This window comes from Lactuca saligna, chromosome 8 (genome assembly GCF_052625555.1).
Source record: "Lactuca saligna cultivar CGN05327 chromosome 8, ASM5262555v1, whole genome shotgun sequence".
Taxonomy (NCBI): Eukaryota; Viridiplantae; Streptophyta; class Magnoliopsida; order Asterales; family Asteraceae; genus Lactuca; species Lactuca saligna.
The window spans coordinates 148,059,049-148,131,137 of NC_136424.1; the positions used below are offsets into that span (position 1 = coordinate 148,059,049).

The following is a 72,089-nucleotide window of genomic DNA, read 5'->3' on the forward strand; positions in this document are numbered from 1 at the left end:
GAATCCCTCAAACCAAGGTTCTGATACCAACATGTAACGACGTAAAAAAAATTCAAAACTATTTTTCATTTTCCATCACAATAAAACTCATATAATATTCTCAAATCTCATGTTATCAATGTCATCACAAATAAACATATCCCAGAATCTCAAAAACATAATCTTCTGCCAGTGTGTACAAATCATGCTGGCACCTTCCCGCGATCCTCGCTAGTACCTGAAACACATATCACATAACACGGTAAGCATAAATGCTTAGTGAGTTCCCCAAAATACCACATACAGCATATAACCCACTCGAGGCTATAACTCGGCATGACCCTTCGGTCAATGTGTCTCAACGGAACCCTCCAGTCTCATAGCTCGTTGGACCCTCCAGTCCGGTCTATATCGTTGGACCCTCAGGTCTGGTCTATATCGTTGGACCCTCCGGTTCAGTCTCTATCGTTGGACCCTCCGGTCCGGTCCATATAACACATAGCATATATAAAACGCAATGCACATAAATCTCAAACATACATATACACATAAGACCCTCCAGTATGCACATAGATACCACTCAAGGTAATGTATAGTGAGAAGATGCACCTCGTATGATGTCTAGTATACTCTCGTTCTCGATATCCCCGATCTAGCCTCCTCCTATCAAAATGATAATATCTCTAATCAATACTCTATTTATGTTCTCATCTCTTAAGAATGGGTAGAAGACCATTCTACCCCTCCATGGCCTCTCTTGAATCAGTTTGACCCAAAACCCTAAAGTCAACGGAAGTCAACTCCAGTCAACAGTCCAACTTTGACCAGATTCGGCGAGTCCATGCATGTCCTTTGAATCCTCCTAAGCCCTCACTCGACTCATCAAGTTAACCTTTCACACGATGGGTTACCACTGGTCACGAATTGCGGGGCAACCCGGTCCGACTCGTCGAGTCCTCTCATGGACTCAGCGAGTTTCCTCCATGGCAATACTCATTTGACCTTCTGAGGTCAGATCTGTTTCTCTAACTTATAGATCTGGCCTTCTAGCACCCAAAATTCACATAAATGTTCAATCTTTATGTCCATGCACCACACATCTAACTCTATTTGATGAAATAACCCTTATAATGGTGTCTTAGGCTCAATACTCTTATGTGACTGCATAAAGCTAGGATTATGGGACTCTTTGGACCTCTCAAGGTCCAGATCTGATGTCTATGCCTCAAGAGGACTTCACTTTCATCATAACTCAACTTAAAAGAGGGTAAAGAAACCCTAAATTCATGAGATCTACTAACTATACGAAAACAGGTAGAGATTTATACCTTAACCAGCAGCTTTGAATGGAATCGTAGTAGATCTGAGCCCCTTCAACAATTTAGCTTGAACAATCTCCTTCTTCTTTGCAAGAATGCACCCAAAATGATGAAATTTAGCTCCCTCTTTCTCTTTATGCTCTCTGGATCAATTAGCGTCTCTCAAGGGAAGTGTGGCCGCAATTGAAGGCCATAAGGGCCTTTAAATAGGTCATAAACCCGGACAATTAGGGTTTTCCTTAGCAACGCTGTCTCGGCGAGTCAGATACCTGACCATCGAGTCCATTTATTAAACAAGTCACCAAAACGCGACCCTACTCAATGAGTTAAGGCACCAACTTGTCGAGTCACTCCTCATATCTCGAAAGGAATACTCAAAATATTATCCCTGGAAATCCGAGTGTTACAAAAGAGCTTAATACTTAACTTAATACATGCATGGAACCAAAACCACCATAAAGTTTTCACCTTTATTCCCAAGGAACCCATGATATAACTAGATCTACAGTTACAAGCTTCACAAATGACTTAAACTCCCGATCATCAACCAAAAGGGCCAAAATGAACCAAGAAGAATATCTATGATATGAAAAGTCAAGGTTGGGACTTTATACCTCCCAAGCTAGCAAAAGGATATGCAAATGTTGGATCTCAAAGCTTTCCTTCAACAATAAGTCTTCAAGTTCCTCCTTCTTCTAGTTCCACAAAATAAGCACCAAATTCTCACCAAAGGCTCAAACACCCACCATTGGAGGCTAAGACTCATTTTTAGGGTTTTTGGGGTTTAAAAGGATAAAAGGGAGGCCGACCCTAAGGGATAAGAATGTTTAAATAGGGTACACATGATCAAAATTTAGGGTTAAGACACTCCTTGTACGTCCAGCATACAAGGTCAAAGCTTTGCAACCAAGTTTGCTGACTACGCTTAACGTATGCCAAGGTACACCCCACATAAGTTCCCTCACATGAGTACACCCTACGTACTCCCCATGTACGCCCCACGTACTAGGGTTTTTTCCAAACACCCTAAATTCTTCTGAAGGCCATAACTTCTTTATTCTAAGTTCGTTTCCGACGAACTTTATACTCACGGAAAGGTGACGTGAAGCCCTACACTTCTAGCAACCCATCATAGCCTTAAAACTCCCTGAACCAAACCTAAAATTCAAAAAGGATAGAGATAACAATTTACGATTATGTCATTGGGCTCCGACACACCATCAAACACTCGGATCACTTAGACTTTAACACCCTCATCCAAAAAGGGCCAAATCCTTCTTCCACAAGATCCCAAGCCTTAAGATAACTGATGATCGAGTCGCAGCCCCGAATAATGAAGCGATTTGAAACCGGGTGTTACATTATAGTCAAATTTTGTGCTTTTACTGAATGGTGAAGTGTTAGCTTGGAAGATTACTGAGCAATACACTATAATGAATTTAACTATGAGCTTAGAGTATACTACACCTAGTTAGACGTTAAAGGAAAACTATGTGACTAAAAGAGATTTGTTAGTGACATCAGTGTTGAAATTCAATCATCGATGGTTCTTTTGAAGGCTCTTGTAATTGTAAGGGTGAAGTTACCTCAAGTATGGATACCAAGTCACACAATCTCACATGACACATACTTAATAAGTACCATCAAGTTTTATAGCTATTCAAATGTGAAGACATCATAGTCAGTAGAACCATATTGAAAGATAATATTGTTGATCCATTCCCTAACCCATGTCACTAATCGAGTTTGACAGTAAGACAAAGTCAATAGGCATTAGATTGGCTTGAGCACATGTATTATAGTTTGTTTTAAATTTAAGAACTTAAGCAGTGTAAATCTTAATCTGATTTGGTAATTATTAAGTGGAGATCTTAATATATGACGTAGATCGGTCATTTTAATTAGCTTATCATTGTTTACGACCCACTTATCGAATATTTATTTATTTAAATTTCCACAATCGGTCATACTCTTAGAAGTAAGTGGTGATTTGAGACTGTCTTGAATGTTAGTGGATTTTTCATGAAGATTGGACATAGCATTTAGATTGTGATAACACCCATGAGTACTTAATAAAGATTTAAGTATTGTAACAACTTATACTTAGAGATTACATCATGGATCATGTCACAAGTAATTCTAAGATGATAATATATCTTATTCTTTAAACTGACATACATATCAGATTTTGCTTTATAAATCTGTTGTGCATTGGTCTGCTCCAAGGTTATCTGTAACTAGTAGTAATAAAGGGTATGTTCATGTAGGATATGATGAGTAGAAAAAAAATATATACTCAAAGTTTTTTTCCTTCTAACTTAATAGGAGATGTGATATATATATATATATATATATATATATATATATATATATATATATATATATATATATATATATATATATATATATATATATATATATATATGAGCCACCCGATGATTTGGTGTTTATGTCTGAAGTGCTTAGTTAAGCCCTGACTAAAATTGATGTGTTCAATTTAGTAGTCTAATTTAATCATCTCAAATATTTATCGAGAAACATAATCTTCAACACTAAGATTAACTTTTATCCATGTCTCAAGTTCAAACAGATTTCTAGATCAAACGAATAACTGATCACTCATCGAAGGGCTGAATCTTGATTAGATCAGAGTTCGACAGTTGAACTCGATTGCATACTCTATGTTGATTATTAGATAAGTATTGGATCTCATATAGTTGATGACTTATCCAAGTGAGAGATTGTTGGATTGAGTGTCGAAGGTCGTTAACTAATTGTTAATGTTTCTAATAATAACAATGTCCTTTTGGGTTGCCCTTATGACCCATTTAAGCAATAAGGAATTAGAAGAAAATAAATTCTTAATTTATTATGAATTAATAAATAACTGGAAATCATTTTAGAATTAATTAAATAGTTTTAATTAATTAATTGGGTTGAATATCAATTAATTAATTAGTAATTAATTTGAATATTCCATAACTCTATAGAATTAGGGCAGGGACGATTTATCCTTATGGAATAAAGGATAATGTTGGTTTGAAATAAGGATAAGGTATGCAACCAAATAAGATGCTAGAGATCAAAGTCTGACACTCTTTTCCTCTCCTAAAATTATAACCCCTCGCTATGGTTATAGAATTTTCACAAAAACCTCATATCTCTTAAAGTTCCTATTTGCTAGTGTGGTATCTTGGGTGTGATTTGACTAGAGGGATTCCTAGTTTGGGTCATCATCATCCAAAGCAAAGTGGTTGTTACTAGATCTCAAACAAGGAATCAAGAAGATCAAGATCAATATGTTAGTAATTTTACAAGCTTTTATAGAATGTTGTTATAAGAGTAAAACCTAGATCTTTAGGGGGGATACACTTATACATAGGGTTAGTTTGGTGATTCCGTTGCGCCAATTAGTGTGTATATAATGCGATAAAACTCATCATCTACTGTATTTAGAGTGTAGCATTTGTAATGTTGCCTCAACATTGTCTTGGTAACACAATGCCCCTAAAAATACATATATAATATATAATACGTTTTTTAAATAATTAATAGTATTTATGCTTAAACAAAATCTTGTTTTTTTCTCTTTTGTACCAAACTTTTTTTTTCAAAAATCTCTATATGTATATCCAAATTAGTCATTCTGGAATGTCAAATATCAATGATTTTCAATCAAATGTCACCCTTTTAAGCCACCGTAGTATACTAATATCATAAGAATTTATGTCTAATAATATGTATTTATACCTAAAGACATGGGGTTTTATATGTAAAAATATGTATGTATATGTAAAAAACATATTTGTTTGTAAAAATACTTTGCTTATATGTAAATATTAGGTTATTCTTTGTAGAAAAAATGTAAACATATGTATTTTTTTTAAATGATATTATGTGAACAAGTTATGTAAGTTTAATTGTAAATATGTACGGAAAAAAAGATTACTGTCAAATGTGTACAAAAATGATTAATGAATAATGTGCATAAAAAAAAATAGTGTCTTAATGCATATGTAAAGACATATAATAATCGTTCATAACGGTGTTTTTTACAATTTGAAAAAAATCAATAGTAAATATAAAAATAAATTTAATAAGTAAATATGTATAACGCTTAAACATAACTGCTCTTACAGATCATTATCCCTAAAAAAAAAAAAAAGATTACATTTTCTTTTTGATGTCTCATTTACGTATTTCCTGGTAAAATCAAATTCTTTCTTTCTTTACATTATTTGGTGCATATTTTTCTTTTTAACATAATACCATTTGTTGACTTGTTGTTGCACTATTTTCGTATTAATACCAGTTTACAAAGCGAACAAAAATGTAGGAGGCAGGAAAAAAAATAAACGTAAGTAAAAGGCGGTGGAAAGAATGACGAACGAGGAAAATGAGAATTTGTTTTAGGATATTTAGGTCAAATATTTTCTATTCCACTACATTTTTTTTTGGTGGGACTAAACTTTTAAGAATTAGTTACATTTGATTTTGTCAATAACTTCTTTTGTTCTTGTTCCACACTTAGGATACAGTGGGTTTCGCATTCCTTCTGCGGTGGCCCTTTCTCTCGGAGGCGTCTTCATTCCTACCTCCTGTCACTTTTGCTCTAATGGACTCGACTCTACAGATCAAATTTTGATTGGTTGCTCGTTTGCTACTGAGGTGCTTCAATGGACATTAAAATAGTGTAATATCTCATGGCAGACTTTTGATTCGGTGAAAGACCTGGTGGATTTTGCGGTTAATTGGGGTAGATATCTAAAGGAGAGAAGAACATTGATTGTGATTGTGTACGGTTACATTTGGTTTGTCTGGAAAGCCAGAAATGACATGGTGTTTAAAAAAAAACATATCACCCCTACAAATACGACGGACCACATCATTATTGAGGTGTATAATTAGGTGAATTTTATGGGCAATTTGGATAGATTTATTTGGTCGGATTGGCTTTGTTGTCCTTTTAAAACTATGTAATCTCGTTTTATTTTCTTTTTACTCCGTCTATCTCTTGTAGGGGTGTGCTTGTTCTGTTTTGTTTCCTGTTTTTTATAAATGGTGGTTTCCAAAGAAAACCATAGGATCCTATCACTAACAAACCATTCCATATCATTTTTTAATTAAAATAAAATCAAAAATACAATAAAACATAGATTAAAAAAACTAGTTTTCATTCAAAAATAATAGACGTTACACTAATTTAAATACAAACGACAATTTATAATAAAATGCAAGAAAACCTAAAAGTTTCAAACATAAAATAAACTACCCCTACAATCCTAATTTATTTTGGATAAACATAAAATAAACTATTCTTTTCATTTTGGACAATTTTCAACTTTAGTGAAGCTTTGAAATGTGGAAAATGTTTATGTGTTGTGTTTTCATATTGATGCATGGCAACACTAACAACATCGTTTTCGTGTTCGTCGTTTACCATGTTGTAAATTTCATTGAACTGACAACATTTTGTTCCCATATCGCGTCACTTCGAACATATATTGTCGAGATTTCGACTTGTAGAACCGATTAAACTATAGAAAAAACTTCGAACTTTTCCCCAAAATCTGACTATCTCCATCTTTGGAATCTGACATTCATGCTAGTACTAACTTCTTTTCTTTCTTTTCCGACCAATTCATTATTTTGGTAGTCGTAATTTTTGAAATTTAACAATACAAATGTGTGAATGTGAGTAAAATGAGAGAAGAATTGTATAAAAAAATAAAGTGCTTTGTAGAGGTATATATATAAGTAAAATTTTAATAAAAAATGTCCAAAGTAACCGTTAAATGGTCAAGGCAAGAGTCAAAGAGCAAATGGCTGTAATTGGACGTTGTAGGTTGGCATTAGCATCACGACACACAACCACGCCCCACCACGAAGGTGTGGACTAGTATACACGGACAACGATCGTAACCACCTAGATCCAGGGCCGACCCATGGCAGGTTCATCAAGTGTCTGTGAACAGAGCCCAGAAAATTATAGGCCTTAATTTTTTTTTTTTAGCATTTATAGTAGAGTATGTTCGTTCAATGGCCCAAGAAAATTAGGTTAGTTTTTTTATTGCTCCATCAACCGACGCAGCAAAGAGGGAGCGGGAAAAAATTTGGGAAAACAAAAAAATTCTTCGGTTTCTTGTTTCTTCTTCACTGATAACGCACACATGGGTGACAGGAAGCATAAGTCGATTACATTCCAATATCAAAGACACAAGCAATCAACAATCTTACTTCTTTTTCTTTCTTTTCAAAACTATGAAGCTTACCAACGATTTCAATTCTAACAAAGCTTACCAACGATTGTAGAAGCCTCAAATTTGTTATTTGCTTTAAGTTTCAAAATCAGAAGGTAACATTCAACTTTAGTTTTGTCCTTTATTTTCCTTATCAGTTTTTCTTTTTTCAGAAGCTACAAATTTCTGATCAGTTTTTCTTTTATCTTTTTCTACTACTTCCAAATTAGTAATCAGTAAATCAGATGAACAATGATATGAGTTTTCGTAAATCGTAGCTCAAAATGAACAAGGAATTAAGGTAAATTCTGATTTGTAGCGTCGAAAATCATAAGGTCATTTTCGGATTTCTGATATAATATCATTGTTCTGTTTTTTTCCTGATAATGAAACATATCATGCTGATTTGGATTCTGATTTTTTTTTTTACGGTTTTGATATACTCTTGGTGATTTGAAGGGTGGAAAATCTAGAACAAAGAAGCCAATAATATAGAAGCCATTTTCTTTTTTGTGTATTATTTTGATTGAAATTTTAATTTTATGTATTTGCAATAGGAAATTAAAATTTATAATATTTTTGCTTAAATCTCTGAGATTTTTCAAATTTTAGGACGCATTTTTATTAAATTGAACAGGGTCTCCAAAATCTTGGGATCGGCTCTGCCTAGATCATATAAGATTTCATCAGTTCATCGTACGATATTGCAAAAGATCTTACCAAACATCATTCAGAAAACCTTGTTCCATCTAGTTCAATTATATTTTCACCCACCAAACATTACCTTAACTTTTGTAGGGTAATAATTACTTTTACCTTTCAAACATCGTATTATTACACTGCATAACATGTTTTAACGATTATAATTATAGTGCCGTTTTGATATATGTTGTCCACAAGACGTCCACATGCTCTCCTAATTAATAATTGATGTATTTAAATTTCATTTATTTTTGTTTATTTGTTGCAAAATATTTATTAAGTTGTTGAAAAAATTGCAATCCCAAAAAAAAATGCAAACAAGATTATTCATAGTTCTTTTGTGGTCCATTAATCTCCCTCTAATAACGTTTGACTGTTTCTTTTTATAAGATTCTTTTCAGCTGGCAATGCTCCTATCAAATTTTTTTATTAAATATTTTATTTATAGTCACAATAAGTATCCAATGATGACATGTTATATAAATATCTTTTATTTAAATTACCTAATTTTCCAAACTAAAATTCTTAATTACAGAAAAAACAAATTAATAAAAATAAATTATTTTCTATTTGCATTTAATACACAAAAGTAAAAGTATGGAGCCAAAACACCCAACCGTTAACCGATCTTCCATTAAATTCCCAAACCCTTCGTCAACAATTCCTATCCCTAAATATTTAATTCTAACTTTGAAATTTTTACAACTCAACAAAAAACATGGATGTCGAGAAAAAAGATGAACAGCCACTCACAACCATCATCGCCGACGACAAACACCGCCGGAAACGCAAACGCCGGAGATGCATTTGTCTATCGGTAATCGCCGTTATAGTTCTCCTTGCTTTAATCATTCTGATCCTGGCTCTCACCGTCTTCAAAGCCAAGAAACCCGTCACCTCCGTCAACTCCATCGCCATCAGCGATTTCGATGTCTCTGTTAACCTCCTTCCGCCTAGGGTTTCATTAAACATCTCCCTCGACCTTGACATCTCGATTAAAAATCCTAACAAGGTCGGTGTCAAGTACCGAAACAGCTCAGCGATTCTCCTGTACAAAGGCCAAGACGTCGGTGAAGTTCCGATTCCCGCCGGCGAGATTGGTTCCGATGATACGAAGCGATTGAATCTCACGCTCACTGTTTTTGCCGATCGGTTGCTGACGAATTTAGATGTTTATAGTGATGTCATCAGTGGAAGCTTGCCGGTGTCTACCTACACTAAGATCTCCGGTAAAGCTCGTATACTTAATATGTTCAACATTCACATCTCTTCTGTGTCGTCGTGTGATTTGAACATCGATATTTCAAATCGAAGAATTTCAAATCAAACGTGTCATTACAAGAACAGATTATAGTGTGTTAACAACTTATTATGATTTCTAGTTTTGTTTTGATTTTGTGTTTATAGAAATTTTGATTTTCTTCCACTTGTTCTTCTTTAGTGAAGATGTACTTTTGTTATTCTTATCTCTTCTTTCTAGTTTTCACACTGAATAAAGTTATTGCTTTTGCTCTTTCGATTGTTTGTTATGGAATGAGATCATAAAGTATTTAAATAAGTTATTATATTTTATTCTTGAATGATATGAATCATTTAATGTTTTAGATATTTTAATAAATTATAAAAAATTTCATGATGTAAAACAAATTTGAGCAGATTAAGATATCTTACAAAATAAGTTTCATAGATATAAATTCATTAAAAATATATTATATATATATTTAATAAGTGATCAAAGAAATTTTTATTCAATGACTTTAGAAACAATGTTTGCTAATAAAATAAAATATCGCGAAATCTCCAAATAAAATACAGTTAGAATGGTTCAAATGATTTTTTTTAAAGTAAAAAACGATAATTTAAATTTTAATCAAAGATTTTTAATGTCCTAAAGAGTAAAGATCAATTTGGTAGTGCTATCGACCATAATAAATAATTAAATATTAAATAAGATGAAATATATTGTTAAACTAGTTTATGAGAATCACGGTTATAAAATTAATTAAACTTTATAAAAAGTCAAAATTATTAATCAATTATTTTAAATAAATTATTAATTAAGAGATATTTTTAGTTATATAAAATTATAATCGTTGATTTAAATAAATAAATAAAATTATATCATTTTATAATTTTATTTTAATTTTTATTAGAGTGGAAAATTTAAAATTTAAAATTTTAAATGGAGAATTAAAAGGTTAGCATGTGATATAATATGTGACATAGAATACTAATAGAGATTTCTAATATTGTGACACTTCTCAATAGAAAAATAAACTTATTTATTTATTAAAATTAGAATAGAAAGATAAAATAATAAAATTTTGTGATATTTAAATACCATGGATGAATTAGGTTAATTTTGATTTGATTCTTAATGTTTTCTCAAATTTTAGATGTAAATTTAATTTTATAATATTACATTTCTTGCACCAAAGGGCTTGTAGCCCAGCGGTATCCGGTGTTGCTCTCCCTCCTTGAGGTTGAGGGTTTAAATCCCGTCGTGAACATAGGTGGATTTAAGGTGTAGTTTAGGAGTAGGTTAGATTTGCCGTTTCAAAAAAAAAATATTACATTTCTTGCAATGAAGTTTTCATATTTAACACACGTTTTATATTTACACAAACACCAAAACGAGGTTTTATGTGTAAACAAATAATATACATATGTAAAAATATAAAACAATGTTACATGTTTAAAACGGTTTACAATCTTAATGGTTTATATCAAGGTTTTAAATAACGTAAGGCGTGACTTAACGGCAATGTTAAGTTTCAAGTTTTTTCGAAACTTGGCGAGTCACGTCGTTTGTAAGGCATGACTTTAGACGGCAATTTTGTATATAATTAATACTTCCTCTGTCCCAAATTGATAGTCCACTTTTGATTTTTTAAGTCTTTTTTCTTTAACTTTGACCTTAAATATTGTTATTTGTGTTATATATTACTTGATAAAACTTATAACAATGAAAAAACATTTAAAATACAATACATTCATATATTTTGCATCAGGTATTATCTATCAAAAACAAAAAGATTTATGGTCAAAGTTGAAGAAAAAAAAACTTTAAAATTCAAAAGTGGACTATCAATTTGGGACGGAGGTAGTATTTTATATATGTATTTTCAACTATTATTTTATTTTATACACATATATGAGTTAAGGTGGCGTTTTGGTAAAGTTTGAAAGCAGATACAAACCTTGGAGCCATGACGAAGTTTTTAGAATCTTGGTTTATATCTATACATTTTAATAAATATTTATTAGTTAAAAATAATAAAATATTTGTGAAAAAAGTATAAAATGTAATTGTTGATGTGATAGGGACCAATTTTAAAAAATATTGATATTGAATTAATATAAAAAGATAAACGGTTTACAATCTTAATGGCTGAGTACAGAAGTTTGCGCAAATTCAAACGCTCCTCGAAAATTTCTCTTTCTAATACTACTGATTTGTGGAGCTCTAAACTTGCGTCTTGTGGTAAGTTTTATATCAATGACCTTCGGATTCCAATATCACTTGTAGCACATTTAACCCAACGATATGGTTGAAGTAAGTTCCTCTTAAGATGATTATGTTTATTTGGAGAGCTTGTATGTATCGTATACCTTCTGCCATTGCTCTCATTAGTAGAGGCGTTGATTCTAATGGTATTGATTCTAGCGATCATTTATTGGCGAGTTGCCTTTTTATTCGGGATGTGTTGTTTTGGACCCTCAAATGGTGTGACATCCCCTCCCAAAATTTCAACTCAGAGGTCCTCAGTTTTGCGACAAATTGGAGGCGTTTTCAAAAAATGGATGATATTCATTGCTATTATTTATGGGATGTTATAGTAACGCATATGGAAAACAAGAAATGACAAGATTTCAATAACAAGTTCACTATCCACAAAAACGACGGATTGCACTATAACCATGGTCTTCAACTAGATAAATTATAAGGGTAATTTGGGCATTTATAATTGGACCGAATGGGTTTGTTGTCCTTTTAAAACTTTATAACTTTTTTTTTTCTTCTCTTAGGCCAACTTCAATTATCCACTATATTACACTATTTTTTTGTTTTGGAAGCCAGGTTAAGAATATTCCAACCAACCTTCAAATTTAATACCATTTTTTGTTGGTTCAATTTTAACACTAAATTTAAAGGCCAAATGAGCAGGGATCTAAAACCTACTATCTACTATTTTAAAAATTGATTGGAATCAAACACCATTTTTGTGCTAAATAATCACCATTTTGATGTTTGTGGTTGGAAAAGCTCTTAGTCAGGTCTGTTTGTTTTTATATATACATCGTTTCTAAAAAATATCATGCTTGAAATTTCATGCTTCTAAAATGGGAACACATTACATGACTACATATTATATGTTGTTTTTAAAAGATTTAGTTTTGCTATCCAAAAAATGGTTGCCAAGTAGTTTGTTGCTCATTTACCCACTATGTCTATTTAAAATTTTTATGATTAATGTGAAATTTTAGATAACTAATATAACTAAAGTTTTCGTGTTCTAAATAATGGAAAGAATAATATGAAATCTGTTTGATGGGTTGCACGTACTTTTTCTGTGTATATATAATAATATAAATGGTTTATGTCACATAATAGTTGTCCAAATATCTTGGGGCCTAATATATTGTCGTATCACCAAGTTGATGAGAAAGTATCTATCAACCAAATGTTTAGGGCTAGAGTCCCGTTTAATACGAAAAAATTTAGATATATAAGCAGAATAATGGCGTATATTAGATTATTATTTTTCATTAAAAAAAAATGGGCTTTTTATCTGTTTACCAACCAAATCATTCAATTTTCAATTTTGTTTAATTATAGCCGTATTGTCCAATAATAACCCTATTGAACCTCAGAAACCATGCGATCGAGTTGGTTTTATGAATTTTTCTCTCTTTTAAAGTATCAACTTATGTTAACGACTACATTTTCAATTAACAAGAAACTAGCAACAAAGAATTTACAAAGTAATGGCAACCATCGGATTTTTATTCCGGTTATTCTAACTTATAGACATATTAGGGTTTCTAAATACTAACTAGATGAAAGAAAAAAGAGCAACATTTTCAAAGATCATATCTTTACGAAACTTTTTGTTCCCAAAAACAATAGCATTTTGGTAATTTCAGAGAACCCAATTGTAGTCATGCAAATTGATTAGCTATTGGAATTTTGCATATTAGTCTACATATACGTGGGAGGTTGAGGAAGACAGAAACTTATTCATAGACTCTACATATACTTATAGAAGTACAAAACTTTTCATTCATACATAAAATCACCATGGATCATATCATTATACAACATAATGCTAAACATGAAACATGTAATAATAAATAAATAAAGTTCTAGTCCTCTTCTACATTACCAACTTGAGTCTATTAAGTATTAATTAATTTGGCCAAACAAACTCCAAAGTAGAGATTTAAGGACATTTTCTCTGAATGTAAGAAGACCCATGCTCTTCATACCTGTGTTGTCAAAACATATACAATAGTTTTACAACAATTTTAAACCCAAAACAAAAAGGTTCAATAATGAATTTGATTAAGTAAACTTACTCAGATTTAGAAAACCACATTTGTTGAAAAGACCCAAGAGATGCTAATATGCTCCCCCCTATCCAAACACTGTCAAAACCACAAAAGCAGAGTACAATCACACACGCACACACACACACACACACACTAATGGATAATAAGTGAATGAAAAAGTAAAGTAAATATGACAATATGACATGTTAATGTTGTTACCTGAACCTTCTTTCAGTTGAGTTGCCACTAGCCAATACTTTAACTCTAGCAGCTTGAGGAGATTCCTACAAGTCAAGTTTTACTAATTACAACATTTTCTACAATAAACTTCAACTAAATCTCATAAGTGGAAAAGACATAAACGCCCATGAGAGTATAAAATGAACCTCCAACAAGTCTTTTTCAAGGCGTTCTTTCAGTTGTTGCATTGAGGCTGTGCCACCAGCAAGCTGCCATGTACAAAACAAGTCAACATTACTCTCTCTATGTATAGAAAAAGATTAAAATAATCCCTCAAATAAAGTATTTAAAATCTTACAAGGATACTACTGAACAATTCTCTTCGAATGTCGACATCACACTTATTTATGCTCTCTATAACCTGTATTAAAACAACACATTCACATACCTTGAATAAACAATATCAACAAAAAAAAAATAAAGGGGATATTAAATACCAATCTACTTTCTTTATTTGTGTAAAAATGTTTTGAGATGATTTACCATTTGTGGCAAGCCACGAGCAGAAGAAGCAATATCTACAGAACCTTCCATTCCAGGTATAGTCTGTGAGATCAAAAAAAAAAAAGTTGCATAATCAAAATAATTATAATAATTATTATTATATAATATAATAGAAACAATAAAACAATACCTTGATCAGAGACGGATTAAACAGAACATCAGGAGTCTTAAATCTGTCAGAACCGATCTCTATGGTCCTGTTAATCAAGATAAATTAAAAAGCAATAAAACTAGACACCAAAAAATACATCACTTTATGACTTGTGATTGCAGGAAGGGTAGATTACACGAATGGTCCCTATGGTTTAGGGTAATTTGCGTGTTTGGTCCCTAACTTATTTTTCTAACTCGGAAGGTCCCTACTGTTTGTTTTTGTTACACGCATGGTCCCTGTCTTACATAAAAAGTCTATTTTTTCCTTGATTTTTTAATTTATTTAAATAAACACACCCCCAACCCCACCCCTCACCTTACCTTACCCACCCTACAATTTTTTCCCTATTTAAATAACTGTCTTTTTACGTAAGATAGGGACCAAACGCGTAACAAAAACAAAAAATAGGGACCAATCGTGTAACAATAAAAAGAATAGGGATCTTCCGAGTTAAAAAAAATAAGTTAGGGACCAAACGTGCAAATTACCCCAAACCATAGGGACCATTCATGTAATTTACTCTTGCAGGAAATAATAAAATTCCAAAGCAAAAAAAAAAATGGTAATGAGCTTACTGTCCATCAGGAAGTTCATATGCAGTCATGGGAATGTTGGAATATGAAGTGTCTGAAATCAGAAATAAAAAAAAAAAATTAAAAATCAAGACAACAAATTTGGTAATAAACTGATATATGATTATAAAAAAAATAATAATAAAAATAAAAAAAATAAAAAAAAAAAGGACACAAACCATCATATGGAGTATCAGGGGCACGACACACACATTCCTTTATGTCACTGGCAATAACCCTCTGTAACAGTAATATGTATCATCATTATAACAATAATGATAATAATATTTATGATTATAACAATTTTGAAAAGGAATTTCCAATCCAAATAATAACAAACCTGGCAATAAAGTCTATAGCTTTCGGTTGTGTTAGGGAAATCAAGATCCACAGTCTGTAAACATCAAAGCCATCAATGCGTAATTTATAGAAAATTGCCACATAATTATACGAAATTTATAGTGAGGAACATATTTTAATTAGTTCATACGCTATATTATTATACTAATCAAAAAAACTGATTAGAGTTAAGTGCCTAAATTGATAAAATGTTGAAAAGCATGTTCTGTTTTTATGTATTTTGCCCTTTTTCAAAACCAGGTAACCGATAAAAATGGTTTTCTTAAAAGATCAAAAATAAATATGATGGCTTAATTAGTAAAAAAAAATGAATGTGGTAAAAAAAGATTCAAAAAATAAGGCTAAAGCTAACCTGAAACTCTCCTGGACGAACCTCCTTCCTTTTAAAAGAGTATCGAGGCCTTATCTGAATTTTAAATAAGCAAAAATCCGAAAACATATAATTATACAGCTTGACACTTTGATTATTCACAGAGTGTAAATTCAATCAGTAGTAAATATAAAATCTCAACTTACTTTAACTCCTTTGCTTTCCAAGCTTTTCATTAGGCAATCAGTAAGAAGTTCTCCTCCAATTGGAGATGCTGAAACAGCCTATTCCAAAATTCAAACATACAAATTACTTAAGGGACCAAAAACAAAAATATAACAGGGTCTTTAAATACTATTCATCCGTTTAATGGAAAAAACAAGAAGGGCAAAATAGGTAAAGGGTTGGTGTCTTGATACATTAAACCAAGAAACAAGCATGTATGGATGTCTGGATTAAATGGTTAACACATTAAGCTCATTAAGACAAAAAGAAACATCACTTTAGAGCCATTTGTAAAATGGATCATTGCATACCTTCTGTAGAACATAGCCATCGTGTACAGGGGCAACAATAGTTGATCCTCCACCACTGAAGAATTAATTATTAACCAATTTAAGTATCACATCCCATACAAGTAATAGTAACAATAGAAAAATCAAGAAACTCTAGATGCAAAATAGAAACTAAGGTTTAAATGCAAAAAAATGGAAACATCTTTACATAATTCTAACTTCATCATGTAAGTTTTCCCACATCAAAAAGCTTGAATAAGGAAGAAATTTGAAGAGAAAAAGTATATATATGTTTTCATACCTATCAACAACCAATGAGGTAGCACGCCCTGAAGCAAAAGATGTGAGAACCTAGAAGTAAAATAGGTTAATCAAGATTAGATGATATGATAAATATGAAACAAGATGAACTCAATGATTTTCAGTTTTCCTTCAAGATTGATTTGTAAGAAAAGAGGGAGGAGAGAGGATACAGCGTTTTTTGCTAGAAACAATGCTGGAGCTTGGTATTTTTCAAACATAAGCTCTGCAGCCCTGTCATATTTAATGTAACAGATGTTTTATAGTAGCATTATAAGGAAGTAAAGAGAAAACATTTCAAACAAGACATATGAAAGCAACAATGGAAATACTGTAACTGCTTACTTTTCTCTCTGTTGTTGAGTGTTGGAAGAAGGTTCTGCAAGTAGCATTGGGTGCTCTTTAGGATCAACCAACAGGCATTCTCTACAAAACAATGACAATATATCAAAGAAATGGAAAGAAATGAGCAATTTCCATAATAGATTGATGATTACCTGAAAGCGTGATCCCAAATGCTTTCTACAATATCCCAATCAGTAACAATTCCATCTTTTATTGATGATAGCACCTGATGAAATTGCATGGAACTACAAACTTACAGAGTATAATTTATTGAAGTATGTCAAGTAGTATCTTTTTTTTATATAAAACACTGACCTCCATATGATCACGGCGATATCCCATTGCACTAGAGCCTACATATAACTTACGTTTTCCTTTGGATTTAGGCTCACTATTCTTCTCTGAGTTATCATTCTCATCAACTTCCATTTGATCAATTGAGCCAATGACCTTCATATGTAATCAGTCAAATTAACATATAAGCATTAAGAAATAACCATACTTCAACTGTTCAATACCCCTATATAAGTTCTAGAAGAACACTCAACAACGCTCCATATGACACTTTTAGAGCATCATTAAGATTTTCTATTAATATTTATAATGTATAAAACATGGAAAGTAAGAACTTTGTGTACAAACAAAATGTGTTGCAATTAGCCTTCAAGAGAATGGGGAGCATTTGGTTGTTTGGACCAAAGTATAGAATCTTTTATACCTAAATGACAAATATCGGCCATAAACATATTATGCGGTGTGGAATAATGAGGAATATCCAAACCCGACAAAATCCTGGAGGATTCTCGTTGGTTCTCCTCAAAGACACGATTGAATTGTGTCTTCTTTCACAGGTTATACAGGTCAACAGTCGTAAAATGTTATCTTTCTTTCTCTTCGTAAGAAAAGGTAACTCCTTAGCCACAAAACAAGCATGTTTACAGAGAAAATTCAAGCATACATTACACTAGAGAAGAACGAGAGTGGGTTTTAAGTGCTTACAGAAGGAAAAACAGCCTTAGGAGCATCTTCACCGGCGTAACCAGCTTTACATGTATGCGAACCCAAGTCTACAACTATCGCAGATACTTCGTCTAAAAGAAACCAGCATTTGCAGAATGTGCAGAATTAGGGTTTACTGGTGTACATATACATCTGCTTTAGTTGAGATGACAAAATTGGAGTGGAGAAGTACTTACCTCCCCCATACATGGCTTCACGTAGGGTTTTGCTTCTTCGATTTCGGAGAGTGTCACAGAGCGGGCGATTGCGTTGGGGTTCCTCTTTGAATGTTGCTACCAAACAAGCGAAAATCTAGTGAGCAGTGGAATACCAAGTACACGCGCCAAGATTTTGGGCCTTTTTCTCTTATGGGCCGTTTGTATCTAGTTGGTATCACTTTGGTTTTTTAAGAATTACGGATCGGGTTTTTCATATGGGCCATTTTATATGATAAAATTAAAATTCTAATCATTTTATAAAACATGTTGTACCTAATTAGTTAATAAATAATATGGATAATGTTATTGTTTTTTATTAACAGAAAATATATTAAACTACTTTTAAATTATTTCACATATGTCTTCAACGTGATTTGAACCATTGACTTCAATGAGGAATGATAATACTAGATATCGTTGGGCTAGAAGCCGATTGGTGGATAATGTTATTGTTGGGTAACAAAGTTATATTAATTGGTTTAAAAGGTCCTTAGATAGTTTTCTTGATTTTTTGAGGGAACCGTATGCATATTTGCATGCTTATTTGGTTTCTTTTAGTTGTGCTCGACAAGTCGTATGTAAGATCAGATTACCACTATGACAATAAGAACTCGTTCTATCACCCATTATTTGATTCAACCCTCTTCGTCGCCTCTCTTTTCTCCGCCAATCCATCACCTTCAAGCTTCCTTACTACCCTTGGATGTCGTTGGCTCGGTTAATACCGTATACTGTATACACAACAACGTCATCCGAACCATCTTTTCAAGCTAAATTCTACTATAGTTGCTTTTCAGATTCTTATTAACCAACAAATCGAGTTTATTCTCATGATGAATTTTATTAAACTAATCGAGTGTGATATCCCCCATTTTTCATATGCAATTTAAAAATTTTCTTTACGCTTTTAAGTATTGAAATACAAAAGTTCCCATCTAGATACATATTTTTGAAATAACAAAAGTTATCTTATTAAAACCTTCGGGATGTCATTCGATTATATTCGAACATACGTTACAGCATAAATAAGAAGGCCCTAAAATAACTAATGCAAGACTATCATTTATTTCACTCAGCATCCTAACTGTGTAATTTCAACTTTGGCTCCATTACCTATGATATAATATAATGAATGGGTCAGGTTTAGGAAACCTGTTGAGATATGTAGGGTTTTCAAACCCATAGCATTTTAATGATAAAATATCATCCATGTAAGACATATATCAGGTGTAAATATATAACATGCCGTAAGACCATCTACCCAATCCCAACCGATCCTCACATATCCTAATTTGACAATCATCTAGAAGAATCACCTTACTGGATAAACTGTCTAAGAAATTGTTTGACTACACCTGCCAGGGGAGTCCTTGGCTAGTGTAAGTCATATAAGGCAACCAATGTTCAGAAATTTTGATGAATATGGCTTTTCATTTCATCTACACCCATGGGTTATAAAGTCATGCTAGCAACGTAATTCACAAGATCGCCTAGAATAGCCAAGTGTTGGTTATTTACTCTGGTCGATGACCCAGGCATACCGTCCGGTTGTCTGATCGGGACCCACCATTTATGGTCATCCCAAGCGTAGATGATTACACTCCGATCTAGTCCCACACTCTAACCTAACTATGAGACCTAATTGATTTTAAGCCCATTCGACACTAAGTAATCCTTTATAAGTCATATTTTTCATTTAAGCAAGACCTATATCTAAAGACAATTGATTTCTACAATAATTCCTAATCCAAATGTTACTATCTTATCCTTACAAATAGCACATAACACAGATAATACAAGCAACATTTATTATATGAATATTTTTAAGTTGATATTATGTTATTGATAACAACTACACACTCACTTGACAAAGTGCCTGGTGATTGGTGAATCGGGCAAAGCTTCTCCTTACACCTTTCTCGAAAGACCTAAATGTACATAACGCTACATCTTAGTCTAGTTTCATACTACGTGGAACTATTGTCTTAAGAGTTTATATTCCTCAACAATTCCAAAGTCTACTTCAAGATCAAACAAGTAAGGATCAATCAGGCAGGACAGTCGAGAGGCGGGATCATTTTGATATATAGTCTTTCTGAAATCCAACAACCAAGTCGAAGTAACCATTCTAGACATCTCTCTCACAGTAAATTAACCAACATAACAACTTGGAATCGTTGATAAATCTTAATTATAAGATCCTAGACGAAGATTATGGCAGCATACTGACTTAGGTCCTTCCTACACATAAGTATAGCTCACTTACAGAGTACAATGGACGAGAATCAGGATCTAAACTGGCAGAATATTGACTTAGGCCCTTCCTACACGAAGATTATGGCAAGTTGAGTACTCGAGGGTGTCGCAGGGCTTCGACACAGGCTAGAATGAAGAAAATAGGGCTAACTATCAAAATTTTCATAGAGATATTGATTGGAGGGTGCAACAGGTGGCACGCCACACATAAGGTTGATGTCGATCCACTGGGTTGCCGACACGTGGCAAGATCTGGGTGGGGCTACATGGTTGATTTCACGCGCAAGCTACGCACGACGTTCGTGTGTGTTTGACGTTTTCCAGATTTTCAAAATTACAAAACTCCTTCATACGAGCTCCGGTTTTTACGTTCTTTATATCCACGGAAAGATCTCAATGAGATCTACAACATTCCTTTAGACTCCGTCAGCTAATTTTGACTTTATTTTATTTACACACTCTTAGCCTATTAAATCTCGTATAAAATGCATAACGCTCACATCCGACGTCCGTTTTCGATGGTTTTTATATCGTTGGAATCCTAACAACGAGATCTCCAACTCTCATTTAGATTGTTTTGGCTAACAATCTATCGATCTAAAATCTGATATCAGTTCGCACACTGTCGCGCTAAATTTTAGAAAAATCATAACTTCCTCTAGTGAAGTAATATTTAGACGATACCTATATGCACGGATTTGCTTTTACGACATCTATGAGTTCTGTTTAGACTTCCTAAGCTAAAAAGCAATATATCCCAAATTCACTTTTTTATGCTATCCGTAACCGTGTTGGTTTTATCGCGAGACTTTGACACTTTTTAACTTCTCCATTCTAAGTCGGATCGAGGCGTTCTGGATATGTACATGATCCTAATTATGAATACTATAACTAGGTTGAGATTATTTTCCCTAATTGATCTTTTATTTTTTATGTGTATTTTATAATCTTATTTATGTTATTATATAATATATCTTAATATCATATAAAACACATAAGCATAAAATATATGAATAATCTTGTCTTATTCATTCACATAATGACTACATGACTTGACCACAAATGTTACATGTTTGATTACTAAGCCTAGATGGAAACGTGGGCGTTACATCGAGCATATGTTTTGTCGGTGGTTGAGTCATCATGGTAGAGAGAAAGAGACAGAGGAATGGGTCTTTTATCAAGCGTAGGTGGCAACCCCCTTGAGAAGCATATGAAAAGGCAAAGGGGTAACCGAGCTACTCCTTCATTTTCTAAAAATGAATATTTAAACCCGAAAAAATCGACATTATGCTCCTAGAAAGTCACAAAGTAACATTAAGGACCTTTTAAACCAATTCAAATAATTTAGCTACCCAATAATGACAATATCCTTGTATATGACACCAAATTTCAAATTGGTTAATATCATTAGATAGTAATCAACCATCATTGGTATATTCACTTAGTCACTGGTCAACTAACCACCTGATAAATTATAACCATGAGATCGAATTACAAATTAAACATTAGCCATCCAAATTAAGTATTTTACAGTTATTTTATAGTAATTGGTCTTATGTTGTGACAACCCGATATTTTGATTCTATGTAATGACTTAAAAAGCCAAGTATTGTAACCACTTTTGAAAATAATGAAATTAACTTTGAAAATAAAATGTATAAAAGTCTGTATTTGGTTACCTACTATGTTAGATATCATTAAACTGTGAGCGTAATAAAAAGAACGTCCAAATCTGACTTCGTATGAGGAAGTTATGATTTTTCCGAGTTCGGTATAAAGATAGATAGCTAAAAACTCGAAACAAAGAGCGAGCGACTTTTGGCCAGAATGACCTAAATGAGAATCGAAGGTCTCAACAATGGTATTTCAACAGTACAAAGTCTGGCAAAAACAGACATCGGATAACGAAGTTATGGATTTCTAACAAACTTTTCCTACCCCGACCTTTTAAAAATAAATAATAAAAATAATTTCAAAATTTGCTGATGGAGTCTAAACGAAAGTTGTAGAGCGTAGTCTCACCTACGCATGGATATAAAGAACGTCGAAAACGGAGTTCGTATGAAGAAGATATGAATTTTTGAAGTTTACTAAATAATTAAAATATAAATGTAAATAAAAATCCGGTATTATCCGAAGTAGGAGTCACCAGGCCAATCCGAGTTACGCCCAATGTACTCGAGGACTAGGCCTCGGAACGTCCACGTCGCCCCTCTACTCCCCTATGTCTTGTCCCGTCCGAAGTTCCAGCAGTCGAGGATGCGGTCACGCATGACACACGGGTACGCCCCGCGTAACCCCATACACCCAGCGTACCGAGGCGGTTCCCAGCTCCTATAAAAGGGATGTGAGGGTTCCCAAGCCCCGAAGGAAGTTTACGTTCCCGAGATTCCCGAGAATCCCGAGAAAATCCGCTTTCTCAAGTCAAAGTTTTGCTCGGTTTTCATCTCACCTTCTTCGATCTATCAGGTGAGTTCATACCCCTATAAACTACGCTTTTAAATGTTTGATAAATGTTTTCTATACACTTTTAAGAAGGGGGGGGGATGCAATTAAACACACGGTTATTATCGTGTGTAACCTAAAGTTTCACTATATAAGCTTTTTATCTAGTAATCATATGTGATTCATAACTACTACATGAGAACTTTCGTATGCAATATATATTCTCGATAACATCTTGTCTTTTGGAAATAAAACATGTTTATATATATATATATATATATATATATATATATATATATATATATATATATATATATATATATAGGGTTAGGTTATATTGTTTCCAGTAACTATTGTGTGCCAGAATGCACAGATCTGGACCATCGGATGAATAGAATCAACAATCATGATCTGAGGGTCTATGATATTACAATAGGGTAGCATGTATCATATAATCACACAATTTTTATCAAAAGGGTATTTTGGACAATTAACTACATTTATAAAAGGAAATTTTCGGATTTTTAGGGATGATTAATTCTCCTAATTTAAAAAAAAATATGAATTTTTTAATTAATTCAATTTCAATTTTTACCGATTTTATTCTATCAGAATATTTTTTGTTAGAATGATACTCTTTCAGAATTGTATTCTAATAGAATATTACTGAAGAAAAACAAAATTCATGAATAAGATGTTCAAATAACAAACATTCTAATATATTCTTATACATCCGAACTTAAATACAAATTCATACATATTCTTACAGACTAAAAGTCCTATACATTTTAATATAGTTATAAAAATTCTAAAAGAATACAAACAAAAATGAATAACATTCTTAAAAAAAATAACAACATTCCGCTAGAATACTATCGTGTGCCATGTTTTCTTCTTGAATTCTTGAATTCTGAAACAATATTGTTGTTTTTGGATGTTGAATCTTGAAATTCTGAAAGAATATTGTTGTTTTTCTTCATTCTTTGAGAATGAAGTATCATATATCTTTTTTTCATAAGTTTCCTCATCATTCCTGCATCATCCTAACAACTACACCTTAAGCATACAAATAATTAATTGCAATTCTTTCAGAATACAACAAAAATATTCTTACAAAATAAACTATTCTTGCAGAATAAAATATAATCATTTTACTTGGAACAAGGGGAAAAAAGTTAATAGAAAACTCAAGTAAGGATTGAAAGAAAAAGAAAAATCAGTGAATAAATCAAATGGAAAATCCATGTGAATAATCGTAAATCATTAGCATTCAGATGAAGAATTGCAAGCAATCAATAAGTAGAAAAATCGAAAATCAAATATTACAGTGAATAATGGAAGAATTGAGTAGCCGCGATGAAGTTTTAACTTATATTCTTATAGAATTTATAACATATTTTTTTTTTCAAAATAAAAACACCTAAATAACGTAACTACACATATTAACGTCAATTCTAAAAGAATATTTCAATTTTGTTTCTTGCTTAAACTTAAATTCCATAAGAATTCTAACATAATTATAATAACTCGTTAATCACAATAATCAACAAATTTTATAAATCACAACGAAGAGTTTTTTAAAACAAAATCAAATGGGATATATTATAAGTTTTAATGAAAATAAAGCCAACCAAAATGCCACTACTTTTACGTATGAACATTGATCATCCATTTATCCGACCAACATAAAATTTCGACTAAAAATACAAAAGTTTTAAATACTTATACAGTAAATAGCAAAACATTACCTAAACCTGCTTTATTAGCTTTAGTATGCCGTAGAAATCAATAAACTACAAAATCATTTACTTCGATTAATGGAAAAGAGAGAATAATAGTGGTGTAATGTCCCACCATGTGAAATCAGAAAAACTAAACCACGTATTGTGATTCTTTATGGTTTATATAAACTTAGGTTTAGAAAATCATTGTGATTAGTCTTGATTCAACAAGATCAATTTTAATTTCATTTTAAGATATCAAGAGTCTTTAAAGCTTACTATGTGCGAAAATTATGGGGATAAAAGTTGAAGAATACAAATTGAAAAGGAGGCGATTACCTGTAGTAATATCTCTTTCGATGTTTCTTTTTCTTTCAATCTGTTGCCTGCAATGGTGGATTCTGGTAGGAAAAAACTTGGTAACATCAACATTCTTAAAAGAATTTTGATTGTAAAATAAGAAATTAGGTTTAAAAATTAGAAATTGAGTTCAAGAACATACCAGGACTAGGATGTTGGTGTACGACGAAAGCTATAAACCTATTTCAACGATGGAATACGAAGCCGACGATGGAGAGGGAGGAAGAAGGTGATGGTCGGCTGGCAGAGGAGCGACAGTGAAGTTGCCTGTTGAGGTGAGGGTACAGATTTTTGAAACCGATCGTTTGAAGATAAAGATGGGAGAAGAATAGGGTTTAGGTGTAACACCGAAAATTTTCAAAACAAAATTTTCAATTTTTATAAAACATAATTCCATTGATATTCATTAAACAACCATTTTAATTATCCAAACAAGACAATACAAAATCCCAAGATCATGATATCAAGCTCCGAATGTGTGTGTGTACGGATCAAGTCGGCGCCTTCCCGCGGTCGTCACTAGTACCTGAAACAATAACATCAACACTGTAAGCACAAGGCTTAGCGAGTTCCCCAAAATACTACATATAACACATATTAGCCACTCGAGGCTATAACTCTGTGGGTCCGTGCACCCAAACTCTGTGAACCCTCAGGTTCTAACTCTGTGAACCTTCCGGTTCTAACTCTGTAAACATGCACAGCATCAAACACATAGAAGTAATGCAGTACAACACATAACATACATAGCATACAAATACTCTATCACATAACTCTGGTTACCTACTCAAGGTAAAGTATAGTGAGAAGACTCACCTCGCGTGTCTTGGTAAATCGTAAACCTGAAATCGCTAATCACTCGACCTGTCGAGCTGTCGTCCCCCTATAGCACAATACACCTCTAATTAACACTTTCCCAACTAGGGTTGACCACACTATAACAAGTCAATCTAGGTCAACGGTCAACGGTCAACTTTGAACGGACTCGGCGAGTACCCAGGCGACTCGGCGAGTCTGGGCGTGTACACCAATTTCCCTGGAATCCTCCCTTGACACGTCGAGCATTCCCTCAACTCGACGAGTTCCACCTGGCACGAGTTGTGGGGCCACCACGACTCAACTCGCCGAGTCTCAAGAACAACTCGGCGAGTCCAGTTAGACTCAGTCCACCTGTCCATTCTGACTCCCCCTTGACTCACTGAGTCCACCTTTCCCAACTCGGCGAGGCCACACACAGTGTGGTCGGGCAACATTCATGCTACTCGCCGAGTCTGTTCTTCGGACTCGGCGAGTCCATGCCATGCACTGACTCAATCTTGCTCTAAAGGTCAGATCCAGTTCATTAATCCATAGATCCAGTCCCTCCAAGCTCATTTAGCACGTAAAGTTAAAATCTTGATGCACATACAACCTCTATATGACCATATATGATGTTTATGACTCAAATACTACAACACAAGGTCAAAGACTCTATTGTCACTCATAAAGCTTGATGAGTGAGGCTCTCTGGACCTCTATGGATCCAGATCCATGGCCTCAACTCAAAGAGGGAACCAACGGGCATCAAATCATCCCATAAATGACCACCACAAGCCCTAAATTGCATCATGCTTCACTAAACAGAAAATGGTCCGAGATAATACCTCTAGAGTGATGATCTAAGCTCCAAATCCACGAAATAGCAACCTCCTTTGCTTCCTCTTGCCTAGGGTCTCCTTCTTCTTGCTAAATAACACACACAAGATCAAGAATGGCTCCTTTCTCTTCACAAATAGCTCAAGAACACAAGGGTCACTCACTGAGGGTTGGGTGAGCACAAATGACGGCCATAAGGCCCTTTAAATAGGCCTCAAACCCGGAGATTTAGGGTTTCATTACATAGCTCAGACTCGCCGAGTCCATATCCTGGACTCGCCGAGTCCAGGCGCGCACCAATGTTCAATTCCGTGTCTCTACTCGGCGAGTCTGAGCTCCAACTCGCCGAGTCCCTCTCACAATATGACAAAATTAGATTTACAAGATACCTGGTAAAATCCGGATGTTACATTAGGAAATTAAAGAATTACCATAATTAAATATGCATAGATTACTATAATACCCTTAAATTATTTATTTAATGATTTATTATTTCCTCAATTCCTATTGGTGCATCCAGTCACACAATAGTTGTCAAAAACATTTGAACCTAACTCTCTCTCTCTCTTTCTCTCTCTCTCTCTCTCTATATATATATATATATACATACATATATATATATATATACATACATATATATATATATATATATACGAATCAAACACTTTATTTATACTTTAAGTATATGTGATCATTTATGTCACTTTAAATGTTATACTTTACATAACAAGTGAGCATTACACTAGGGTTTACTATATGAACGAAACACACACTTTGAAAAACTATAATAGGTATAGTTTATGAGAAACTCATGAACATTTACTTACTAGAAACACTATATCAAAGAGATATTTTCATACACAAAAATAAACGAACATTTTCATACGTAAATTTGTTTTATACTAAGTTTTGTGAGACATTTCACGTACATTCGAATATGCATTTTAAGTCTTGTATTATATACCATAATCCCTTGTAGGGGGGGGGGGGGGCGTGATACTTGTGTATAGATCTATACGGGATTGACAATTCCACACCTAAGCTGTTAGCTACGGTTAGGCCGATAGGCCTGGGGTGACAAACGTCATAACTTTTCAACGCCTGAAGAACGTTATTATAGGCATTCTGGTCAAATAGTATGATTATAAGACTCACATGGAGTATTAAAAACACATTGATTTACGGGGTTTTTCAAATGCCTTAAACAAATTATACATAAACCTACTACTTTAAGCATGAAAAGCACTATTGCAATACGGTTTTGGAACAATCAAACTACCATCTATATAGTAGAAAACATGGGATTTTATAGGAACTTTTAAACATGTACAAACCATTTTCATTCCATTTCATATAAACATTATCACTAAATATTTATGAACTCACCAGCTTAAATGCTGACCTACTCTTTCAAAACCAATTGTATTTCTCAGGGATTCAGTAATACAGGTAAACTACAGCTTTTGAAGAAGGGATGTTGCGACGTTAGTTTAATTTCATTTTGACATCATATTGTAATTTGTTTTTGAAACAAGTACCTTTCAACAATGTAAACTTTTAAATTATATATATATATATATATATATATATATATATATATATATATATATATATATATATATATATATATGGTTGTATTACTTTCTTTACTATGTATTCAATTGTTGCGATACTAGATGAAGTCATCCGCCCTCGAACAATTCCGCCGTTCTGATTTGGGGGTGTGACATATGTACATTAAATCAATGGGATTAGGTTTTGCCTTTTCCATCCCCATGTTTGGTTCCCCTAATTTACTATCATTTATATTGTTCTTTTTATCCATCATCACCTCCCATTTCCCCATCTTTGTTAATCTTTCTCTTTTCCTCTGATCGTTTTTTTGAAAGTGTTGTATCTCTCATTCTCAAATGTGTGTTTTTATTTTTCGGTTGAATATAGATGTAGAAATTTGTCATGAGGCTACACATTATTGGTATTGAAAGACTACTAAAGTTGTGATGATAAGTCAACAATGTTATATTCCAACAACAAAAGTTCTATTAAGTCAAATCCTATTGACATCAAGTTTTCTTCTGTTAACACAATAGTGTAAAATGGAAACATATATAGCACATATAAATAAACTCCATGAAAGCGAATCCGCTCATAAAGTGATTACTTCCCTAGGTCTTTCATGAGCATAATACACACGTTGGTGTGATATTTGGTTTTAGTGGGAGTTTTATGTTACCTTATGTGTTGTTTAAGAACAATTATGTTTTTTCTATATAGAATTAAGAATTTGGTTAGCTCCATTATAAGTTGCATTTATTTGAAGTTTGATCTGACTTCAATCTAAAGAGGAACTTATCGGAAAATCTATTTAGATTTTAAAACCACACATCATGTTTAATCCATGTCGTTAGTTATATATGTATATGTGACCAATGATAGGTTTAATTATGTAAATTGTAACAAATACCGCTTTGATCCTATACTTGCATGATTAGTGGATGAGATTGTTTAAGGGTACCAATACTAGGATAACACTTATTAAAGCGCTTATATAGTTATATATACATTTATACATTCGTGGTCAAGTGGGAAAGTGTTGAATATTTTGGGACCACTAATAAATGTATATAAATAATGTTAGCATTAATTTTATATTAATATGGAAATTATACAAAATTGTTGATGGACCAATTTTATTAATAAATAAATATATACACTTACTATGTTTATCTTATGGGTTGAGTTTCTGATTTGATGCAAGATCACCTAAATCTCTAATATCTCACACATTCGGTTATATCTCCATATATATAAATAGGTGATGAAAAGAAGATTTACAATTTATGAAAATACATACAAAAAATTCGTTTTATGGTTTGTTATAGGATTCAGAGAGAGTTATTGAGATCAACTGGAAAACTAATCCCAGTTTCCAGATCCGAAAATCTCAAGGGAACAAGGTATGTAATCGTTCTTTAATGTTTAAGTTTTCTTTTAATCAGATTCGAAATAAAGATCTAATGTTTATGCTTCCGCGTTTATGTTTTGGTTATCAAAATAAACAATTGAATCCCTTATTAGGTATTAAAATTTTCAAACCAAACTTCTTTTCGATGTCCTTTATTCATTAAATCTTTTTTTGAATCAACATATCCCCAACAATATAACCATTATACTTCAAGGTGAGTAACCTATTTATGGTTGAGCTTTTATCTAAACATATACATATACTATGAAAATAGACAAACTTAATACATCTCATTATTGGTGAAAACTCGTGAATGGTATGGTACTTTTTATATTGACACACTTACTTATAATGGTTAACGATATACACCTTCTAAGGTGATGATGTGAGGTTATTCATTCAATATATAATTATAAAGATTATTATAGATAGAATCTCTTGGATACTTGTGGTGTTGTTTGTAAGAAACTACTAGTGATTAAGAGTAGTGCTTATAAAAGTAATAGTGTAAAGCAGTAATGTAATCTTTACTATATTATTAAGGATATTGCCCATTTATTGAAATTTAAGAGGTACTACACCTACTGCATAATATACAATCAATTTATTCATACCTTTTAATACTCCTATCACATTTCCGTTTTACAAATTAATTGCATTAAATATTCACATTTTCGTTTGACAAATTAATGGCATTAACATTGACGTTTCATAAATTGAATAAAAAAAGTAAACATACTATTTTTCTCCTCTGTCCTCTACACTCGCATTTTCCCTCAAACAAATAGCAAAAACCCTATTTTGAAAAGCCGACATCGCACCTCATCCGCCTAACTCATCATCGTCATCACAATCGGTAGTGAATCACCACCCACTCTCCAACCTCGCACCACTCACTGTATCTGTATCTGATCACCATCGCCGCTACCTACTGTGCTCTCGCAACACTTTTTCGGTGACAAGAAGCCACCACGCTCTCACTTTATCTCCTATGTCCTCTACACTCGCACCACTTGCTTGAGATTACTTAGAGGATTAGTAGCTTTCAGATGAGATCCAAGCACCCTATCAACCTTTAGTTTTTTTTAAATGCAAATTTGAAGTTGAAATTGTCATGTTCAAGAGAAATGAATATGAAAAAAGGGCTCAATGAAGATTGAATTTGATGTCGGGATTAATGTGCAAATATAGATTCTTTGTTCCAGTTTTGATGTCAAACCTAGCTCTTTCAAATTATTACATGTTCCAGTGTCGTTTGTGTGTCTCTAGCCTCAAAACCCACGTTTGTATAAGGTCAAAATGCTTAAGGGTATCGGTAGTCACCCAAGGCAAAGTTCTGTTTTTGAGGTTTCAGCTTTACTGGGATATTGGTTCTCTCACAGTGTTAATTTGGTAATAGTTGTCACACCCCCAAACCAAAACGTCCGGGGGTGGAGGACTTCATGTATAGTATCATAACCACAATTGCAATAGTAATTTAAGCAAACACAACTAACATATATATAATTGAAAGAGTTACATCATTGTATGAGTTACATGTTTCCAAATCAATTACAATATGTTGACAAAACATGAAATGTTGACGCCTTAACGTCCCATCCTCAAAATGCACTTTGATACCTGTTTAGTGATTTCCTGAGAATACAAGTTGTTTGAAAAAGTGTCAACACAAAGGTTGGTGAATTCATAAGCTTTTGTTTTCAAACTTGATAAAAGTCTCTCTCTTGTAAATGTCATGTTTGTTTCAGAAAAGTCTGATATTTTCTTTAAAATGTGTAATGTAGTCTTATATCCAAAAACCAAAATGTATAAGTAACCTCTTTTACTTAGAAAATGATATGTGTTTAAATCGACATAAACGCGTTTGAATTAAATGAAATTCCCGTAAATTCTTATGTTTATTAATACTTTCTGTGAGTTCATTATAACCATGTTATGACCTAGTTGGCCTGAAACGACGTTCTTCAGGCGTCGGAAATGTTTATGATATTTGTCACCCCAGACCTGCCGGTATAACTGTTGCATGCAGTTAAGGTATGGGTTTGTCAAACCCAATATAGATCTATATACAACTATCACACTCTCCCTCCAGGAGACTCTGGTTACAATACAAGACTTAATGGTAAGTGTGAAGCGAATGTCTCACAAAGTCTTTAACAAATTTAAGTGTAATGTAATGAAAATCCCTTATTGTATGAATGTACACTTTTTGTATGAGTGTGTTATGTAATGTATCATAAACCATACCTATTATAGTTTATCAAAACAAGGGTAGTGATGGTAACGTACGTAAACTATATTCAACGTAGTTCATTCAACTGTTTGAGTAAAATGGATGTACTTTGATTATAACAATCGTGTTATCCTTTATATTTCACATATATATATATATATATATATATATATATATATATATATATATATATATATATATATATATATATATCAAAATCCATTTATTAACTGATGCATGTTCATATACCAAGATAAAATATCATTCATTTGTAATAACATACATTCACATAAAGATATACACCTTGCTCAACATGTTATAAGGTGATAATAATATGTTAGCATTTTTCTGTTAGTAACAACTTCGATCACTGTTATTAGAAAATTTATAAAAACTTCATAATAGATCCAAATCAGAATCCGTGAATTCTTGGAGTTTGGTTAATGAGTCTAGTTTTTCATAAATTTTTCCATGATTTTTAGTGACCTCCAACTTAGGTGAAAACGTCCATAAACACAGACTGGTCCGGATTGGTTCTTGAAATGATAGGTAGTTTTGAAAAAATCACTATAAATTGTAGAAAAATCGTATGGAGATGTGCAAGTATCCATTTTAAAGCTAAGAACTTGAACTACTTGCACCTTGTACAGTTTTAAAAACAAAAATGTTTTAGTTGACGAAAACAGTCTGTGAATGGAGTCCAACTTTTCTGATGTAAGCTATTAGAAACATTTAGTTGTGTTCTTGATGATTTAACTTGTATTCTCCCCCTTGAAACATAATAAAATATGAAAATGTAGGGGTATGAACTCACCTTGAATGATTTCAGTAGATGGATGATGGGGAAATGTAGTATTCCACTCAAGAACACTAAGAAGATACCTTGAAGGTTCGAAGATCTAACACTAATGTGATGGAATTTATGTAAGCATCTATGATTTGGAGTAAGAGGAAGTGAAATAATTATGTGGAGGATGAATATACTTACCAAAAGTGGGAGAAAACTTGGAAGTGAATCTCGAATGTTTGGTGAGAGGATTGAGAGAGAAAAGTGTTTAATCTTTGGTGAAATGAAAGCAAATGAGTGAGAATTAGGAGAGAGGATGAATGTCCAACTCTAAAAACGTGGGAATAACTTGTGAGAGAGGTAAAAAGTACAAGGAAGTGACAAGGTATAGTGGGGAGGAGTGTGGGTTAGTCATGGAGTGGGTATGGTGGTTGCTTGTGTCACAATACAATGAAAAGTCAACACTCAACCTTTGTACTTCACCCACTCTTCTTGGATAAGGTTTTATCCCCAAAAAACGTGATTAATCATTAATTAGGGGGCCTTACATGTTAAAATAAAGTTTTGGGTGAAAATCCCGCGTTAACACGATGAAAAACGAAGCTAAAATGAAGTCGTAGTCGAAAACCGGGAAAAACTTAGTTTTCTGCGAGGCCTCTCGGTCCTGGCCGAGGTTCGGTCCTCCTGATGCTAGGTCCGAAAGCGAAATGGACCGAAAGCAGCAAGAAGTGAAACGGAGGTTCGGTCCGAAGGTGTGATGGAGCAAAATGGACCTTCGGGTTCGGTCTCCTGTTTGCGAGGTTCGGTCCCGAGAGGACCTTCGGGTTCGGTCTTGTGCGAGGTTCGGGTCCGAGAGCATCCTTCGGGTTCGGTCCTCTTGGTTTCGGTTCAACAGCTTTGGTGTTCGTTCCTCTTTGTTTCGGTCCCTAAGAGGACTTTCGGCCCTATAAAGGGGGTTTCGGGTCTTTTAGGGTATTTTAGCCGTTCTAACTCCATTTTAAGCTATTTTTGACCCGGTTAATGGTCGGAATGACCCAAATGACTTCAAAAAGTTACGGAAACTATTGAGAGAGATTTGAGAGAGATTTCAAATAGAAAGAGATAGAGTGAAAACGATTGAGAGAGGTTTCGTTTGTGATGTTTTTGAGTGTCAGGCTTCGCAATGCAAGGTCCGTAAACCTCATTAAGCCATGTTTAAGTGTCTTACACATTCCCGATGAGTGTGCATTAGTGTTTTATCGCTTTGGTTCATTGTTTACCGCATTTAAGGCTTAGGAAAAATTTAATCACACGGATTTTCCAAATGATGTTTTCTCATTAAAAATAGAGGGTTGTTTAGTAAATATACAACGTAAACCCTAATACGCAAGGGCTAATTGAGTCGTTCGGTTTGACTTGTTGAATTTGTTTGACTTTGACTTGACCTGAAATTGACTATTGTCACAATAGTAATGCCGAAAACACGTGTTTTATGAATTGCTGATGAAACATGTGACTTTTTGAATTTGTTTGCTTCTTGCTCTTCTTGTTGAACCCTAACTTAAATTTTACAATAAGAAACAACCTTTTTGACATCAGAAGCGAAACTTTCTTTGGCATTCCTAGACCCTGGTATATTCTTTTAAATAACAAGAGTTGATTTTGTTCATGTACATTTCAGTAAACACTTATTTGTACATGTAAAAATGCAAATATATTGAAAGAATGAATCATATGCTGATAAAGTAAAAAGAAATTGGTATTTAAAGCAGCATATTTTCAATTCAAGATGGATAATCAGTACCAGAGAGATGTCATTTGCAACTTTCTTAATTTGACTGTAGAGATGTGGTGCTTAGGATTTGAACATTACTGATTATATTGTTATCTGAAATTCATCTATGATTTATCCAAACAAAAACAGTTTGACTGACTTTATCATATTCCTACAGGTGCTCAAAATGTGAGCTCTGAAAGGCCACTTAGGCAATTCGTTACAGGTAAAGACAAGTCAGCAGGTAGAAATTCAAAGGGCCATATCACAATTTTCCACAGAGGGGGAGGGGCAAAACGATCACAAAGAACAATTGACCTAAAACGCAACACTTCATCACTAGGTGTAGTTGAACGAATCGAATACGACCCAAATCGCACTTCACAGATCGCAATGGTCATATGTGTCGAAGGGGTAGCTGTTGACCGCCCGAAAAAAGTCAACTCCCTCCAAAAAAACTTCACCCCACCCCCTAAGATCCTACCCTCCATCTCCGTCAAAGGTCAGTTTTCATTCTCTTCATTTCCCAGAATGCTAGAAGACAAAAAGGTGGAATCTTTAAGGCCTAAAACAGATCATGTAGCGGTTGGACTTTCAAAAGGTAGTAGGACCTTGAGTAGTCAAAGTCAAAGTCAAACGGGGACCCACATCAGAAATGTTAAGGATGTTTTCTTGTCTGCCTTTTCATCTTCAAATGGGGGAAAAAATACATGATGCTCCTTCTTCGTTTGTGAATGTGTTGGGTGTTCAAAGAATGGCGGTGGCAGGGGCAAAACCGAAATTTTTTGTTCCAAGAATGAAAGATGATGTGAAATAGAATGAAAGTCTGTTGCTTAATGAGGTAAAAAGGTGGGATAAGGATAGTGTTGTGTAGGGGCATAAGATGAAACGAAAAGCAGTTGTTTCTTGGGGGAGTTTGAGACAAAGGGGGATTTTAGGGGTTGTTTATGAGTCAGAATCAAAGTCAAAGGTGAAAGAAAGTGAAACGGTGGAAAAAGATGGGAAATTTGGAGTGGATCGAGCTCCTGTGAGTTATATATTGACTACCTAAGTGTCGATTCATCTGTTACATAAGTGTCGATTTATCTGTTACCTGTCCGTTGTGACAAAAAAACAACATAAATCATAATTATACTGAAAAAACAAATCTTTAATCGGGTTTGTAATCAAGAGTGTATATTTATATATTATTATTTACCATTTGTACAGTTTGACATAATCGAGTTTGTAATCAAGATTGTACATTTATATATTATTATTTTAATTATACTGATAATTGTTTATATGTAGTAAACTATTTGTACAAAATAATTAATCATCTCTACAATTCAATTTTTTAATAAAATATCCGCACCCGACGCGGGTAAACGGCTAGCATGTAAGAAAAGCATGGATGAAATAAAATATTCATATATACGAGTAACCATGCATAATAGCTACTTGTTAGCATGTTATAATCCAATTATTAAATTTATTGTTATTGAAGGTAGCACATATGTTGGGATATGTCCATGAAGGATGAATAAAAGGGAGAGTTACGGAGTTATCCATTAGTTTGGACTTTTGGTATATGTCCATGAAGGATGAATAAAAGGGTTGCTTGTAATATGAAATTTTTTTGTTGTTGACGTTAGCATGTTAGAATATGATTATGATCCAGAATGCAAGTTTATCTTCTTTCTTTCTTTCTTTCTTCTTCTTCTTCCTTTTTTTTTTTTTTTTTTTTTTTTTTTTTTTTTTGTCATATTGAGATGATTACAATTGTTTATTTTATCCCATTTTGGATGGTTGTCTTATTTCCTCCTTGTTTTGGGGTGGTTGTTTAATAGACAAATGGTTTGTCGTTTATAAAGGTTACATGGTTGACATTTTATTATTATCTTTAATCAAATTGTCATTCACCTATTGTAAGAAATTGTGTTAGTTACTCACAAGCTTTACATAGCTTATGTTGTGGTAATCTTCCACTGATGTAGGTGTTAAGTGGTATGGTTAAAGAGTTGTCCTAGTTACAAAACGATTAACAATATCAAGAAGATAGTTCTTTTGTAGCTTATGAATCAACTGTAATGTAGCACCATGTTGAGTTATTACTTTACGTAACTATGGCTCTTATATGCATATATGCTTTGCTACTTCATATGTACACTATATGTTTTATATTAAAATGTTTCAAAACAATGAGCTTTTTGGATGTACCTTTTTATAGTTTTTGGGTATTACAAGGGCCTCAACGTAAACATGACCGACTGTATATGTGGTGTCATTCTTTTGGCTCTCCACTAAGTTGTATTTCTATCTTTTTTGTAAAGGCGCTAATGTGACATGTCTGGTTAGAAAGTTACATAAACAGATTTTACACATTAACAAAATATTATGACCTTTAATGGCAAGAGTAAAAATAAGAAAATACGCAAAGCACATGAAATGGTAAAATTAAAACCATATGAAAAGTTCTTTTAAGATGCAACCAAAAGTCAATGTAAAATTTTATGGCTTCTGTGCAATTAAACCAAGATTGAAGGGACTTTTAAGATATTTTACTTGCATGCAATCAAATCACTTTAATGATGCTTGGTTTAAACGCAATCAAACCAAGATTGTGGTTAGTAACTTAGTATGTTTCCTAATTTTATATTATTAAAAGGAGTTTCAAGGTATTTTATTACTAATCATAGATTTTTATATATTAAGAAATTTGGAGAATTATATGTTAGAATATCTTTTGGATCCTAAATATGACTTATTTTGTCATATTTTAAAGAATATGCCAATTTTTTTTTTTTTTCTTTCAGAAAATACCCCTATTTACTTTCTAAGTCACTCACTCACTCCCTTTGACCCGTTATTCATTGCTTGCATAAATAGTTGTACATCTAAGTACAACCCTTTCTTGTACCCAGTTGTCCAAACAGAAACATACCAAAGGGCATTTATGGCAACTTAGCTCCAAAAAAAATATATCAAATATCTTTTAACACTCTGTAAATCCCGCACCTATACATACAAATTTATGTATACATCTCTCTCTCCACTCTGTCATCTTCTCGTTTTCTCTCTCTCTCTCTCTCTCTCTCTCTCTCTCTCTTCCATTCATCATTTCCTCCTAAAGCTTATCTCTCTGTTCATACATTCACTCATTTCTCGAAGAAATCTGCAACAATCTGAGGAACAGAAGAAACGAATTTAGTAAAGATTTCACCATCTCTTGCAAACTCATACGCTGTTGATTTCAGCTACGGGGTTCGGAGTTTTTGAAGAATTTTGGTAGGGTTTTGGGGGTGCGATTCGATGACATGAGTATAAATACGTGTGCTTGGAAATAAATGTGATGATATGAAGGGGGTTGTAAATTCAAAGAAGCAAAATTTTGGTGCTGGTTAATTGATTGGCTCAACTGTTGCTGAAATTTAGGGTTTTTGGGAGTGTAAATCGGTTGAATCAAACTGGATTTAGCTCAGGGCTCAGGTACTTCGTTTCTCGAATTTCTGATACATTCATCTGGATTGCTTTTCCTTTTCATAAGATTCGTATATAATCCACATTGTTCTGTAAATTAAAGCAACTAATTACAGAAGATTATAACAAGTTTGCGGGATTCAGCACTGGATTACACCTCTGAGAAAGTGTTCTTCTACAAATGCTTTCCTTCCAAAAGTGCTTAAAGCTATCGGTATTTGCTTTTTAGTTTTCCGTTAGTTTACAAAGAGAATCAGATTCTACAAACATCAACGGGTCTTTTGGGTGTTCTAACTAGAAAATCCAGTTCTTCTATTCTGGATCACATCGCCATCCTTCCACCTTCTTCGAGATTCTTCCCAATTCGCGCTGATTTTCAGTAAATTGATGCATCGATGGGGCTTCCATTTCGAAGTCTCACGATGCTTGTTCTACTAATTTGGTTTCTCCGGTGGCCAATAATTGAAGCTCAAACACCTGCAAGATCTCTCGATGCTATCCTCCAGGACTACGCTTATCGTGCATTTGTTCGACCACGAACTGGCATTCCCTACGATGGATTCCCCCCTTCAAATCTCTCCGGCATTCAAATATCAGCAATCAGGCTTCGAAGTGGTAGCTTATACACTAGAGGCGTTAAATCATACAAAGAGTTCACAATCCCAATCGGAGTTATATCACAACCATACGTGGAAAGGTTAGTCTTCGTCTACCAAAACCTCGGAAACTGGTCCACCATATACTACCCTTTACCTGGCTACATCTATCTATCACCTATCTTGGGTCTTCTCGCCTACGACGCCGCAAATTTATCAGCCAAAAACCTACCGGAGTTACCCATTCATGCCTCCGAGGAACCCATTTCAATCAATTTTCCACAACCAAAACCTGTTCCCAATGGTTCAATCGCAGAATGTGTTCACTTCGATCTAAACGGTAATATAAATTTCACAAATTTGATATCAAGAACAATATGTGAGACATTCGAACAAGGGCATTTCTCCATTGTAGTCAAATCCACCATTGCCCCTTCACCAGCACCAGCACCAGCACCACCACCGCCACCACCTCATGGTGGTGGTGGCGGGAACGGGAAAAGGGTCGGGATCATTGTCGGAGCAATCGCGGGTGGGATCGCATTACTCGTGTTGTTGGCATTGCTGATATTGTGGATATGGAGGTTGAATAAAAAGAAGAAAATGAATAAAATGGAAAAGGCTGCGGACTCCGGCGAAGCGTTGCAGATGACGGTGGTCGGAAACACGAAAGCTCCAGCAGCCACCACGACAAGAACACAACCGACCCTGGAAACCGAATATGTCCCGTGAGATTGTGATTCATACTTATGGTGATGGTGGATTGAAATGAGAGAGGTAGTGTTTTGGGATTCATTCTTTGGTGTTAGTGTGTGTGGTTCTTGTGTGAATAATTACGTTTTTTTTATTTCACAAAACCTGTTGATAGTTTGATAATTTGTTGTGTGCATTTTTTAGGTGTTTAGGCAAGAGTGATGATTCTATTCATGGTAAATTTTGTGAACCATTGTTAAAGAAATAATAATTTCTTTTTTCTTTTTTGAATGGAACTTCAAATTTTTTTTTTCTTATTTTAAAAGCACAATGTTATATTTGAAAGAAATGGAAATATGATGCTATAATGAAGTCATAAATAAAAGTATGTTGCTATATTTTATGTAGTTACCATTTAGTTGTGGTTGATGAAGAGGTGTATAGATGTAGTCGGTGTAACACATGGCACATGGGAGGGATTGTTGATTCTTGAAGGCCAAGTTCCAATGATTAAAGGAGTTTAAGACTACTTTATTGAAATTGCTTTTGGTTGGAGCATTTGTCATCAATTATTGCGTTACAACAATAATACGTTGTGCACACAAGTACAAATATATATAGCCATGCCCGGCTATTTCAATCATAATCATCTTGATTTTTTCTTCTTTTTTGTCACGTAAGAATTTCAGTAATTAGGTAAGAATGTATAAACAGTTAACTAACTTATACGTACTATATTGGAGTTTTTGTAGTTTTTATATTGAGTAAAAAACGGTTTTATAAAAATGTATAAGTCATATAATATTTCATCAAATAAGAGTCTAAATTAATTATACTCACATTTCCATAGATGTTAATGCGTTTTGGGGAATTGGTGGATGAAGTATGAATGGGGTTTGAAAGTGCACAAGTCAAAGAAAGCAGCCAACACGTTGAGACTTTTGTTTATTGTTTCATGTTTTATTAATATAAATATTTTATTTTTTGGTAAATGGCAAAAGGAATCGACATCAGTTCCTCCACCTCACCCGCCGGTTGTTTGTTATACGTTGTCATTTAGTAGCTGCATGCACGGTTTGTCATTTAAATTTCATATACATTCTCATTTTTGGGGGTGTTTCTTCCCAATTTTTTTAACAATAAAAGGAAACCTCGAAATGAAATTAAATATGGGCAACTTATTGTTTAGCTAACGGCATAGAATTAAATCGTAATATTTCTTTTATGATTTCATTAAGGTTGTAAACATTTAATGGAGAACAGTTTGATGATATGTTAGTTTATGTTTATTCATTTAATAAACTAACAAATATAAACAATCATTTATGTAAGCAAACAAATACAAAAAATAGTCTTATTTGTGAACATTTGTTTATGTTCTTTCAAATATGAAAAAACTAGGTAAAGTCTTGTTTTATTTTTTAAAGACAAAATTGCAAAAATGGTCCCTGTGGTATGCAAAATTTTGGGGTTTTAGTCCAAACAGTGACTTTTTTGGATTGGTGGTCCTTTTGACCATGTTTGCTTGTGGTTTTGGTCCCTCGGAAAACTGAAAAGACTAAAATGCCCTTTTTGATATATTTTTTGTTTAATTTAAAAGAAAAAGAAAATAAATAACTAATTTGGTCTCTCTCTCTCTCTCTCTCTCACACACACACACACACACATAACACTAAACCCAAATATCCAGCTACTGCTATAGCAAATCTCGATCCCTCCAGTTCGTATCTCACCGGCCGAAGGAAAAGACCGACCAACTTGACACCGACCACCACCTCCCTCCGCCCTCTTCTGTCGAGTCACTCCAACAATCACCGATGCCACTTTTTCCCTCCTTTGTCTTCGCCGGTAGAAGACCAAACAAAAGCATCAGAGGCTACCGGAGCTCCTCCCTCCGCCACCCACTGCCTCTTTCCCATCGACAAACACCACCACCACCAACGATGGTGTTGCTGTTGCTGGGACCACCATGAAACCACCTCCCTCCTTGTTTTTTTCTGTTGATCGGAGCAACCCATTGGTAATCATATTGCTTTTTTGAGAGATGAAGACTGGTAGAGAGACTGGGACAAATCAATTGAAACTTATCCTCCTTCAATCACCCGAACTTGTCGGAAAATAAAATGATTATGGATAATCGATTGAAGCTTCTCTATTATTTCTCAATCATAATCATCAAACCATTTTAACCCACATCTGCAATGTATGTATTTACCCAAAATCAGAATCGTATCTCTATGTCGATCAAACGCCTCAAATCTCTAACATTTTTCTTCAATTTCACTTCGCCGGCGGCCGACCTCCTTCTTCCAACTTAAGCCGCTGCTAATATCTGCTCTCTTGTAATCTATTTTAGATTTTCTGCATTAATCTTTGTGAGCATATGTATGTATGAACTGATTTCATAATCCAAATTATGATTCTGCCAAATTTCTAAACGTGTTTTCGATTTCTGACTTGATTTCCACCGTATCTCTATCTAGTTCGATTTTAGAAAACCTAATTCAACTTAGTTTGACGAGTTTTGGTGTGTGTTCAATCTCGGGTGTAGTAAATCGTGTTTGTTGCTACAATACCTTCGAAAGGGATCGCAAGCAACATCTTCTTTCTTTCTTCTTTTCCTGATTCGTTATGAAGCATGAAGGAGTTGATTTTTCTGGCGGTTCAAGCCTTCAATCGGGGTTGTGGGGGTTGAGAAGGGTAGCAACAGCCGGAGAGGGTGATGGATCATAAGGAAGAGAGAGAGAGAGAGAGAGAGAGAGAGAGAGAGAGAGAAAGAGAGAGAGAGAGAGAGAGGTGGGCCTTTTTTTATTTTTTTAATTGTTAAAATAAATAAATAAATATTAAAATTTAAGAATAATGAAAGAAAAATGAAAAATAAATACCCCAAGGGTATTATAGTCATTTCAGTTTTTGGAGAGACCATTTTCACATACAAACCACTCCAAAAGGACTACGAAACCAAAAAAGTCACTGTTTGGACTAAAACCCCAAAATTTTGCATACCACAGGGACCATTTTTGCAATTTTGTCTTTTTTAAATTGTAATACCCGTTCTTTATAATACTTGGAGTAAATTACTAAAATTGTCCTATAGTTTGGTCAAAATTACACGTTTGGTTTTTAACTTTTTTTTTGTACTCTGATCGTCTATGTGGTTTGATTTTGTTGCGTTTTTTGCCCCTTACATTAATAAAGTTAGGGACCAAATGTGCAATTTTGACAAAACCATAGGGATGAAAAACGCAACAAAATCAAATCATAGGGATGATCCAAATGCAAAAAAAAAGTTAGAGACTAATCCTGTAATTTTAACCAAACCATAAGAACGATTTTTCAATAATTTACTCTAATACTTGTTACTTGTCTCTGTTTGTTATAAGAAAATATGATATTATACTGCTCATCTTTAACGAAGGTTTGATGAATTGTGATATATTAAGCTAGCAAAATGTTAAAAAAAAAAACAATAATTACAAAGGAGAATTAGTTAATTTCAGAGTTTTTTTTAAACAAATAACCCAATTGACTTAGTTTAGAATTTTTACATAACAAACATAAAGATTGTCAAACAATCCTATCAAAAATTGTATCTTTCTTTTGTTTTTAAGTTCCAAACACCAACAAATTTCGATACAATCTCAAGACCTTCATTTAACGGTCAAAAGTTTAAGTATTTGGCTATACTCTATTTTGGTATTTAAATTTTAAAATTAGTTGTTATTCTAAGAATGACAACTTACTGTAAGATTGAATTTAAAAACATAAGGAAGGCGACACGATCGTGCAAGGATGCGGTGCGAATGTTCAAAGGTTAAAGAGTCAATCGGAAAGACAACGTCGCATCACAAGCATAGGTGTATGTCACGACGCAAGTTTGAATTTGATGGACACGTGGCAGAAGGACATGACTCGCAACTTAATTTGTGACATGTGCTGACATGAAGCGAGGCCAAGATCCGACCATGGGCTTTCCGCTATGAAGATTCGACTTTTTAGCTTAGTATATAAAGAGTTGAAGGGTTTCTCCAATGGGTTATTTTTAGGAATTAAAACCATAATTTGTGAGTGATGGGAATGGCTTATAGACATAGATCTTGAGCCCGGTTTAAGAGGGTACGATCGTTGAACGAGATAAGGTATCCTCTTGACTGTAACGTCCGGATCGTTGGTAAACTCCTTTTAAAACTAGATTGTATTTATTTTTGCATAAATGACCATTACGTTGGGAGTAATAAAGGGTACCCGGGGTGTACCTCCTCGATTCGAGAGGATGACGGTGATTATCCCACCATGAAAGAGTAGAACCAGAAGAGTGAGTTCATAGTGGATCAGGTGTCGTCTTTTGATTATGATAGCCAGTGATTATTAACCCTTAATCGAAGAGTTTGGGTTCCATACTTTGGGGGTAAGCTACAAATTTTGGTGGAGGAGGCGCATAAGTCGAGGTTTTCTATTCATCTAGGAGCGACGATGATGTATAGAGACATCCGACTTGATTATTGGTGGCCCTACATGAAGCAGGATGTAGCTTGGTATATGGAGATGTGCTTAACTTATAGGAAAGTCAAGGCCGAACATCAACGACCTCACATCAAAATGGAGCCGTTGGGTGTTCCTGCATGAAAATGATAAGAGATTATGATGGATTTAATCACGAAGCTACCACGGACAACACGTGGGGTATATTCAATTTGGATCATCGTGGATCGATTGACCAAGAGTGTGCATTTCATCCCTATTCAGGAGAGCATTTCCACAGAGAAGTTAGAAAATGTCTATATCCGGGAGGTTGTAGCACATAATGAGGTTCTGGTCTCGGTGGTTTAAGATCAGGAGTTCGATTCACTTTCAGGTTCTAAAAGAGTTTCCATGAGGAGTTCGATACTCGTCTTCACTTCTGCACAACTTTTCATCCACATACTGATGGTCAGAGAAAGCGGACCATTGAGATCTTGGAGGATATGCTACGGGCATGTTTGTTGGAATTTGGTGGTAGTTGGGATACGTATCTACCCTTGGATGAGTTTTCTACCCAAATGGGCATGGTTGCTTATCGTTTGGAGCTACTCAAGGAGCTTAGTCAGATTCACAACACTTTTCACATCTCTAAGGTGCGAAGGTGCTTGGTTGATGATTCCGAAATGGTTCCTTTGGAAGATATCCAGGTGGATGAGCGCCTGGATTAGATAGAGAGACTGATTGCTATCCTAGACAAGAAGACGAAGACTTTGTGAAACAAGGTTATGGGTCTAGTGAAGGTGCAGTGGCAACACCAGAAGGGTTCAGAGTGGACGTGGGAGCTTGAGGAGGAGATGAGGTAGCATTACCTGGAGTTGGTTGCAACGACGGACTTCAACGACAAAGTCTGGTTCAAGTGGGGAAGAATTGTAATGTCCGGATCACAAGTAAACTCCTTTTTAAACTAGATTGTCTTTATTTTCGCATAAATAGCCATTACGCTGGGTGTAATTAAGGGTACGCGGGGCATACCTCATCGATACTTGGACACAACGTTTCTATTTAGTATGATAGGCGTACTCGTGGTAAATGGAAACCCTAAATTTTGGGTTTAGACCCTATATAAACAACTTATGCTCCCTTGTGGCCTCTTCATACTCAGCCTCCTTTCACTCCAAAGCTAATATTTGAAACCCTAGCCCCCATTAGTGAAGTTTGAGACCTTTGAGTATTTTGTGGGTTTTTGGTGCTCTTAGAAGAAGAAGTCCATCATTGAAGCTTGGTAAAGCTCAAGCTCATAGATTCGAGTCATGTTATATTTATGCTTTTGGTCCCATGATTTGGAATTTTGAGTCTTGGGTTGTTCCAAATCATCTTGAGTGTCCTTTCTAATCATTTTGAGCCTATAAAGTCATAAAGATGGGAACTTGGACACCCCCATTCATCCATGCATGAGATTTTGGGCTTTAGAGTATACTTTCGACTTAGGGTTTGGATTTGTGCCTTTTTGAGCCATGTAAAGGCATCAAGTTGTTGAATTTATCATTTAAGACATTCCCAAGAGCAAGGCCTGTGATTTAGACGTTTGGTCTGATGGGTTTTGTATACTACAACATCCTATGGTTCACATACAACCCTAAATACCCTGGATCTATGTTTTCACTAATTATACATGCAAATGGTTTCCAAGGCGTTAAACCTATAACTAGCATGCAATTTGTCATAAACAATACAAGATACTAGTTAGAGTAACATACCTTTGATGTGACTTGAAGTCTTGATGTATTTTGGTGTTACTTGAAAGACTTTGGCCTTTAAGAACTTAGTGCCCCCAGTGTTGCACCTCAAATGGAATCACAACTCACCTAGAACAAAGGTGACTATTGAGAGAGAATTTTATGCACCCAAAAACCTCCATATTTCTCTAAGAAAAAGAGCACTTCATGTAGGCAATTTTAGGTCATGAAGAATGTATTTATATGTTGAATTCCAAGGGTCATGGGTATAACCCAAATCCATATCCATGGGTTTTATGATCCATAGTTCATGTGGCCCAACTCTTTATGTATCCATACATAAACTTGGTCCAACATGGATCATAAGCCCAACATATATAAATATAACTAATTACCATAATTAATCCACATAGATTTAATTAGTCTCTTTTTGATCACTAAATCAATTCTTGATCAATACTACTTAAAATATATGATCTTATATTAATATATTAGAACGTATAATATATTAATAAATCATATATAACCTTCTCTCAAGAGTCCATCCTAACAAATTGGCCTGCTATTATGCAATCCAAATGGACCATGCTACTCTCAGTTCGAGTACATATCAATAATATTTATGGTCTTAGACATCTAATCCAAGAGTCTCTCACTTGGATAAGTCTAAATGTAACGCCCGCAGATCCGGGCTAGTCAATTTAGAGACAATGACCGTCAAAAATGAGTTTTTTATGAAATATTATTTAGAAGGATTAATCTTAACCAAATTTTAGTATATGTTACAAGGGTTCCGTACATATAATGAACGCCAAAATCCGAGTTATAGCGAAGAAGTTATGGCTTGTTGAAGTTTTACGGCAAAACCGACACGGCACCGGGAGACGTAAATAATGAATTTACGATAGATGAATTTTTAGCCTTAATAATGTAAAACAAAGTTGTAGTATACATTAAACCGAGAGCGTCCATAAAAAGAACACCGAAATCTGACTTCGTATGAGGAAGTTATGATTTTTCTAAGATTTGGCATAGCAGTGCAAGGCCCAAAACTCGAATTTTAGTTCGAGCAGTTTTTGGCCTACGCGATCTAAATGAGAGTTGAAGATCTCATTAATAAGAACTCAATGATAAAAAGACAGACGAAAACGAAGTCCGTATGAAGGAGTTACAAATTCTTCACGGTCATTTAATAGTCTAATCTCCTCATACTGTTAAATTTAAGATCGGACGAGAATTAGTCGACGGAGTCTAAATGAAAGTTGTAGATCTTGTTTTTATCTATGCGTGGATAAAAAGAACATCGAAAACAAAGCTCGTATGTGAAAGTTATGAATTTTTGAAAATCAGCTGATTTCCACTCTATGTGCGATGCCACGTGTCAGCACCAGGATATGCCTGGTTGTCTCCAGCTGGATCACGACGTGAGCATCAAGAAACTCACGATGATAGTAACCCTCCAGCCCCTTATAAATAAGAGGTGAATCCCTCTTCATTCCTCACACCTCCCATAACTCCCCCCTTTCTAAAACTTCTCTCTAGCCCCGAAACCCCCTGTAAAGCCTAGGAAAACTCCCTAGCACGAGGCGGAAGCCCCGGAGTGCCCGACGGCTCCGAGAAGAAGAGCCTTTTGGCTCGGGAACACTGCTCCAGCGACACTCAATTTTGAGAAAACCCCGTTGTAAGTGAGCTACGCCTACGCTATTTTTAATATAGTTTTTATTTAATTATAATAAAGTTATTAGGAACTTATAATAAATACTTGAGCTATTATTATGGGTTATATAAGTATTTTTAACGCTTATATAATAGTAATAATAGCTAGACTATTAATTAATCTCGATGAATATTAAACTAAACCGTAGTGGTAATGATACTAGGTTTTGTCGAAGGAAATTGTTTTAAGAGTAACGAAGCGTTGTCTGAATTCAGAAATACCACCTTAACAAGTGAGTGCATGGTCCCTTTCATATTACACATAGATATGAAGTATTTTATGTAAACTACGTGCTATGTGTGCATATTATCTGTATACTTTCTATCTATGTTGGATGAACGATTTTATACAAGTTTTATATGATTTAGAATGTATATGTATTTATATCTACATAATATGTTAGGTAAAATATAGGTAGATGAAATACGAGTTGGATGATGAGTTGAGAGGTGATATAGAACATGAGGTAAGGGTGAGAGGTGGACGATGTGAGAATCCTTGTTTCCAAATGTTGGCCCCATTATCTAGCAGAGTATGGATGACAACCACATACTATTCTAGACAGTCCAGTGGAACACTAGCATGCTCGCAACCTGTAGGTGTTGTGAATGATGTGTTCACCGGTGTACTCTAAAAACCCATTGACATGTATTGCGAGTGGACTCTCGAAAATGATACTGTCAATAAATGAGATAACCCTAGCAGATGTGCTCGAAGGAAAATAGTAGCAGCTGCGATTCATATAGAATGTCACAATTTTGGGAGCTGTGCCTAAGTGATAGAACTAACAGTTGTGCTTGACAACCGTGTCATTGACAACGATGGACTTCGTACCTATTACTTAGGATAATCCTTAGGAATGAATGAATGAGAAATAGCTGATTCTTAGGGTAGATCCTTAAGAGTAAAGAAGATAATGGGGATGGGTGATTGGGTTAACTGTTTGATGATTAAACATAATAATTATATTATTGTGGGTTGAAAACCCTATGTACTCACCGGGTTTTCTAACCTGACCCACTCAGTTTATTTATATCACAGGTGTTGATGTGAAGTCACATTACACTAAGAGATTAAGGAGATATAAATCACTAGTGATAATGAATGTAAGTTCTGTTTATGCTTATGTTTCTGTATTGACAATGACGTCCTAAATGTTTTAAAATGAATAAAAATGCATTTCTTCAGAAATGCTTTGATAACGTATTTATCATGTTTTACTGGGAACAACTTCCACAACACTTTTATTAAAAGAAGTACTCTGATTTTTATAAATCATAAACAAAATCGGTCTTTTCTGGCCGTGAAAATGGGGATGTCACAATTGGTATCAAAGAATTAGTTTAAGAGAACTAGGAATAAGGATTTATTTCTAGACTTAAACTTAGAATGCTAAGCGATGATCATGAGGAGTGTGGCCAATATGTTTAAGGTAGTACACCTGAATAGATTTATGAAAATGCCTAACATGCTTTTATGTGCTAAATGATTTATGATATGCATTATATGATCGGATCTATGGTCTGTTGCCGACCGGATCTGGAAAACTTTATATGTTTAGGTTTCTAAATGTTTAATTATGGTATTAGAACTGACATGTAACTTTTCTGAGCAATAAGGAGGATTCCACATCTAAATCTTCTCTATCTATATTCTCGTCTCGATGCGATGAATGCATGCTTCCGTGAAAATAACGTCATGGTGAAGACTCATATAGAATTAAGTAAATAGAGGAAATGAAATGGCAGTCTCAAATGCCCAAGACCGTCAACAGTAAGCACTATACCATGCTAAAAATGTTGTTGTATAGTCTTATAATATAAATAAAACTATAAGAAGATTGTAGTCATACGTAAAAGTAAAACGAAATATTACTTTTCCCGTAAAAACATAATACCATAATAATTGTATATCCGGTGAGTTCTCATAACCATACTATCATATTTTGCCTGCAACGACGCTCTTCAGACGTCGAAAGGTTATGACACTTGTCACCTTGCGGACTGTACCTAGCAGTCAGGGTGCGGGATCATTAGTCTCGTATAGATCTATACACATTTGCCACGTTCTCCGGACGGGAGATTCTGGTTATAAGATAGGACAAACAGTAGTACCTCGAAAGGTATAGTGAAGATGTTGTCTCACGAATTCTCAATTAAGTTACGTATTACTATGTGTATGTTTGTTTCCGTAAAGTCTATCATTTTTCCATAGTATTGACAAAACCATAGTAGTAATGTGTATATTCCCATGAATATAGAATGTTGTAGTTGAAACGTTTTCTTTTGGGTATGAAATCGTATATGTATTTATAAATAAAACATATTTCTATTTATAAATCATGTTGTATCCCCAAAAGGTAAAGTAGTGTAAGATGTTTACATGTTAACTAATCCATTTGATAGTTATAAAAACATTATGCACTGTACAACAAAAGATCGGTGTTTTCATGCAAGAAAAACTGCGTTTTTACTTGTATTCTCCCCCGTATGGTATTAAAAGCATTTCAAAAGCATTTAAAAGCATAGAAATGGGGGGTATGAACTCACCTAATTAGTTTGAATAGAGTGAGATGAGAATCGAGCAGAACTTCGACTAGGGAAGGCTGATTCTTCGGGTTTCTCGGGAATCTTGGGAGCGTAAGACCTCCGTCTAATCTTGGATATGGAACTGCGGTGTAGGGGTAGTATTGAGAGCTTAAAAGAGTGTAAAAGTGAGAGAGTTTGAGGTTATGTGCCAAAAACCCGGAGCTCATGCACTCTTTATATAGTGCTGGAGAACCCGGTACGTTGGGCGTACTCTAGGGGTATGCGGGGAGTACTCCAGAGTCGTCAGCGCTTATGAATCGGGTCTAGCTGATGGGATGGGGCTCTGCGCCTGAGTACGCTGGGCGTACATCAAGTTACGTTGGGCGTACTTTGATTTTTCAAACTTCTAAATTACGTAACTTTCGCGTACGAGCTCCGATTTTCGCGTTCTTTATATCCACGCGTAGGTGAGAGTGTACTCTACAACTTTCATTTAGAATCCGTTGGCTAGTTTTGACTTTATTTTTAATAGGCTTGGGCTGATAAAGTCCGTTAAAAATCCATAACTCCTCCATCTGATGTCCGTTTTCGTCTGTCTTATTACCGTTGCGATACTCTTGTTGAGATCTTCAACTTTTGTTTAGGTTGCGTCGGCTAAAAATTGTCCAATCTTTATTTCAAGTTTTTAGCTGTCTACTGCTATTCCAAAACTTCGAAAAATCATAACTTCCTCATATGAAGTCAGATTTGGGCGTTCTTTTTATGTATATTTACAGTTTAACGATATCTAAGACTTTTATATAGATACTTAAGGTTGAAAAGTATTTTATCGAAATTTTGCATTTTACGCTTAACAGCGTTTTACCGGTATTGCTACAGATCTTCAAATGGTCATAACTTCTTCATTATAACTCGGATTTTAGTTATCTTTATATTTTTGGAAACCTTGTCACGATATCTACCACTTATTATACTCAAACTGAGCTTTCTGAACACTTCAATTTTGACGCTGTTTTTATTACTTCATAAAAGATTACAAAAAGTTGACTTTTAGTCATTACATTGCTCTGAAATAACGGGTTGTTACATATACTACCGAAAGCACGAGACTCACATTTAGAAAGGATAAATATTATAGTACATGTAATCGATCCTATATCCAAAGCATATGGGACACGATTCATGATGCCTTACATAAAGACATGATCCTAGACCAGTCTTTTGCTACAATATTTTTTATTTGCCATGTTTTCAAAATTTGACTATGAAGAGGGATGTTGTAATCATAATTGAATTTGAGAACGCAATATATATAGAATTTCCTTGTGTTGAACTATTCCAACATATAAATCATATATATATATATATATATATATATATATATATATATATATATATATATATATCATTGACTAAAGATGATTAAAATCCCAATCTAAGCTTTTATAATTGAAATGAAGTATAATTTCATCTCCCTTAATTATTGCAAAACAACTTTTCCCAATTGAAACTTTTGTTTTCTATAATTAACACTTAACATAATAATCATGCTCCCACCAACATGATAATTATTAGTATAACACTTATGCTCCACTAGCTTTGACATATATCCAGAAATCGGTTGGACTTCTAGAAATCAATACTTTGTTGACTTTCTTTCCAAAGTTCATATTTCCGATATGAGATGCTTTGACAAGAATTTATAAAAATCATACATATTTCCTTAGATAGCTCATATGTGTGTCTAAACAATTTTTAGAACTATAAAAATGGATGTCGTAATCATAGTCTCAATTGTTTAGTCCTTTTCCTTTTCTCACAAGTCCATGTTTGTGTACCGATTAACCACACACGCTCCACTAACGACTTTGAGAATGCAAAAATCACAATTGCTATCTACTTAAAATCTATTTAGTGAAAGCGTTTCCTCACCATCATTTTCATGAATATGAGAGAAACCTTATGACACTTAGATTTTATGGTGTATGTGTTCCTATCCATGTGAGTTTTTCATAACCATAATCACAAACAATGTTTTAAAAACAGGTTTTTTAGTTGAACCGGTATGGTGACCGGTTCCCGGTTCATCCGGTTTAATCGGGTTTAACCGTCGGGTGAACCAGTTTCTATACTTTTGATGTTTTTTCTTTTTATTTTCCTACACATACATCCATATGTAAATTATGAATTTGATGTTTACAAGTTCAAACATTAAAAAATACACATAAAAATAAGTTGTAGATGAATCCAAATACATTAAAATACCACATAACCATAAGTTTTAGTGTTTTACATCAATCTATATACGTTAAAATAAAAATAAAGTATAATACCGAAACAAAATATAGTTTTAGATAAATACAAACATATCAAAAAAATTTATAAAATTTATCATATGTTTTTATTTAGAGAAAACTAAATAGATTTGAAAAAAAAATCACCAAAGTTTATTATGTAAATGGTTCTTTTTCATGTGGTTTTATTAGTTTTGACCGGTTCAATCGGTTTATTTTGACTGGTTCAACCGGTTTTTCTAAAAATCGGCCGGTTCAATCCGGTTCAGAAATCAATATAAAACCGGTGATAGTCGAACCGCTCCCTGTCCCGGTTCCCGGTCCAACCGGTTCGACTGGCCGGTTCAAACCGTTTTTTAAAACATTGACCACAAGACAAGGTTAGTGACAAATCAAAGCTCATATGAACTGAACCTGTTCAATCACAATTTCTCGCCACCTGGCAGCACAAGGGCCTACCATTGCTACCAGGTAGTTATGGAAACAACTGAGAACTCATAGAACTCACATGCATAGTCAACTCTAACTGGAATGGGTACAGAAACAAGAATATGTCAACACGATAAGTTACAAACCTCAAGTCGTGTACTAGTGATAAACAATAGGTTTTATTCTTGATTAGTTTCTTGACACTTTTCAAGATCTTTAAGATTCCCACTGACCTCTTGACATATAAGATTCTCTTGTCAAGAACCATTCCTTGACAAAGCAAATATTTTTTGGCCATGACCTTGCCACGTGCAAATTTTTTATTCTTGAGTACTCTTGGAATCCGATGAGATGCGACCACTGCAAATTTTTTGGCCATGACCTTGCCACGTGCCCAATTCACACAACTAGTACTCCAACCCCAAAGCCGACAATGCCCACACTAAAAGAGGTTGATAATGAAGGATTCCAAACGGTCAAGAGGACAACTAGATCAGTTCCAATCCCAAAAAAGAAGATTCCCATTGACAACCGTAAAGGAAAAGGCCCTGCTTTACAGATTTCTCAAGTTTATAAACATGTCAACCGAGCAAAGCCAAAGGAAAAAGTCTCCACTAATATGTTCGATGCTCTATCTCATCAAAGAGTAGTTGATATTGAAGACGATTCGCATGTCCCTCCTGTTATGCAGTCGAAAGAAACCGTCCCAGATTCAGGCACACTTCCGAGCTCTTCTCATGGTGGTCGTATCTCCTCCCTAATTGACCAGGGATGATGATTTTTGTTTTTTTTATCTTGTTAATTAGTCTCTAGTTGCATGTTTGTTTTGCCTTGCTTTGGGGCATGTCCCATAGCTTGGCTTGTCTTTTTTTCTTTTTATTGGGCTATTGCCCTTTCTTTTGTATTTCTTCCTATATTTAATATATTTTGCCAAGGGGATTCCTTTTTTCCAAAAAAAAAAAAAAAAAAAAAAATTCAAGAGTTAGTGCGAATTCTTATCAAGATAAACACTTCAGACAATTGGTCTTAGTTGGTCTTTGTTTTATAAAAAACATCACAACTTATCAATTTCAAATGTACAAGAGTAAGAGAACATTTTACTCTACATTTGATAAGAGTTATAAACCTTCTAAAGATTATGTCACTCAAGTTACAATCTTGGAGCATGACTCTAAGACTTGTTTTTGGAACAAAGTATGATTTCTCTTTTGATTCAACCATTTTAACAATTCACGATTCCTCTTCTTAGTCAAACAAATGCACTAAGATGTCCTTTGAGGATCAATTGTGATGTGGTTTCATAATCATTAAGATAATCATAAAACAAGATACTCAAGTACTCTCCCATCTTTTCAAATTGGAGAAACTTTTATCTTTCTGCCTAATTTGATTCTTCTTATTTGTCCTGCCTTACATTGAAACTTTTCCAATGTTTCATAATTATACTTAAACTTGTAAGTATAATTATATTCACTAACTTTTAGTAAATCATGACGAATAACCTTATCGATCTTTGTGGTGGACCTGACCAGCGCACAACCAAGTGTACCTGATCCCTTTGTCCTTCACTTGACTCACATATACCTGTGAACAACGAATTAGTCTTATTTTCCCAAAGATGAAAATTCTCATTCATCATATAGTACCGGTTGCATGATTCCAAGTTTCTATCCAACTGAAACTTGGGCGACGAGAATCTTTCCTTATTTGACAAATTATGACACTACCACAAACGAAAGAATCAAATTTATTTTCCAATATTGTTGTCAATGGAATCATATAAACAACAATTTTAACAAATGCCATTGTAAGGAACCATAAAATAATGTAAAATCTAAATTTTCCTTTATTTTATAAAACTTTGCGGAAAAACTTTTCCTTACATTACATCTACAAATGAAACTATGTTGTTATCTATTTCTAAGAAATCTATCATAACTCTTAAGATAAGAATCAACTTACTCTTCTTTTAAGCTTCCTCTCTTTTCTTTGATTTTATGAAATATCAAAATGCGACCTACTCACATCATGTATTAAGAATCTCCAAATAGAAACTTAATAGAGTTAGATAGTGGACTTTACCCGAAGTAGAGTCAAACTTTTTGACTTTACCATCCTTATGATATTTTAGGTAAATAGGGCAGCTTCGCAACCAATTCCCCTTCTTTTGGCATATGGACTCTTTGGGAATGGTACACGAGACTATCTTAGACTTAGCCTTTCTCTTTACCATTGGTCAAATGACTTGACCATGGCCGATCCTTTTCCATTGGGAAGTGAAAGCTTTTTTGGACTTCCAATGTTACCATTGTCAATGTCCAAGTATGTTTGGGAAGTTGATCTTCCAATCAAATTTGCTTTACTAGTGCTTCAAATCATTGATGATTTAGCAGCAACAAGCAAATAGGTAAGATCATTAAGGGTCGTGTCATAGTCTATTAGATAATAGTCCTTAAATAACTCACTATGTGACTTAGGAAGCGATTGAAGAACCCAGTCAACAGCCAACTTCCTTGAGACTTTGACACCCAAATCTCCCAGGCTGTCAATATGTGACTTCATCTCCAAGATGTGAGTGTACATAGACTTGCCAATAGGACTTGAGTGACCTTGAACTATTCAAGTCTTTAAACTTGTGGGTTAAGGAGAATTATTGGAGGGGGTGGAGGAGGAGAAGTATGATTTCCATGATCCAATAATGGGACATCATCTTCATTAGGAAAGCTTGTTCCAAGGGATTTGGGAAGATCATAGTTGTCTGAACCAAACATCTACAATGGGAGAAATTCAAGTTAGTTGATTTAAGTCCTTAATATAACACCCAATATGAAATATCAAGGCTAGGACCCAACACAATATTTTATAACTTGGAAGAGGGATGCCATAGTCCAAGCTATAAAATATTTGAAGGTAGGTGAATGACGATTCACCAATTTCCACCATGAAAAACGAAATAGGTATTAGGTTTTAATTGTTTGAAACTCCTAGATCTTTTGAGATTCATTGAAATTTTCAATGGAATGTTTAAATCTCGATTTTACCTTCTCAAGTTTGTGACTGGGATGCCGAGGATCACAAACAAAGTGTGAATAACCATGCAAATTAACTTGGTACCCTTAATATTTATCACCTAATCAATGTGCTGGTTATCCAGACGCGCTCCACCAATCTATGATAAACATTAAGTTACCCTTTGCCACTCTTACTAGTCCATGTTAGTGTGCCAGTTACCCACACACGCTCCACCAACGACTTGGTAAGGTACAAAGTGTAATTTCATGGGTTAGCACCAAATTCACATATTCCTAAGTAACTAAGATTGGGAATTTATAAGTGTTTAGTAACTTAATATTTATCATTATACTTTTAATGAAGGGAGAATTAATGTCCTGTCAAACCCATTCGGCTAACGACCCTCCACCAGTCAAGGAAGCGGTGGGTGAGAGTGGACACCCATTAAACTGCCATTTTATAGGCAGTAGCCTTATACTCCCCTTATAGACCGGCTTCGTGGATGAGGCCTACTAACGGTAAGCCTGACTTTGTTCTTATACATATATATATATATATATATATATATATATATATATATATATATATATATATATATATATATATAATTGTTAACTATTAATATTATAATAGTATAAGGGTTGAATTTTAACCTTTAAAATTCTAAGGATTTAACTTGGAATTAAAGTATTCATGGGGGGGGAACTTTACAAATTCCAAAACTTGAGGGCAAGTTTTGAACAATTCAAAAACTTTTGCTTTCCATAACTTATGAGTTTAAAGTAGTTTTAATGAAAAAACTCTTCAAGTTCCATAACTTGAGGACAAATTATGGAAGACTTTAAAACATTTAAAAATGAGACTCTTCACTTTCATAACTTATGGAAATCTTATGAGTTTAAAAAATCATAAATGTGACTTTTCATATAACTTGAGGACAAGTTACAAAAACACCTTTTATGAACAACTTTTAGATCAATTTGGATCGAAAATAAATTATCACATAATTTTTCTATCAATCTAAACTAACTCATAAGAACAAGATAATTTAAATCATCAATCTTTAAGAAATTAGCATGAACATATAAACTAATACGGATCTTGAAATTATGACAATTATCTTTGAAATTGGATTAGCATGATCATTACCACATCAAAAACACGTTTATAAGTTCAAAAACAGCTTAGGGTAATGATTCTAGTCCAATTCCAGCCAAAAACATCGAAATTATGCTGTCAGGGGCTCCAACTCGCCGAGTGCAAGAAAAAACTCGACAAGTTGGATGAGTTTGTACATGGACTTGTCGAGTCCCTCAATGGACTCTTTGATTCCACTATCCAGATAGCAAAAAACTTCAATTTTCATCCATTTCAGCAAGTATAACTTGAAAACAACCCATGGCTCTGATACTACTGATGGATTTTGTATAATACAACATCCTATGGTGCACATGTGACCCTAAATACCTTGGATCTATGTTTTCACTAATTATACATGCAAATGGTTTCCAAGGCATTAAACCTATAACTGGCTTGCAATTTGTCATAAACAATACAAGATACTAGTTAGAGTAACATACCTTTTATGTGACTTGAAGTCTTGATGTATTTTGGTGTTACTTGAAAGACTTTGGCCTTTAAGAACTTAGTGCCCCAAGTGTTGCACCTCAAATGGAATCAAATCACCTAGAACAAAGGTGACTCTTGAGAGAGAATTCCATGCACCCACAAACCTCCATATTTCTCTAAGAAAAAAAGCACTTCATGTAGGCGTTTTTAGGTCATGAGGAATGTATTTATATGTTGGATGCTAATGGTCATGGGTATAACCCAAATCCATATCCATGGGTTTTATGATCCATGGTTCATGTGGCCCAACTCTTTATGTATCCATACATAAACTTGGTCCAACATGGATCATAAGCCCAACACATATAAATATAACTAATTACCATAATTAGTCCCCATAGATTTAATTAGTCTCTTTTTGATCACTAAATCAATTCCAAATTAATTCTTGATCAATACTAATTAAAACATATGATCTTATATTAATATATTAGAACTATAATATATTAATAAATCATATATAACCTTCTCTTAAGAGTCCATCCTAACAAATTGTCCTGGTCTTATGTAACCCAAATGGATAATGCTACTCTCGGGTCGAGTACATACCAATAATAGTTAGGGGCTTGGACATCTAATCCAATAGTTGGTATTAATACATTAAGTGCTTAAAGTCATGTTTTGGGCATTTGTGGTGTACATCGAGCGTACCTTCTAGGTACGCGGGGCGTGATAGGCTTGGCCTGAATTCCCTCTTGGTCGTAGTCCAGTATGTTGGGCGTAAAGGTAGTATGCATGGCGTACTCACTAGGAGGACTTTTGGGCCATTTTGGGCTTTGGGCCATGGCTTGTTGGGCCTAGAGTAGGAAGGGTAAAAGGGTCTTTTACACTTTTGTAAGAGGGTTTATGATTTGGGATTTTATTGTAGGTTAATATTAGGGTTGGTTTGAATGTGTTTACTGTGAGAAGCCATCGTAGCAGTATTTTGTGTGTGATTGTTTATCATTGGAATGAGATAAGTCTTTTTGTACCATTTGGCGTGTCGAAGTAAGCAATTCCAACCCATTGATTTATGTTTATAGAATGCTAGTTGTCTGTGTGACTCTTTCATGTATTATATGTGTTTGTATGTATACCGGGCAGTGCCTGATGGATGTGTCGGGCTGGTCTCATCGCATGTTACTAATAGATCTGTATCGGGTGAGGCCCCATGTCAGGCGGCGCCTAATGGATGCCGTGTGAGGCCCATTACATGTATGGTATGTGGTATTTTGGAGAAACCCCGTAATATTTGTGCTTATGGTTTAAGTTTATTTTTCAGGTACTTCTGTTCAAAAGGGAAGGGCCCGACCTAATGGCAATGCATCCACCCGTGTTCAATATTTTTATGGTTTTGGGAATTATACTCTGATTTCTATTTTCACATTGACATACTTATGGATGGTTTTGTATGAATACTTGATGGTTTTTGGTTGACCTAAAAGAGAAGTTTTTACTTATGATTTTTGTGATGTTACAAGTGTTAGATTAGGTGTCTAAGCCCATAGCTATTTGGGTATGTACTTGACCCGATTATGAGCATGGTCCTTTTGGGTTGCCTTCACCATAGTAATTGGTAGGATGAATTATGGAGAAAGAGGATTAGTTGTGATTTATTAATATATTGTGTGAATAATATATTAAATGAGAAATCATATTGTTTAATTAATATTGATGAAGAATTAATTTTGTGGTCAAAAGAGATTAATTAAATCAAGGAGACTGATACTGTAATTATAAGATAGTTACAAAGTTGGGCTTAGGATCCATAAGGAAGCAATGTATGAATTCTATATGAGATTCCATATAGAAATCGTCCAAGGGGACTTCTGGAAGGATACTTTGGGCTACTTAAAGAGTAAGCAACTGGATTAGGATTTTGACTGAAACCCTAATTTCTCATCTATATAAGGAACCTTTAGGCATGCTAAAATTAGCCACTAGAAACCCTAGAAGGATTCCATAGCTGATTTCGAGACTCTCCCCCCTTTCTCTCTTGTTTCTTCCTTGTTGCTAGTGGTGTTTGTGACTCCATTAGAGGTGCAACATTTGAGGCACTAAGTTTTCAAAGGTCAAGGAGTTCTTGTTATTACTACATAAAAAATTAAGGTAATAATTAAAACTTGTTTATTATGTCTATCTTAAAATAAGCATGCTAGATTAGGGTTTATTGCTTTGGTATTCAATGTTGTATGTTCAAATTAGAAAAACCTAGTTCAAAGCAATTAGGGTTGCATGTACACCATAGGAATGATGTTATGCTCATAACCCATCAACAAGTTGGTATTAGAGCCTTGGTTTGAGGGATTTAGACACACTCTCGTGTGTTTCTGAACTCAAACTGAGGGTTTGGTAAGTTTTCATAAAAGAAATGATTTTTTTTAAAAAAGATTACTAGTAGAAAGAATGGGTGTGATGCATGCAATAAGACGAGCTCAAGTAAGTCTTCCCAAAGTACCCATACATGATTTTTGATTCAATATGGAAATGTATGAATAAAATGTTAGATTAGGGATAAGGATCTGCTCAGAATTGTGTGATAGGATCATAGGAGAGATGCCTTTGTATGCTTACTGTATGAGCCTCTAGAACTGCATGCTAGTATGGATTACTGATGATATGTTAGGATGGCATGCTAGGCAGTGCTCTGTTTAGAAGTCGATGCTCGAATGCTACCTGCTTTGTGCTTTTAGGAACCACTGCTAGTGCTAGTTAACTATCTAGCGAATATGCTAGGTTACATGTTGCAGAAATTAGATAATTTTAGAAGGTTAGGTTTAACTCTATTACAGAGCTCTTGTTTGAGTCCAACCATTGTAGTGTGAGAAATTAAAGTCAAAAAATTATATAGTGTCTATTGCATGTAATTATATTCGTAAGGTAGTTATCGGGTGTTAGTCGGGGTTTATTCTGCTACTGATGGCAGAGAGTGGTGGGAAGGGAATCTTAGGAGTCATGTTAGCATTAGCAAATGTATGGTTTAGTGGGATTGTGGAATGTTGAAATTTGGGGTGTCACTAAGAGGAATCGGGACGACTCTTAAAGAAAGTACGGATATGTGTGGAAGGTATTATTGGGCTCGTATTACTGGAAGCATAGGATTTGTACTCTATTCAAGGTAATCATGAGGATACTAAGGGATCCATCTATTATGAGATTCTTCGAGTGTTTTCTAATGGTTTGTATGGTTTATTTTCAATATGGTGGTTACTCGAGGTGGTTCAGACCCTAGTGAGGGATCGGGTTCGGGCTCTGGAGTTGGGCCCTTGGATGATTAGATGTGAGGGCTCATTTCATCTAATATTACCCACAACAATTTGGAGCAGATTCCTATGATATTTGGTACGATCAAGGGGGGTATCATGGAGGTTTGGATGAGCGTCTGCGCACATTTCGCACTGAGATGGTAGCTATGGTTGGTGCAAGCTCTCTGACTTTCCAAGAGTTTTGTGCATGTGGGGCTCGTGAGTTCTTTGGAATAAAGGACCCCATTGCTAGCAGATAATGGTTGGCGAACATCGGGAACGCCTTCCAGACTAGCTTCTGCCTCGAGGTGTCGAAGGTCAGATTTGTATCTTGTCTTATGAAAGACAGATCTTGCGATTGGTGGGAGGAGGTGGACTATGATTTGGGAGGTAAGGTAGTTGAGATAATGTCTTGGGATGACTTTGTTATGAGATTCAGGGCTGTGTTTCACCCATGATTGAGGTTTAACAGCTGGCGAGGGAGTTTCAGGACCTTTGCTAGACTACCGAGACTTTGGCGGAGATCACTGCCATGTTCCATGAGAGGGCCTTGTTAGTTTCATAGTATGTGGCAGATGAGGATATGAAAAAGCCTGGTACCATGATATGTTGAAGGATGAGATATGGGAGTTTGTGAGTAAGTATAGCTGCAAAACATTGGATAATATGATAGATCGAGCTTGCGAGTGGGAGATTAATTTAGAGACAATGAGGAAAAGGATGTCGGTTTAGGCATAGGTATCGGGGAAAAAGCCCAAGTTTGTAGATTCAAGATCAAGGGGATAGTAGGGTCGAGGTCGTTGCGGCCATACACACGAGTGAGATTTTAGGGTGGGTGGTTGAAACTTTACTGTTAAAGGAATGCTTTGAGCTCTAAGGGTGGTCCTGGTTGCTTCAAGTGCAGCAAGACTGGTCACTTCAGCAGAGACTGTACTGCTACTACCACCTAGGGATTGGGTATGATTTGCTTTCATTGCAATCAGAGGGGACAAAAGAAGGTTGATTGTCCAATTTTGGTAGTGGGGAGCGGTTGTAGCACCCGCTCCGACGACTTTGATGATCACTGACGGCTGTCAGGGCAAGGCAGATGCGCTAGTTGTGAGGAGTCGAGCTTTCTAGTTATCAACTGGGGAGGATTGGAGGTTGAGGGTGTGCAAACCCTACCCCTCACTTCCCTTAAATAGGGGGATGATCCCCAAAATTAAGGTTTTAGCAGGCAAGGGTTGCCATGTCGTGCCCAACATGTGGTCACGTCGTGATAATTGATGGGATGTGTGTTCTTTCGAGGTTTCGTCATGTCGTGACACACAAGTGCTCACGTCATGACAAAGGTTTTATCCATAAAATCTAATTGATAACTTAGAAATGATACTTACTTGGAACTGGGTGTTACATATTTTTCCTTACCTTTTGCTTTCTCTTTAGATCCAGTTTGTGGTGGTGTTCATGGATGTAATGATGATGAATTTGTGTTGACATCTTCTCGTACCTACTTACATAGTGTTTCAATATGATGTGACATACAATGAATAATATGAGATCATCAATGTCAACTCTAACATCTTTATAGGCTTATTATCCTCATAATATAATGTAAAATAAATTCTTAACAACATATATATAGTATACATAACAATTTTAAATAAATTACCATATCGATCAACATTGAGAACCATTCGCAGTTGATCTTCTATAATCGTTTACGCTTCAACCATGCAATGGACTGAGGGATCACATTTGGTTTTCGGGTACCGCATAAAATGCTAGTTGGAAAAGTTTCCAAAATTAAAATATATCAAATTCACGTATCATGATATTAACAAATAGAAAACATTAAAAGCATAATTTATAAATTATAAATTATTTTTGACCTTGAAAGCGTATAAAAACCAGCTTAAACTTTACGTCAATTTCTGAGGTTTGATTTTCTTTACTTTGTCGGAATGAATAAAGTTATGAAGTTTGGTAAATACCATATTAAGTTGATTGTACAATTATTGCTAAATTATCCTACCCCAATGATATCCGCATAAAAAAACATTAGTCACAATAAAACAATTACAAATGATATTTAAGTTTAACTATAAATTTTAAACGATATGATATATGTTGAAGTCCTTAAATTTGAATATTATGATTAAGAACTCCTCCTTCATGGGATGATGATGCATTCGTCAATTAAACCCCTTATCCAACTCATAGAACAGACAAACCTGGATCGTATCCTTATCTGATATCCCATTAAGAGATTTATCAAATACGATATTTACATGTCCTAACCATACCAGGATACTCTAAATAATCATAGGAAACATATGCAATTGTATAACACCCGCACTCCAGCTAGGCTTAGGTGCTGTTTGATTTTCTGAAGCAAAAATTCATGAAGTCTGCGGACCACCTCTGCAACCCTCTGCAGTAGAAGAGGTGGACCAAACGGCTGCAGACTATAATAAGAAGTGTGTTTTTTTTTTTAACATCTGCATACTGCTGCAGATATTAAAAAATTAAAATAAACTAATTTTATAAACTGAAAATAGCTTTTTAATACGTAAAATTTAATAATGTATAATATTTCGGTAAAAATTAATGATATTTCAGTAAAAAAGAATGATATTTCAACAAAATAATAAAGATATTTTCAGTAAAAAATAATGATATTTCATCAAGAAATTATCATTATTGACTATAAAAAAATGAAAAATAAATTCAATAAGAATAAACGAAAAAAAGGGAAAAAATGTGAAATAAAATTTTAATAACATATAATCAAAATTTTAGTAATAAAAAAAGAAGAAGAGGTTGGAAGAGCCAGTACAAGTGCTGCGCAAACAGAGCACGCGCAGAGGTTTTTGACTCAAAAGACTTCTAAAAAACAAACAGCTGCGAGATGAAAAGTGTTGCGCGTGTGCTGCGCCGCGCAGCAGTAAGAGGTTTGAAGAGGTTTTTTCCAAAAAACAAACAGCACCTTAGTAATCAAACACTAAACCTTTGTGGTCAAGTCATGTGGTAATTTTATGAATGAATAGGATAGGATTATTCATATATTTTGTGCTTACGTGTTTTGTATGATATTAAGACATATTATATAATAAAATAAATAAGTTTTAAAATACACGTAAAAAATAAAAGATCACTTAGGGAAAATAATCTCAACCTGGTTATAGTATTTGTAATTAGAATCCCATACATATCTAGAATGCTTCAATCCGACTTAGAACTAAGAAGTTAGGAAGCGCCAAAGTCTCATGATAAAACCGACACGGCTACGGATAGTGTAAAAAGTGAATGTGGGTTAGATTGCTTTTTTAGCTTAGGAAGTCTAAACGGAATTCATAGATGTCGTAAAAGCGAATTCGTGCGTATAGGTATCGTCTAATCCTGACTTCACTAGAGGAAGTTGTGATTTTTCTAAAATTCGACGTAACAGTGTGCACACCGATATCAAATTTTGGATCAATAGATTGTTAGCCAAAACTGTAACAGCCAAAATTTCCAATAAAAAATTTCATTTTTAAATAACAACATAAAATTCCAATCACATTTGTTTTCAAAATCCATAACATCAAACAATTAATTCATAATATCAAAGTGTCCCCAATAAAACGCCAAAGAGTGCATGTCGCGCCATCACACTAGACTCTTGTCCTTTGATCCCAATGTACCTGAAACAACCAACAAACTGTAAGCTAACACTTAGTGAGTTCGCCATAACATACCCCGAACAAGCCACTTAATCACATAAACCATATCTGTAACATCCATAAAATTCAGACAAATTTAAAACTTTTTAAATCTTTCAAAAACTGATAATTATTACAAACAAGTTTTCAAAATGGTTTAATGTCAGAGTATCCCAGAATCAACTCATAAAAACATAAGCAGGTGCATGATCACGCCTTCGCCTTCCCGCGATGATCAGAAGTACCTGAAACAAAATCAACAACTGTAAGCCCAAAGCTTAGTGACTTTCCCCAAAATACCTACGCCATACAATCATAATCGTATCATATAAACAAACAACATGCGTAATGAGCTATCAGTCTGACTGGACCGCCTCGCAGGCCTTCAGTCTATCTAGACTGCCCTTCGAGCCTTCTGCACATTTGGACCGCCTCTCATGGCCTTCAGCCTATCCGAATCGCTCGTCGGGCCTTTGGCCTGACTGATATGCCCTCCCGGATCTGCAGTCTATCCGGTCCGCCCAAGGTACGTTGGCCTTCAGCACAAAGTAGGACCGCCTCAACCCAACCCCAATCAAACAATCATGTGCACATAAATATCATATTTTAGCATGTATATAACAGTCAAACCGATCTAACAGATCACTATCATAGCAACATCCTATAACCAGGATACCGACCTAATTGGTCACTAACATAACATTACCCTATATACCAAGATACCGGCCTAACTAGGTCACTAAGCATATCACCATCCTAACTACCAGGATGTAAATCAATAAGCATATCATGCAAATAACCCTAATACAAATCCGACAAGGGCCGACATTGGTGCCTTCGACCCTATTAGTATAGTGAGGACAACTCACTTCAAAAGTAGCTCGGAATGATAATGTCAAACACCTCCAAATACAAATTTAAATCCAACACCTACATACACCAATGATCCACTTCCATAAATTTCTAAATTACTAAAATACCCCCAGAAGTCAAACTAGTCAACCCTTGGCAAAATCAAAGTCAACGGTCAAGGTCAATAGTCCATGTTGACCCAACTCGTCGAGTGTAGTTCACTGACTCGTCGAGTCCTTCCAGAACTCGAGAAATCGTGAAAACCCTAGTTGACTTGCTGAGTTTCCAAACAATTTGTCGAGTCCACGTGTGTCAAAATGTCAGGAAAACCCTAACTGACTCATCGACTTGTCTCACTGACTCACCGAGTCAATGCAGAAACCCACAATGCCCAATCTTCATCCGACTCGTTGAGTTGACCATGCAACTCGTCAAGTCCCTTTAGTCCATTTCTCATTCAGATGTTTTAAAACTACTCCAGAGCTCTAAAATGCAGATCTAACCTCCTATGTCATGGTTTCCACGTAAAGTGGCAAACTTTACGTGCATGCATGGTTCTTGATGTCAAAACCAAGTTAACAGAAATATTTAACCCAAAGAGAAGGGCCCAAGTTTGCTAAATCTGATAACATTATGGCTATAGGGACTTAGAGGAGTCCAGATCTAAAGTTGTAACTTTAGATCATGACCAATACCTGAAATGGTTCACATATATGCTAAAAATGCCCCTAAACATATGCATGAAGAGATCTAGATAGAGAGAAATCAAGGTAACGACTTGTTACCTTTAAAATGACGCCAAGATAAAGTAGAGTTAGATCAACAAGCTTCTCTTTGCACCAAGCTCCTTAGACTTCAAGCCTTCTTCACAAAAACCACTTTCCAAGCTTATTTACATACAAAAATGGAGAGTATTCGAGATTAGGGTTTTTTGAGCTCAAGAAGGACGGTAAAGGAGGCTGAGGGAGGTTAATGACCCTTTAAATAGGGTGCAAAACCCTAGAAATTAGGGTTTCATTTTCCAGTCCTACTCGTCGATATGGGGTCCTCCAACTCGTTGAGTAGACCCCTTAAATGCACGTGGTCTAAATCATTTCTACATGACGAGTTGGGGAATCCAACTCGTCGAGTAAGTCTAAGAACATAACTATAAACTTTAAACTTTATACGTGGGAGTCGGGATGTTACAATATCAACCACATAAGCTACATAAGCCATATATATAAACATATAAGGATGCCATGGAAAACCTCCAAGGTCTTACAGTGGGTGCCACTGGAACCCCCACACGGTCTTAACTCACTACCACTGAAACCCCCACTCATTGCACCCCACATGGTCTTAACTACCTGCCATGGAACCCCCACATGGTATTAACTACCTGAGATGGGAACCCCCACATGGTCTTCCCTAACTGCTAAGGGAACCCCCATAACTAACCACATAAATGCCATATAAGCTAAACATGCAAACATACTAAGATTCCATGGAAAGCCTCCAAGGTCTTACACCGAATGCCATGGGAACCCCCGCATCGTCGTAGTTTACTGCACGGGAACCCCCTAGAGTCTTCCATGTGAATATCACAAGGACAACTAGCAGAACACATATCACGAAATCAACTAGCATTCCACATAACACATAATGGCCCGGATTTGGTGCCTTCGACCCGTTGGTTTGGTGTGGAGACTCACCTCAAATGTGTACTGTAGCTGAGTAGGTCCAAACTGCGAGTATCAACCCTTCCACCTCCTTAATCATAAACAATTCCTTAGCTACAACTTAACCGTTCAAACCCCTTAAAAGTCAACCTTGGTCAAAGTCAAAGTCAACGCTCCGAGTTGACCTGACTCGTCGAGTTATCACTGTAACTCGTCGAGTCCATCCCAAAGCAAGAATTGCGATGTTGCAATCCAAATCATTGAATTTATCTGTTTTCCACATAATCATGGTAACTCCAACCCAACTCGTTGAGTTCCCTTGTGAACCCGTCGAGTTCTTTAGTTCGTCAACTCACTTAATGCATTAAGCCATTTTTCTCGAATCTAAAGGTTCCAAACTTCAGATCCCTATCCATAAAGACGTCTAAAAGGGTAAAGTTTCCAACTTTACCCCCACAGGTCATCTAATAAGCTCTAAACCCAAACCATAGTTCCTTTAAGGAAGGTCTTGACTCATTAAGCTCTTAAACTCTCATCTTATCATCCCAAAACACAAATCTGATGTCCAAAGGTGGAAAAATCACGTAAAGTTTCTAACTTTATGTCCATGCATGCTTGAAACACTCTTCAAGGTCTATTTAGGCTTCATAGTGGACATATTGCATGAATGGGACATGGAGGCTATTAAAGTTTGCAACTTTAATCCTATAGATCTGGAAACCTCTTTTCTTTGGACATCCAAGCCAAAGTCCCAAAACCAATCCCTAAACTCGAAAAGATGAGATCTATTAAGCTACATGTCAAGGTTATGACTTTATACCTCCAAGATGTAGCCTTTGATGTAGAGTTTCTGGATCCAAGATCTCTCTTCCAAGCTTGATACTTCTCTCTTCAAAACCTCCTTCAAAGATTTCAAATGATCACTCAAACACTTACAAAACTCAATGAACAAGAGGGGGGGGGGGGGGGAATTCTAGGGTTTTCTCTGGGCAAGAAGGCTGGTAAGGAGGCCAGCCTTAGAGGTTAAGTTCTTTAAATAGGGTACAATGCTCGAAAACTAGGGTTTTCATCCCCAATGTCAACTCGTCGAGTTGAGGCTCCCCAACTCGTCAAGTTGGGTGCTTAGTATGCATGTCCAAATAGATTCCTACACGACGAGTTAGGGCTCCTCAACTCGTCGAGTTCCAATCCAAACCCTAAAATGCTGAAAATTGAATAATACCTGAACCAAGTGTTACAAAAACAATCTAAATGAGAGTTGAAGATCTCGTTGTTAGGATTCCAACGATATCAAAACCATTGAGAATGGACAACGGATGTAAGAGTTATACATTTTATATGGGCTTTAATAGGCTAAGCCTGTGCAAATAAAATAAATTCAAATTTAGCCCACAGAGTCTAAAGGAAAGTTGTAGATCTCATCGAGAGCTTTCGGTGGAAGATGTTGGATAAGGCATGTATATCCAAGATAACCCTAATCCCTTAACTTCTTCTTAAAGGAATCCAAGACACCCTTAGATCCCATGGAAACCCTAGGAGCACTCTAGATTTTGTTGCCCCCTCTTTAGGGAGGTTCTATAATTGCCCAATGCTCAACTATAAACATTATCACTTTTAATCCTTGCACTTTTAATTAATTCCTTTAACCCCAAAATTAATTCCAAATTAATTTCCGAGTAAATATTAATTAAACAATATGATTTCTAATTAATATATTATTTTCATAATACATTAATAAATCATTTATTTTAATTTCTAATTAATTTATTAACCAAGTAATAAATTAATAAATCATTCTTCTCTATCTAAAGGTCATCATATTCAATTACCAGGTTTGAAGGCAACCCCAAAGGACTCTGCTACGATCAATTCAAGTTTATACCAATTATAGTTATTGGCTTAGATACATAATCCAATAGTCTCCCACTTGGATAAGTCTAATAACTATAATTTCCAGTATAACTACCAAAATGACTAGCAAATTATAGCTACCAAAAGCCGTTGTCGAACTCTAACCCAGTCAGTGATGTGTCCTTAGATAAGTGATAAAATATTCCTCCATTCTACCAGATATCATATGGACATGAGACATGGATTATAATCATTCTCTCTGTCTAAGATTTGTTTCCCGATTTTTGATTTATGACGACTGAAATCAGACTACTAATTGAACACATCAATTCAGTCCAGGCTTGGCCAAGCTCTTTAGATGTTATCATCAAATCATCGAGGGGCCACAATTATTGCTTTTCCTGTTAGGGAAAAAGAAACAAATAAACTTCGACTTATATGCTTGCATTATTTACTCATCAAATCACGCACAACAATACGTTTTATAACATCAACTTACGAATGCATTTACGTACTATCAATGCATAACCAACTTGTAAACAACAACTCATATATCTTCGTTTCAATAATATAAGATATTATCGTCTCAAAATTACTCGTGATAAAATCCATGAAGTAATTCTCTGAGCGTGAGTTAATCCAATACTTAAATCCTAATTTCAAACGTACTCATGAATATTACAGAAAAACTATTGCTATGTCTAAGCCCTTAGACAATCTACAATCCAATTCATGACAGTCTTAATTTTCTACTTCCAAAAGTACTATCGACTGTGGATGTTTGAATAAATCAATTATTCTGGAAGTAAAACATGCAAAGTGAAACACAATAATAACCTAATTAACTACGCTCTCAAAACTATTGAATATAAATAAAACTCTTATTATTTAATCACCATATTAATTAAAGTTTATTCATTGTATAATGTTTTGATTAATCAACTAAATAATTGAATTAAACATCAGCCATGCCATGTTCTAAACATGCGTATTATGTTCTCTAAGGTCCTTCTTTTGTGAGCAGATCGATTGGACATTATTCCAATGATGCTCATTTCACAACTCTAATTTTTTATCACTTCTAAATGTGTTAGAACTTCAACTTTACATGCAATATCCTTTTGTGATAATGTGGCCTAAAAGTCACAATGATTTGTCAATGATATTACAAAAATTTCCATTGAAACTTTGTTACTTAAAACAATTTCATGGTTACAAAGTCTCAAATTCAAGATACAATTCTTGAACACATTCCTTGCATTAAAGTTCCTAGCTTACATGTAGATTTAAATCGTCAACTCCCATTATGGAAACATTTCCATATTCCCATATGACTATCAATTCCGAATAAGAATCACCTTAATCCAAAACATGTCAATATGGTCCGTCCAAATACTACTATACTTCCAACTGTCCACAAACAACCAATCTCTTGGTAAATCTCAGATTGTTCCTGACAGTTGTTTAACAACTTTAGTCAAATCATGTTCTGATCTTTTTCCCTCTCAATGCCCTAGGCATTTGGAAAGTGAATATTATAACATATGTAATCGATCCTTTATCCGAAGCATATAGGATTCGATCCATTATGTCTTATGAAAAGACCTGATATCTACTCAGTCTCTTACTATACTATTTCCATATATTGAATTTCCCATGTTGAATCATTTCAACACGATATTCATATATGTCCAAGACTATGTTCCATTAAATCTAGACTTTTAAATTTGAAATGAGGTATTAGTGTCCTCTCCCCTAAATCTTTCTATAGTGAAACAATTCCTAAACTTTGTAACCTACAAACTTGTAAACTTTGTTTACTACAAATAGTATTGCCAACTTGCAACACTTAGCATAACAACTATGCTCTCACTAGCATAACAATTATGACCTTACTAGCATAACAATTATGCTCTAACTAGCACAAAAAGTATGCCCCCACTAGCTTTGACATGTATCCAGAAATCAACTGGACTTCTAGAAATCAATACTTTTTGACTTTCTTACTAAAGTGCAGATTTCTAATATGTGATGCTTTTATAAGTCTTCATCTAAACTTCTCAAGCTCATACACCTTCATTAGATGGAATATTTGTTTGTTTAAACCCTTTCAGAACTTATAGCCATATGTCCTGAAAGCTCAAACAATTCTTTGCCATTTCTCACAATTCGAACTATGAAAAGGGATATCATAATCATATGCGAATTTGAGAACACAATTATCACAACTGCTAACCATAATGATATTAATCAGATTTAAAATCTACTAGCGAAAGGTGTTCCCTCATAATCATTTTCATGAATTAGAGCGAAACCTTTTGTCATCTATATTTTATGGTGTATGTGTTCCCATCCATGTGAATCTATCATGGATTGGACTCTGCTTATTCTTAATTTCTTGCCATCTAGCAGCACAAGGGCCTACCAGTGCTTCCAAGTCATTTAATCAGCTCACTTCCATTGACCAATGTAGCATTACTAACCAATGTGCTCTGCCTTTTGCAATCAAATGAGAACAATAGAACTCATAAGCTTTTGCAAATTACCTGGAAGATGCACAGAAACAAGAATGCGCCTACTTAACATGATAGGTCACGAACCTCATGTCGTGTGCTAGTGATAACTAAAAGGTTTGTTCTTGATTGAATTTTGAAACTTTTCCAAGATCAATAAGACTTCTACTGACTTCTTGACATATAATTTTATTTCTTCAAAGAACATTCCTTGAAAAACAAAAAACAAGTATTCAAAAGTTAGTGTGGATTCTTATCAAGAAAACACTTCATTGAATTGGTCTTAGTTCATATTTTGTTTTAACCAAAAACATCATAACTATAAATTCCAAATGTGTCAGAGTAAGAAAACATCATTATTACTCCACATTTCATGAGGTATTATAAACCTACTTAGTTTAGAATAAGTTTCAAGATACGATTTGAAGTAACTAGATTATGACTCTAAAACTTGATTGGAAACGAAGTATGACTCATCTCTCGATTAAATTTTTTTAGCAATATTTGATTCCTCTTCTTAGTCAAAAAATTGCACTAAGATGTTCTTTGAGGATCAATTATGATATAGTTCCATAATCGTTAAGACGAGCACAAAACACGATACTAAAGTAATCTCCTCTCCTTTCAGATTGGAGAAACTTTTATATTTCCGCCTAACAGATTCTTCATATTCATTCGATTACTCTTTGAAAACCTTTCAAAGTGTTAGAATTAGGCTTAATCTTATAAACACAACCATATTTACTGAACCATCAGTAAACCATGATGAATAGATTTATCGTCCTTTGTGGTAGATCTAAATAGTCCACATCAATGTGTACTAGATCCTTGAGTCCTTTACTTGACTCACATAAACATGTGATCAACGAATTAGTCATAATCTTCCAACGATCAAGATTCTCATACATCACACAATTCAAATTGTATGACTCAAAGTTTCTGTCCGATTGAACCTTTGGTGATGAGAATGCCTTTTCACTTTGTCAATTATGACATTACCACAAATGATATAATTAAGAATCAAATCCACATTTAACATTGCTAGAATAGATATGTAACCACCAATTTTCATAAATTCCATTGCAAGGAAATATAACCAACTATATGATCACCAAACCATGCGACAAAAATCCATCTCTCACGATTAGATTCAGCTTACACTTCTTAAGCTTCCTCCTTTCTCTTAGATCCTGCAAAACATCAAAATGTGATTATCACATCATGTATTAAGAATCTATGAATATGAACTTAATAAAATAATGAAGTTAAATAGTTGATGTACCT

At 34.7% G+C, this 72,089-nt stretch overlaps 3 protein-coding genes and 1 pseudogene across 4 annotated transcripts; 3 read left to right on the top strand and 1 right to left on the bottom strand.

Moving 5' to 3' along the window:
• The first annotated feature begins 8,867 nt into the window (after positions 1-8,867).
• LOC145008390 (uncharacterized) lies at positions 8,868-9,755 on the top strand. Its single transcript, XM_078967015.1, has one exon. It carries the CDS (start codon positions 8,958-8,960, stop codon positions 9,591-9,593), a length of 636 nt encoding a protein of 211 aa, XP_078823141.1. The 5' UTR covers positions 8,868-8,957; the 3' UTR covers positions 9,594-9,755.
• A 3,745-nt stretch (positions 9,756-13,500) lies between these two features.
• ARP4 (actin-related protein 4) lies at positions 13,501-18,414 on the bottom strand. Its single transcript, XM_078971555.1, has 20 exons — positions 18,289-18,414; positions 18,092-18,183; positions 17,408-17,542; positions 17,245-17,318; positions 17,093-17,173; positions 16,921-16,981; positions 16,749-16,798; positions 16,469-16,523; positions 16,139-16,216; positions 15,975-16,028; positions 15,603-15,656; positions 15,442-15,502; positions 15,266-15,317; positions 14,667-14,733; positions 14,516-14,578; positions 14,331-14,393; positions 14,179-14,241; positions 14,012-14,076; positions 13,820-13,888; positions 13,501-13,729 (listed from the first exon to the last, which is right to left on the bottom strand). Exons 1-20 carry the CDS (start codon positions 18,299-18,301, stop codon positions 13,684-13,686), a joined length of 1,296 nt encoding a protein of 431 aa, XP_078827681.1. The 5' UTR covers positions 18,302-18,414; the 3' UTR covers positions 13,501-13,683.
• A 6,711-nt stretch (positions 18,415-25,125) lies between these two features.
• LOC145010170 (large ribosomal subunit protein uL2mz, N-terminal part-like) lies at positions 25,126-35,518 on the top strand (annotated as a pseudogene).
• Positions 35,519-37,485: 1,967 nt separating this feature from the next.
• Positions 37,486-39,506, top strand: LOC145011083 (transmembrane protein, putative (DUF1191)). Of its 2 annotated transcripts, none has more exons than XM_078969711.1 (2): positions 37,486-37,935; positions 38,030-39,506. In XM_078969711.1, the coding sequence occupies exon 2, from the start codon at positions 38,322-38,324 to the stop codon at positions 39,252-39,254; it is 933 nt and encodes a 310-aa protein (XP_078825837.1). In that variant the 5' UTR covers positions 37,486-37,935; positions 38,030-38,321; the 3' UTR covers positions 39,255-39,506. The 2 variants fall into 2 exon arrangements, with proteins under 2 accessions (XP_078825837.1, XP_078825838.1); XM_078969712.1 differs by having other exon boundaries at positions 38,043-39,506.
• Positions 39,507-72,089: the final 32,583 nt, after the last annotated feature.

What these genes read in the sequence shown, in the direction of transcription:
- LOC145008390 (XM_078967015.1), top strand. Translation starts at nt 8,958, where the DNA reads ATGGATGTCGAGAAAAAAGATGAACAGCCACTCACAACCATCATCGCC.
- ARP4 (XM_078971555.1), bottom strand. An exon ending in ATCGCCGTGATCATATGGAG is followed by an intron (nt 17,319 to 17,407) that starts GTCAGTGTTTTA and finishes CAATTTCATCAG; the next exon opens with GTGCTATCATCAATAAAAGA. An exon ending in ACTCAACAACAGAGAGAAAA is followed by an intron (nt 16,982 to 17,092) that starts GTAAGCAGTTAC and finishes TAAATATGACAG; the next exon opens with GGCTGCAGAGCTTATGTTTG.
- LOC145011083 (XM_078969711.1), top strand. Translation starts at nt 38,322, where the DNA reads ATGGGGCTTCCATTTCGAAGTCTCACGATGCTTGTTCTACTAATTTGG.